Genomic DNA, 72,089 nt, shown 5'->3' on the forward strand with positions numbered 1-72,089 from the left:
CTGTGCGCGCAGAGGCCTGGTAGAATCTGCAGCTGTGTGCGTGGACCTATACAACTGAGTGCGCAGGGTGGAATTGGATTGTACTGGAACAAAAGATTAACAAAAGATAAGTTGATTTTGGAATATTGTGCATCTGATCCGTGTGTTTATGTTTCGGTTATATCCTTGCATCTCTTTAAAGTTTATAATTGCACGTACTGGTTATAAATGTTAAATGAGTAAATAAGAATATCGGGCCCACAAAATTAAGTCAGATCTATAATAATAACACCGTAAGGGTAAAGGATCTAGGTAGCGCCTCGTCACGCTCTGTACAGAGCTACGTGAGGGTCAGACAGTTGTGCGGAGTAGCGTGAGCGCATAAGATTGGTTCACAACCTTTCCAGACCTCATCAAGACATCCCTAGGGTGCGGAAACCTGGTTCCAACACCCTCCCGTACTACCTCAGGTGAGACCTCAGTCCGTGCTCCATGGACTGTTTCCGAAAGGGCCGGTAGTTTCGAGATTTTTTTGGCTAAAACACTTTTGAACCTAGGTCAGGCCTCAACAAGCCAACAATGCTCCACCAGGTAACTGAAGATTCACTCATAAATAACTCAAGCATGTTAGTTCAGAGGAAGACCCAGTTGAGATTAGAGTTCAGGGACAATGTACTATCAGTTGTATAATTTTATGAGTTTTACAGATTGTGCATGCAATCAATAGAAGGCCTAAGATGGATTGCGCAGTTGTGGTAAGGGATTTTCCCAATTAAATATGGGATAATTCTCTCAGGAATTATGCAAGGAATTAGGGGCTTGGAAGGTAGCAGATTTGGCTAAGTGTTGGGTTGAGCTGGTTTGTGAAGCAGTGAGATAGATTGTACTTGTGCAGGAATTGTTCAGGTTGAACAAGCATTGTATTTTCTTCTCAGATATTTTGGTTAATGCAATATAGATAGTTGGGGTTTTGAGCAGTTGCCTTCCCACAATAATATTGTGTTATGTGTGATTGAAATTCTTCCTTTTCTGCTTAGTGTTTTCATCGATCAATTCTGTTTCCGCTAATGAGTAGAGTAGATTCTTATCATTAGAGTTTGTTGTGCAGGTGAAATAGAATTTGTAGGTTCATAATTCAGAGTCTGCAGTATTTCATTCTATGGTTTGAGACTTGAGTATTCCCTGGAGGGAAACTCTAATTACATAGCTTGGAAGGAAAGGATGGAGGTAGTGTTGGAAGACAATAGGCTGAAGGAATTCATAGATCATGATATTCTGAAGCCTCCAACATCTGATGCTAAATATCTGGTTGAATGGAGAAAGTGTGTGGAAAAAGCGAGAAGGATTATCCTAGAAGGAGTTCGAGATCATATTGTCTCAAATCTCCATAGTAAGGAAACTCCATTTGAAATGTGGAAGGCATTGACAGACTTGTTTCAAAATAACAATGACCACATGAAGTTGGCACTGAAGGACAAACTCATAAAGATCAAGATGGAGAAGGGTGACTCAATTTTGAAGTACTTGACCAAGTTCATCCAATGTCGGGGTGAGCTTGGAAGTGTCAAGAGTACTGTTGAAAAAGACAATTTGGTGAGCCTAGCACTTCTATGACTTCCCAAGAGCTGGCACAATTACCAAGACTCAGTTAATGGGAGGGAGAAGCTACTAGAGTGGGAGAGATTGTGGTCTGACTTGGTACAAGAAGAGTTTTGGCAGAACACCGGAGATGGGACTTCATCCAAAGAAGTGGAAGAGGACTTTGCATTAGTCAGCAAAAAAATAAAGCCAAGGGAAAGAAGTCCCAAGGTGAGGACGACAACAAGAAGAAGGACTTGTTGAACATCAAGTGTTTTCACTGTCATGAATTCAGGCACTATGCCACGAATTGCCCACAGAAGAAAGAAAGCAAGAAGGAGCCTATAGTAGCAGCAGCATGTGAAGCTCTAGCTTCACAATTCGAGCTTAATTGCACTATAATTACATACATGGCCAACACTATGATGGGAAGCACATGGTATCTCGAAAATAGTGCCTTGTTCCATATGACGGGGAATAGAGATATTTTCAGTGACTTGGAGGAGAGAGACCTCAAGAAGAATATAGAGTTTGGAGATGATGGGAGTATAGCACAATCGGCATCGGTGTTGGGTGCATCTTTTGTGCATACTTTAGATACCTATTTCCCCCATTTTTGACCATTTTACCTTTGAACCTGTGAGATTTACATCCTAATTATTGTTTTCCTGCTTATAAGAAGCAACTCTTGTTGTGACATATTATTTTTCCATTTTTGTTAAAGATGAATGAAGTGATATATTTTTTATGGCTAACCAAGGTAAGTGTGGAAAAAGTTCTTTGCCTCTTTTTCTTTCAGGTGTTGCCCATGAATTCAAGGCCAAATGATGGATAGTTGTGTTGTTGATTCACAAATATGCTTTCAGGATTTTCTGTTACAGACCATTATTGTTACACCTCAAGTTGCTGTTACAAACCACTGTTGTTACACCTCAAGTTATTGTAACAGACCATTGTTGTTACACCTCAAGTTGTTGTTACACCGTGAGATGTTGTTACACCGCAACTGTCAAAGAACGTGGGTACCATTCCACGAGACAACTATCGTGAAGCAAGAATTATCTATGGGTGGTTAAGGAATCTAGGCGGTTATGATTTTAGAAAATGATGTAACTTGAATAGGCCTTGTATTTGGAAACTAGTTGTAACAATTTCTGTTTTCTTTTAATATTGATCAGCATGATAATCGTGAGATTCTCATGACTGATCTGTTCCCTATTTTGGGCATGTAAACTTTATAAAAGGATTCAATTCCATGGAAGGGAACAAGAAGGAAACACAAGATAGTATCATCATTTTGATTCTATAATTCACAACTATTTTAATACAAGAACATCATTGGTGATGCTTTTACAGATTCTACGTTGAATCCTTAACTAGTTCACATTTCATCCCTGCGCCCTGCTAGGGAGGAAGGGCCCTCCTCTTTAGCAGGGATTGCAATAGTAGTTGTAGCAGTAGATTAATTATTTATTTCTCGTAAGTGTGAAGTTATTGTTGTCGATGTATAATTCACAGAGAAAATTTACTTCTGTTTTTCAGATTTATGATATGCTATTACACAGGACTAATTTAAGTTGTAATATTTGATCAATTGGTTCAATCATTGATATTTTGTGAGGCATGCCCTTTTCTTGGCAATACATGAAGTGTTATTTCATTCCTGTAGAATTTTTTTGATTTTTGCATGAGTGTTTAAGTACTGCAATTGGTTCAATGAAATTTCTTTATGTTCTTTATTTCTATCCTTGGTTGTTATGTATCGACACAGATAGTGTAAACACCTTTGAAATAAGAAAACCCACACTGGTTGAAAATTAAATGGTTGTGGTTCAGTCAATTAAACAGTGATTAAACTGACACAACATTTTTGCACTGTTGTCGAGGAAGGTAGTTGACGATACAGTTAGCCAAGTATGTTTCGTTAATATAGTCTTTATAGTGCACAAGTGTTGGGCGATAAGACGGGAGGTAAGAACCTGTGCATTGCTCTAACATACCTGGGCAGGCTCACCACTGTGATAATTAGGACAATTAGGGCGTGTGAAATCTTTGGATTTTCTTTAGATGTGTTTTCAGCTTTACAGACGTTGGGCGGTAAGATGAGAGGTAAGAACTTGCACATCGCTCTAATATATCTGAGTGGGCTCACCACTGTAGAATTTGAGACACTTAGGGTGTGAAATAAATACACATAGGGTCCATCTATAAAGCATAGGAGTAGAAAAGTTTCTAAAATACAACCACTGTAATAAATCACAGGAAAAAAAGGTCATAAAAAGAACAAGAAGAGCGTAGATTTCGGGAGAAAAACATTTATTCAGGAACTAATCTCAAAAGCAGAGAAAGAATAGTCAAACTCATAGAGGGATACAAGGAAAACATGGCCACAAAAAGTTGTTACCCCCATAGTAAGGCTAGGAGCATCTGGTTCCTCTGTCTCCAGACCTCATCATCCTCAAACTAGTGTACCCACTCCCAAAACCATAGGCTCAATTCAAGAACAACAGGGGGAACTAGTGGTTAGGAATTTAGGTTTGAGGGCCAAGGGGAAACCAGTGGGGAACACTAAGGACCTGAATCAGAAAAGTATTCATTTACTTATCAATATCTAGATTCGGGCAGTGCGGTGAAACAACCAACCCTGGAGCAACCTGAGCTATCATCTCACAAATCTTCACCCACAAGACAGTCACCTAGACGATTTGAATAAGGAGACTCATCATAGCAAGAGTCGTGAGGATCAATAATGGGGGACAACAATAACAATAACAACAACAAAACGTATGCCACCATTACCACCTTTGAGTTCCCAATACGTGATATAAGGGGCAAAGCTCCCATGAAAAACATTATTTTGTCAACTCTTCCATCTTTTCAGGGAATGAATATAAAAGACCTTGACACCTTCTTGTTTGAATTTGATGTCTTATGCAGGAGCTATGATTATACTTGGGATGCTCAAAAACTGAAATTGTTCCCTGCTACTCTAAAAGGAGTAGCATTGAGATGGTTTATGGGACTAGGCTTTGCTACTATTCGGACATGGGGCGACATGAAAGATACATTCATATCCAAGTATCGGGACTATTGTCAGACCAGGGATTTGAGGGAAGAAATATTCAAGATGACACAGAAGGAGGAAGAAAGCTTGGAAAGCTTGGAGGATTATGTGGAACGATTCCTTTATAACTAGCAGAGATCTAAACATAGTAATTTAGATCCAGAAATCTTGAAGACCATATTCATAAGGGGAATGAGGGATGACTGCCTTGATATCCTGAATCTACTAGGAAAGGGAGACATATCTCATGAATCATTTGATGAGATAATAAAGTTCTGCCTAAGATGCTTGAGAGGGTCATCGAGAGGAAGAAGCATGGTACAGGATGCCTTTGTCAGAATATAGAAATCTGCAAATGGAGGTGTGACCAGAGCTGAGATCATAAATTTGTTTGAAAACCTTAAAATTGATCTCCTCAGTACCTTGTCTGCTCAAATAACGATGACACAAGTAAAGAAAGAATAGGATGAAGCTGATACAACTTTAGTTGTGTTCTGCCTGAAATGCAGGGAGAAGCATTCCCTAAAGGAATGCAAAGTAAACAACATTAGCTTGTGCAACATTTGTGATCTAGAGCATTCTACAGGCCATTGCTCGGAGCTTCCCAGACTGAAAGCGGTGCTCAAAGAATCAAGCAAGGAAGTTCAACCTTCCTATTTCATTGGATCTAGGAAACCATGGCAACCACGACCCCAGGTATGTCTCAAGACTTCTCTTCTTTTAATCCATGGAATAATATATATAATGCTCAACAATTCCCGTGGCAGTATTCTACTCCTTCTCCAGCACAGTTTCCTTCACCTTGGAACCAATGGTCTCCCTCTCCACCTTTCCAATACCCTCCATATCATCCATATCCTTGGACTCAAAATTGGAGAGGAAATTCCCTAGGTCCAACCCCTCTTGCAATACCAATGCAACAACAATTACAACTACCACCTCTTCAAACACCTGTTGCTACACCTCCTATACGACCCCAATTACCTGTGCAACCTAACCCTAACCCAAACAATAAGGTAGCCCAAAACATTGAGGCCCCGACTACCTTTTAGACTTATTATATCACTCCTGTCGGATGTAACGAAATTCATCTTCGGTCAGGAAAAGTGATTAACCCAAAACACTCTCCTATTATCACTGAAGAAGAGTGTGAGTCACCCAGAGGAAATGCCATAGGTCTCGAAGCTATTGTCACACCCGTAACAACTAACTCGGGAAGGATTGTTGTACCTGTAACAACCAATTTGAGTAAAGCTGATACACCTGTAACAACTAAATCGACTATGATAACTAAGGATCCTCAGTATCCCAAAAGTTTAGTCGAAGTTGGGATGAATTCACAACCAAAATTTGATTTCCTTAGGGAGTTGAAAAATTTACACATACAGATTCCTCTACTGCAGGCTATTAAAGATGTACCTATCTATGCAAAAATAGTAAGAGACCTGTGCGTTAAAAAACCTGGGAGGAAGCCTAAGGACCCTGCTACTATTCATGTGATGGGAAAGTTGTCTGAATTGATGACTGATCAGCCTCTCTTAACCAAATATAACGATCTAGGAAATCCCACAATCATTGTTTACATCGATGACAAGCCCATTACCAATACATTGATTGATTTAGGGGCATCCATTAATGTAATAACTAAGGAGCTCTTCACCACCTTGGGGTTACATGGACTGAGATAGACACCTACGGTGTTGGAATTAGTAGACATGTCTCATGTCAAACCTGAGGAGGTGTTAGAAGACATAGTGATCACAGTGGATTCTTGGAGATATCCAGTTGACTTCCTTATTTTACAAACTAAATCAAACCCGGGGAGACATCCTTTGATTCTAGGGAGGCCTTGGCAAGCCACTGCAGATGCATTCATAGGATGCAGATTTGGGTTTATGATAATTTCAGATGGTCAGGCCACAAAGAACCTTAGCCTCTACCCCCCAGCAAAACCAAGTATGGATTCGGGGAACCCCTTGTGGGATGAATTCGAACCCGAGTCAGATTACTCCCAGTCACTTCTCACCCTCGGGAAAGCCTAGTACTTCAAGGATGAGACAGAAGATGATATCATAAATGGTTTTATTAATAATTCACTTTATGTTACTTCTATTGAGGACTGGGGGGAGGAATATGTTGCAGAAGACTTGAGCTTTGAACGGATAAAGACCACTCCAAACATCAAAAACTGTCAAGTTGAAATAAAACCAATTAAATATCTAAATGTTAATCCAAACTTGATTGCTGAGAAAATCATATTGTTGTTACAGCTGTTACAGAAGTACAAGAAGGTCTTTGCATGGGATTATACATATATGATAGGGATCCATCCTAGCATGTGCACCTACCGCATCTATTTAAAGGATGGTTGAAATCTAGTTAGACAACCGAAGCGACGCATGAACCCTACATTAAAGGAGGTAGTGAAGGAAGAACTGTAGAAACTCCTGAATGCCAACTTCATTTATCCAATTTCTGATAGTCAATGGGTACCCCCACTTATAATTGTCCCTAAAAAGAATGACAAGTGGAGATTTTTTATAGATTATAGAGAACTCAACAAAGCCACTCAAAGGGACCATTTCCCTCTGCCATTTATAGATCAACACCTTGATACCTCGTCCGAGAATATTTTTTTTCATTTTTAGACAGGTTTAGTGGTTACAATCAGATACATATTGCCCCAGAAGACCAGTATAAAATGACCTCTACCTTCCCTTGGGGAACCTTTTCATACAGGGTTCTTCCTTTTGGACTCTGTAATGCGCTAGAAACTTTCCAAAGGGAAATACTAGGAATTTTCTCGGATCTGTTGAATGACTGTCTAGAAATCTTCATGGATGACTTTACACCTTATGGTGATGCCTTTGAAACAACATTAGTTAATTTAGAAAAAGTATTAGAACGATGTGTGTAGACTAATGTTTCTTTGAGTACTATAAAGTGTCACATGATGATGAATGAAGGGATTGTGCTGGGACATCTTATTTTTGCTGACAAGATTAAAGTAGACCCTGCTAAGATAGAGGTAATCTTGAAAATTCCAATTCCCAAGACACAGAAAGAGGTACGTAGTTTTTTGGGTCATGCAGGGTACTATAGGAGGTTTATAGAAAAAATTTCAAAGATTGCATCTCCTTTATTCTCCTTACTTACGAAAGATGTGGAATTTGTATGGACAGGGAAGTGCGAGCAGGCCTTTATGGAATTAAAGAACTATGTATCAGCAGCTCCTGTTTTGCAAGGACCAAACTGGAGTCTGTCATTTCACATAGTTGTAGATGCATCTGATACTTCTCTGGGAGTTGTTTTGGGCCATCTGGAGGAGAGAAAGCCGTATGTTATCTATTACATAAGCAAAAACTTAACTCCAACTGAACTCAATTACACGGTGACAGAAAAAGAGTTCCTTGTGGTACTGCATGCCACCAACAAATTTTGACACTACGTTGTAGGATATCAAGTGTTTGTACACACTAACCACTCTGCCATTCACTTTTTAATGAATAAATCAATCACTAATGGTAGGATTACACGGTGATTATTGCTATTACAGGAATTTGATATAACAATCCTAGATAACACTGGGAAAGATAATGTAGTGGCTGATTTTCAACTGTTGGTGATGAATGCATGCCTATTGAAGATTCTTTTCCTGATGAATACCTTTTTTCTATTTCAACTCACTCACCATGGTATGCAGACATAGCTAATTATCTTGGTGCAGGAAGATTTCCACAATACATATCCTCCAGAGAAAAAGAGAAGAATTGTCTAGCAAAGTGCTAGATATTTATGGATTGAGGGAAATCTCTATCACACTGGGCCAGACCATCAAATTAGTGGTTAAGTGAGGGAGGATGAAATATTTGATATCCTTAGAGCTTGTCACGAGGAACCTTGTGGAGGAAACTTTGCAGATAAGAGGACAGGATACAAGGTGCTCTCAACAGGATACTATTGGCCCACAATATTTCAGGATGCTAAGAAATTCGTGAAGGGATGTGACAACTACCAGAGAATGGGTCAACCACTCCAGTCAGATGAGATGTCGTTACGACCCCAAATAATTTTAGATCCATTTGAGAAATGGGCCCTAGATTTTGTAGGGCTAGTTAACCCTTCATACCAACAAAAGTCCTACATCCTGGTCTGCGCAGACTATGCCATAAAATGGGTTGAGGCGAAAGCATTAACCAGAGCCACAAAGTAGGTTGTTTCAGAATTTTTGTTTGAAGACATTTTTATTTGCTTTGGGGTACCTAGATAAATAGTGACAAATGGAGGACCCCAATTCACATCTCATTTGATTAAGAAGCTAGTTGAAAAATACAAATCTGTTATATGATTACTTCGCCTTATCATCCACAAGCGAATGGCCAAGTGGAGAGCACCAACAAGGTTATTGAGGGAATTATTACCAAGATTGTGGCCAACCATAAGAGGAATTGGGCTAATAAACTTCCAAAGGTGATGTGGGCATACATGAGTACATGGAGGAATACTACAAGATTCTCATCATACGAATTAGTGTATGGTAAAAATCCTTTATTTCCCATAGAGTTTGAAATCAAGACATTAAGAACAACGCTATAGGTGAACTTGGATCTAGAAACAACACAGAAGCAACAGTTGAATCAGCTCAATGAGCTAGATGAGAAAAGGCTAGTTGCTATTCAGAAAACAGACATCATTCAACAAAAAAGGGCTAAGTGGCATGATAGATTCATTAAAAAGAATAAATTTCAAAAAGGAGATTGGGTCTATTATATGATTCGAGATTCAAGAATTTCAAGGGTAAGCTCTGCACTAGGTGGCTAGGTCCTTATGAAGTTGACATGATCTTTGACAATGGGACTGTGAATTTAGTTACCATTAACAGTGCTAGGACACCATTACTTGCTAATGGGCACCATCTTTGACTATATCACAAACCTGCTTCAAAGGATTCATTCATCAATGTTGTCGCGGATTCTGACCTTCAGATTACAGGGGCAGGGGAAAATTCTCCTGCGCTGCCAAATTTTTAATTTTCCAATAAGTGTAAAACACCAACTCTTGTTGGCAGCTGTTACACCCAGTAAAAAAATAAAAATAAAATAATAACAATAAAGAGAGAAAAAAATGCAATAAAAAAATGTAAATAAGAATCTGACTGTGAAAACCTCTTATAGGGGCACAGGCAGACAAATTGTGACAGTTGAAAACCACTATGTGGCGGCTATTACACGTTCTTTTCTTTCTATAACATCATCATTTATCTCATGCACATCTTACAATATGTTGTTACAAGTTTTAGTCTTTCCTCATTATTTTCAAATTTTTGAAAGTATCCATAAAGAGTAGTGTAAATTAGAAATTGTTGTAGAAATAGTGTTAACAATTGTATTTGTTGTTACATGTGTAACAACTAACAACCTACAACAGTGACCCAGGAGAAATCGTCTGCCGCAATAAATAGCATTCATCAGCATCATGCTCCAAGAGCAATTGACACAACCATCACGTCACAACCAACATTAATTACATCGTTGGTACATTTTCGCCACATCACTTCAAGTACATCATGCAAAATGTATATTGATTTCTCCCTCTGTTTAACACGTATGGAAATTAATATGGCACTTTCTTTGACGGTTGAGGACGACCGTTGCATTAAACTCAGGGGGATGGCGAATCATTTCACAATATGCGATTTCAAACTAAAATTAAAAGTGACAACCCTATAATCATTATTAAACCCTGCCATTATTGTTATCTCTTTATGCCAATCATGCCAATGAATAAATCACATTTAAATCTAGACCTCCACGATTCAGGGTCAATAATGAGATCACAATGTGTGCAAATCCACCTGATCCGAAATTCTTGCTTTTATTACCTACTTCACTGCCCTGATATCAACCTCAGCAAAGCATTGCACCCTCATTTCAAAATTATCAAAGAAAGAACAGAGAGAACAAAGAGTGTAGTAACTGAAACAGAAATGGGAGGAGCAACAGTCTGACATGAGTCCAATTCGACTGAAGCATTGGAAAATTTCCTTGAGGCATGCCAAATTTTTAAGGAAGCAAGATGGTTTAAGTTCTTTGAGTGACTTAAGGGATCAAGGAGTCAGTTTCCATGGAATTTGCTAAGAACCTGAACAGAAACCAGACAGAGGTTAAGGGGTTGAAGCTAGAAGTTACAGAAGAAGTAATTTCCTGAGTATCATTGCGGACTGGGGGAAAAGGTGGTTTAACAAGAAAAATCAATGATCCCTCCCTTAATGTAGAACTCCTCGAGGAGAAGAGCAATTGGAGAAAAAGGGCAGGAGAATTGACAGGTTATCACTCCCTCAGCCATGGGGAGATGTTTTCCTATACATCATAAAGTACATTACTTGTGAAGGAAGGGCAACGATTATGTTCAATTACCATTTCTCGCTGCTTAACCACCTTTGACACAGGGAGCTAGTTAATCTCCCATATTTCCTACTAGAAAAGTTCAATTACCATTTCTCGCTGCTTAACCACCTTTGACACAGGCAGCTAGTTAATCTCCCATATTTCCTACTAGAAAATATAAGACACATGTCTGCTGTTGTGAAGGTTGCTGAACACCCAGAGAGTTGCGTTACCAACCACGACCTCATCAGGTTAATTGTGATGGATGCATTGGAATGCCAAGGCAGGAGTTGGGAGGATTTTATGATTAGAAAGATGAGGACTTCCCGTGAAGAAAGCTGAAATCCCCGAAGACACTCCAAGGGAAGCTAGGGAGACTAAAGAACAAGGGAAATCCTCGAGAGGTAGGATTGAGAAAAGATCATTGGAGAAGTTGATAGGTGGCAGGATACTGAAGAAGAGGGTGAAAGTCATCTCACAGCCAAAACCTTCACCTCCATCCAAAAAGGAGTCGAGCAAGCACAAGGACACAGGGAAACAGAAAGAAGGGGAACATGCCCATCCGGAAGAAGTCCCTCTACCAGGTAAGGACAAGACCCAACTTTTGCTGCATAAAATTGAAAATTTAGAAAAATAAAATGAAAAATTAAGGCAGCAATTAGAGGAGAGTAAAGTGGAAGCACAGGTCCCAGGCCTGGACACCTTAGCAGAGGTTGTAGACAAAATTGGGGCAGAAACCACATCGGGTTTTGTATGTGCAGCATGTGCTAGGGATCTAGCAATAGTCGAATACAAAGTTTGTGCTGCAAACACCATTTCGACAGAAACTAAAATTGAACACTAGGAAGTTGTTACACAAGAAACCGTTAATGACGTTGTTGTTACACAAGAACCAATAGCCGAAACTAAGCATCCCATGGAAATCAACCTGTGAGCTGATACGCAAGAACCTCCCAACGAAACTGTTGCTAAACAAGAACCAGCAGTAGAGGCAAAGGTTACCAAGGAAGAAAAAGAAAGAGCTGACACACAATAACCTGCCAATGACACTGTTGTTACACAAGAACCAACAATAAAGGCAAATGCTACCCAGGAAGAAAAAGAAAGAGATGAACCACAAGAACCTGTTGATGAAGCAGCAAGTACATAGAAACCGTTAGCTAAAGTAGAGCAACTCAATCCTCGAGATGCCGTTACACCCGCAAGTGATATTGCATGTGAAGTAACACAGGGTCCTGAAGTAGGATGGTGTTCGGAGAAAATTTTATTGACATCAAAATTGCATAAATGGAAACAATAGGAACTCTCTTTACAAGAGTGAGTGATCTCATTGGAAGCACATCGGAAATTTGTATTTTGCTCAAGGAAAAGTCGGCTGAGAAGAAATTTACAAAAGAATGGGAAAGATGGGAAAAGGAGGAAGCCATGAAGGAGAAAGAGAAGCAATTGCACCTGTTACAACAGCAAGTTCGAGATTTAACAAATGATAAACACAAGTTGCATGAACTCGCCCTAAATATGTTAGGGTGTAGAAGGCCCTCTCCATCCTACCCAGTCTTTCTGTGGAAAAGATTTTATTTGTTTCAGTTGAAGGCAATCTATGAAAATAGACCGTATTTGGGTAATTCTACCCAGACATTTTTGGAAGTTTTTCGCGCTTGCGATTTTAATGACCAAATATTACTATGCAAGTTGTTTCTTCATAATATAATCTATGAGCATGATAGTTTGCATATGGTTGCGAGAATTTTCTCCTATATGGGGGACCTACAGTTGCATCCTTTTATTTATTTCATGAGAAATTAGATAGAATGGCACTTGGCCATGAAGTCAGCAGACACCAACGAAGAGAAGGTAGCATTATGGATAAGGGCAGAACCAGGTATGGCTACAGAGTTGAGGCATGATTTTAAGAGATTTATGAGTGCTCCAGACGTCAGAGTGTTGGGTGTGGAGCCTGATTATGCTATTTATTTAGAGGTATCGCCACATTGGACCCCATTTCGTAATGTGGCGGAAATGTTGCCCGTAAAATGTACACTGCAAGGGGGGTCGAGGGGGGGCGGCTGCGATCTTTGGGAGCCCCCCACTAGCGGGGGATCGGGGGAAGCTCCCCCAAAGCTAGAAATAGATGTAAAATTTCCTTGTAAAATGTTGTAATTTTATATTCAATCAGGGTCGTTCATTAGGCAGAGATCTGACGGTAGAAGTTATGTTTAATTTAGGGTTTTTTTGCCCTAGAAGGCAACCCCTCGCTATAAATGAGGGAATTGTGTTGCATCTATGTAAATCTTTATTCTGAGTGAGAAAGAGAGAGAAGATTGTGTAAGAGAGAAGAGGGAATTACAGCGGATCTGTTGTAGGTTGTATCTCTTCAGTTTGCTGGATAATATAAAAGGAAGGACTGGTTGTTTCTCCTTGGACGTAGCCCAAATTGGGTGAACCACGTATATCTATGTTTCTATTGTTTTATGTGTTTTCTGTATTTATATTTCTACAATATATTTTATGTGTTACATTGCTTTGTAATATATAATTTCCTAACACAGAGAGCAATCAACTATCCACATAAGGAGAATTGTGGGGTTCCGCCTCAACCTTTTTGTGCAATTGAAAAGTCGAGCACTAATGGGGTTCCTTAAACACACCGAGACTAGTAGTGCAGGTCTACAAGAGGGTGACCCTTTTGGGTTTCAAAATTTCGTGGTTGTTGTTGCATGGGTTCCAGAGTATGCCCAGATTGTGAAATCATTGGGAGCCTTCTGGATAGGGCTCAAGTTTAAATATCCTTTGATTTGGTTGCCAGTGGAAGAGTACCAACCCCATTATCAGCTGTGTGACTATGAGGAGGAATCCTAGCCGCATTAGTTGATGGCCACTCAGGTCTATAGGTCCATTGATGAGGATATTGTTGGCACTTACCACTTGAAATATCTGCATTGGAAGTACAACAGTGGTACCTGAGAATTTTGCATGAGGACATGCAATTGCTTCAGTTGGGGGGAGATGTTGGATGAAACTTTTGTGCATACTTTAGATACCTCTTTCCCCCATTTTGACCATTTTATCTTTGAACCTGCGAGCTTTACATCCTAATTATTGTTTTCCTGGTTATAAGAAGCAACTCTTGTTGTGACATATTATTTTGCCATTTTTGTTAAATATGAATGAAGTGATATATTTTTTATGGCTAACTAGGGTAAGTGTGGAAGAAGTTCTCTGGCTCTTTTTCTTTCAAGTGTTGCCCATGAATTCAAGGCCAAAGGATGGAAAACTGTGCTTTTGATTCACAAATATTCTTTGAGGATTTTCTATTATAAACCATACAATTTGTTGTTACACCTCAAGTGTTGTTGTTACAAAACATTGTTGTTACACCTCAAGTTTTTGTTAGAAACCATTATTTTTACACCTCAAGTTGTTGTTACACCGTGAGATGTTGTTACACCGCAACTGTCAAAGACCATGGGTACTATTCCACGAGACAATTGTCGTGAAGCATGAATTATCTATGGGCGATTAAGGAATCTAGGCGGTTATGATTTTAGAAAATGATGTAACTTGAATAGGCCTTGTATTTAGAAACTAGTTGTAATAATTTCTATTTTCTTTTAATATTGATCAGCATGAGAATCGTGAGATTCTCATGACTGATCTGTTCCCTATTTTGGGCATGTAAACTTTATAAAAGGATTCAATTCCATGGAAGGGAACAAGAAGGAAACACAAGATAGTATCGTCATTTTGATTATGTAATTCACAGTTATTTTAATACAAGAACATCGTTGGTGATGCTTTTACAAATTCTCCGTTGAATCCTTAACTAGTTCGCATTTCATCCCTGCACCATGCTAAGGAGGAAGGACCCTCCTCTTTAGCAGGGATTGCAATAGTATTTTTAGTAGAAGATTATTAGTTATTTCTTGTAAGTGTGAAGTTATCTTTGTCACTGTATAATTCATAGAGCAAATTTACTTCTGTTTTTCAGATTTATGATATGCTATTACATAAGATTGATTTAAGTTGTAATATTTGATCAGTTGGTTCAGTCATTGATATTGTGTGTGGCACACCCTTTTCTTGGTAAAACTTGAAGTGTGATTTCATTCCTGTATAATGCTTTTGATTTCTGCAATTGGTTCAACGACATTTCTTTCTATTCTTTATTTCTATCCTTGGCTGTTATGTATCAGCACAGATAGTGCATACACCTTTGAGATAAACAAACATACCTTGGTTGAAAATTAAATGGTTGCGGGTTAGTCAACTAAACAGTGATTAAACTGGCACAACAATTGATACAGTTAACTTTTAGAGGGATTTTGGTTCCCCTCTCAGAATCACATATGCGGTGTATGTTTTAGGACTAAAGAAGAATATTGTTTCTGTCGTGGTATTGGAAAACTGTGGCTATGATGTGATTTTTAGCAAAGGAAAGGTTTTCCCTAGACACAACACCACAAGGCAGATGAAACAAATCGGTGTGCAAGTCAAGAACCTGTATGCTCTCGAGGTCGAAGATGCATGTGAAGCTTTGAGTAGCAAGGCAAAGGTTAGAGACTTGGTGGTTCAGAGGGACATGAATTACTTCGCAACATGTAGCCTCAAACAGTTGTGGAGCAGCCAAATTTGGAGAAGATGAGAGGAGACCAAGAGGAGGCATCCACTGAAGTAGAGACTTCCAGTAGGGGGAAATTTCGAGCCAAGTGGGAAGAGGGAGCACATGCATCCATACCTCCAAGTGAGAGGTGGGGCAATGTGAAGTAATAGTCCCAAGAGTGCAAAAATTTGGGCAGGTTCCATTGATATGTTTTGTCTCATGGATCATTACCTTGCTACAGGATCCCACAGTACATAGTAGCAAGATGGATCAGTGGTGGTTGATGACGTTAGATGTCATAGTGACAAAGGCAGAGACTAGTAGTAGTAAGATACTGGGGAGCACAAAGAAGAGTTCGCAGCAACGTTGATGGCATAGTGTAGAGTCAGCAACAACACCAAGTTTTTAGTAGACAACGCAGTATCTAGTAGTAGTAAGAGACTGCGGTGACAGATGCATCATACTGATTTAGTTTGGATGCTTTTTTAGTTTCAGAAGTTGCAGTAGAAACAACACTAGAGAGAAGTGTTGCATGTAGAACATTCCAAAGGTGTCGGATCGGGATAAAGTTGAATTCCTTTCTTGTTGAGAGGGAGTATTGAAAATAAAAACAAGAAATGTTCAAAATAACATCAAGAAAATTCCTAATTTAATTTGTCCTTGTAATAAATTAGGAATTAAATTGAAATTCTATTCTCATAGCAACTTGTAATATTTAACTAAGTTAATTTGACTTAGTTGGCTCAGTGAATTCGAGTTAGAAGTCTATCAAGAGTCATGTAGAGTGATTCCTAAATTTTAGGGGTCCAAGTTGAGTTCTTTTGAGTTGTAATCAATTAACTCGGTCTAACTTAGTTAAAGTCAGTTAAACTAGTTCAATTAGTTGGAGGAACTAGTAAGAGGTCTAGTAGTGGGGTTCGACTTTAGTGCAACTTCACTGCCCCACTAGTTAATTGAATATTCACTCATAAATAACTCATGCATGTTAGTTCAGAGGAAGACCTGGTTGAGATTAGAGTTCAGGGACAACGTACTATCAGTTGTATAATTTTCTGAGTTGTACATATTGTGCATGCAATCGGTAGAAGGCCTATGATGGATTGCACAGTTGTGGTGAGGGATTTTCCCAATTAAATTGTTCACACCTAATCCGAAGGCGGTTGGGTAAACTGGAACGTGAACAGTCATCAAGAAGATGAACTGTTCCGTCCCCTTTGTGTATATAAATAATTGTTCTCTAATGAAATGATATCTCAGTTTTCTTCTGTTCATTGTGGAGTTACCCTGGCCTGACATGGTATCAGAGCGCAGGTCCCAGGTTCTTAAAATAGCCGTAACTCCTTCATTTCTGCTGTTTTCCTCTGTCGTTCTGCCACTGCCTCTGCCTGAAACGTTAGTCTCTGCGCATTGATTGTCTGCCTGAAACGCATTGATTGTCTGCGCATATGCCTAAACGTTTGCCATAACGCTCTCCTCCCTCTCCGTCTGCCCTCCGCCGTCTGCCGCCTCCAGTTACACGGCATCTGTATCTGACATATCAGATTTGGCGGAGCGAAAAGCGAGTGTGAGTCCCGATGAGGCACTGCAACTGCTATGGGCTTCGCTGGTTTCCACCACGCCTTTGAACGACGTTTTCCTACCATTTTACACCGGAGGCCCGCATAAGATATTGCTGTGGCTCTATACTTGAAGCGGAAAGGATCCCGAGGGTCTTTTTCATGCATTCATTGAACACGAAGCTGTTTGAATAGTTTTTTGAATGCGTTGTTTTTAAGCCTGACATGGTATGCGCTGTTTTAAGGTTGACATGGTAAAAACTGCATTCATGGTATAGAAAGTAGTGAGTTCGAATAACCGCGCGACAGGAGGATATGGTATGGTAACTGAATGGCATCCTGTTTTTCAAGAAAGACTTTAAAATTGGCGCAAATGCCATTTGTTATTTGAAAACAAAAAGGTGTAGCATCAAAATACTTCAGTAGTAAAGCAGTTCATAGAAATGAAATTTCCTCGTTTCGTTCTCTATTTCAAAGTTTTTTCAGTAGTGCTCTTCATCTATTTCAAGTGAAATTTTTTAGAGCCTTTGATGTATGAAGGAAAATGGAACACCATTGAATCTGTTCTCAAGTAAAAGACTGTTTTGAGGTTGAACACGAAGCTGTTTGAATAGTTTTTGAATGCGTTGTTTTAAGGTTGAACACGAAGCTGTTTGAATAGTGATGCATTGTTACATACAGAGGTTACATACAGAGGATGGAGTCAAATATGGTTGTTGTGGGAAGATTGTAACATCTGGCGCCGTATGTGGGAAGTCTTTGAGAGTGAACATTGCTGCGTATGGTAACAAAACTGTGTTTAGTAGTTCAAATAGTATTGTGCAGTTTATATATATCATCCAAAGCATTTATATAAGCAGTTTTCAAAGCATTCAAAGTTATATCAGTCAGAGTGTTTATATATCAAAGCATTTGTAGTATTGCATGATATATTTTAATATATTGAAGTGATATATTAATAGAATGAAGTGATATATATTGAAGAGATCCATTGCGCATTTTTTTAAAAACATAGTAATATTGCAGTGATATAAGAAATGCTGATGCTTCTATCAAACGTTAGAAGAAAATAAAGTACATAAGGCTGTGGCATAAGGATTTTTTCAGCAGAAGTTTTTTTTTTATCAACATAAGTTTTTTTTAGCAGAGATATTCTTTTACAGAATGCATTCAATCATTTCTATGGTAGGAATAGTTCTCACTGGCAAGGAGAACTATTCTGAATGGTCTCGGATGGTAAAACACACCCTCATCTACAATGAGTTGTGGAAGGGAGTGTGTGTCGGAGAAGAAGACAAAGACCCTGTGCAGCCTACATCAGACAAAGAACTCACCATTTGGGAAAACAAGAACAACAAAGCCTATGCATTGATCACACCATCTGTAAATGAAGAAGTAAGTCATCATATTTCATCCTATTCCACTGCCTTTGAAGCTTTACAAAAGCTGAAAGAAATCTATGATTCACATTCTGCACTTGAAGTTGTTCATCTCATGATTAAACTCTTCACTCTTGAACTGAAAAATAATGATCCTCTTGCTCTTGCATCTGAAATAAAGTCTATAATGCATGATATTAAATCCACTAAGGTTGAGCTGGATATCTCTCTTATTGCCTTTCTCAAAGCTCTCTATCCTACCTACTCCAATTATCTTGACTCTTTACAAGCAAATGGAAATCTTAAAGACATAACCTTTGAGTCTCTTGTGAAAAAGTTTGCTGAAAGAGAGAAAGCCTTTGGAAAGAAAACAGTCCCTGAATCTTCTGAAGACTGTTTGCCTTGCTCATAAAGAAAAGCATCTTGCTCAAGATTCTACAAGAGGAAGAGGTGGACGAAGAGGAAGAGGAAGATACTTTAGAGGCAGGGGGGGCAGACATTCTCAAGCAGAAAAGGCAGATCTGCATTGCATTCGCTGCAAACGAAATGGATCACATGATGCTTCTACGTGCAAGCTACCATGGGACAAAATTGAGCAGAGAAGAAATCAGCAGAAAGGTAAAACTGATGACACAGACAAAGGTAAAGCACCTGAATCCGCTCACTATATTGAGGCACAATGTAACATTGGAGTAAATGAAGATTTGTTTAATGCTTCACTTGCTTCTTCGAAAAATGACTGGTTGCTTGATTCAGGAGCAACCTGTCATATGACTCATAGGAAAGATTTTTTTGAAGATTTCACTGACAATGTTGATGGAGCAGTATACTTTGCAGATCAGTCAAAAATCAAGCCATCAGGGCTTGGCACAATCAGGCTTAAACTGCCTGGTCTTCCAGACTTTCTTCTGGATCATGTTCTATATCTCCCACAGCTCAAGAGAAACTTGCTGTCCCTGGTCCACATCCGCCAGCAAGGTCACTCCATTCATATGTTTGATGGAAAGCTTGAGGTAAGAAAGGCATCTGACCACTCACTTGTCATGAGGGGTATAGAAGAAGAAAGACTTCTTAAACTGCAAGGAACCTCTGCTCATGCACAACATTTCTCATATATTTCTCATCATGAAGAAGGTACACTTCCGTCAAGTTTATTATGGCATGCTAGATTTGGACATTTAAACTATGATAGTCTCCGCTTGTTGAAGAAAAATGGTGTTGCTGGTTTGCCTACAATTCCTAGAAAACATAAGCAATGTGATGCTTGCATTCTAGGAAAGCATAGCAAACAGTATTTTCATGATTCACATTCAAGAGCACATAGGAAGCTTGAACTCATTCATTCAGATTTATGTGGTCCAATGCCTGTTCCTTCTGCAAATGGAAATAAATATATCATGACATTTATTGATGATTACACCAGAATGTGTTGGGTTTATTTATTGAAGAACAAATCTGATGCTTTTCAAACATTCAAGAATTTTCATAAGTGGATTGAAAATGATGCACAATCTCATATTGGGTCTATTCGCACTGATAATGGAAAAGAATATACATCAAATGAATTTGAACACTATCTTCACCAACATGGGATTAAACATCAAACAACTGTGCCTTATAATCCTCAACAGAATGGTGTAGCTGAAAGAATGAACAAAACAATTTTGAATATGGTACGATCCATGCTTTTCTTCAAAAATGTAAAGACAATGTTTTGGGCTGATGCTGTTCTATGTGCTGCATATATAAAGAATAGATGTCCATCTAGTGCTATAAGAAAAAAGACTCCTTATGAATTGTGGTATGGACATGTTCCTTCGGTAAAACATCTCAGGATCTTTGGTTCCACCTGTTATGCTTTAATACCAAAGGTACATAGAAACAAACTTGGTGCTAGAAGTCGTAAGTGTATCTTCCTGGGGTATTCAAACACATCTAAAGCATACCGCCTCTATGATGAAGTAAATAAAAAGTTTGTTTTATCTAGAGATGTCATTTTTCTCGAATCATCCAAATCTGACAGTATTGTTGAGCGGCAACTTGATCGCTTGGATAGATTCACAAAACCAAAATCATTTCAAGAGTTTGATAATCAGATTCCACATCTTGAAGGGGGGATTCCTATACTAGATCAACATGTGGAATCTTCTTCTGAAGAACAATCTCCCCTGCATGACACTCCAACAACGGATGATGCTTTAAGTGATGTAATTGATAGAATTGGGAGACTCAATCTTGATTCAGACCCAACTCAATCAACAGAGCAACCTGGACCATCTCAAAAAGGTCTCCCAAAGTGGCTGACAAAGACACTTGAAAGTGTTCATCCTGATGAAATTGGAAAAACAGGAACCAGAAATACAAACTGACAAGATGGAGGTGATGTAGATAACTCTAATTCACCTGTTGATATGGATGTTACTTATGATTGTGAATTGAACTTGTCTATAGATTTTGAACCAACTTCCTTCAAAGAAGCTGCTTCTCATGATGAATGGAAAGAAGCGATGCAGAAGGAGTATGATGCCCTCATAAAGAATGGCACTTGGAAGCTGGTTGATCCTCCATTTGGAACCAAACCAATTGGCTGCAAGTGGGTCTACAAGAACAAGTACAAAGCTGATGGCTCACTTGACAAGCACAAAGCTAGGCTTGTGGCAAAAGGTTTTGCACAGAAAGAAGGGGTCGATTATGAGGAAACTTTTGCCCCCACAGCAAAATGGGCCACCATCCAGAAACTCTTTGCACTAGCTGCTCAAAACGGTTGGAAAGTCCATCAAATGGATGTAAAAACTGCATTCTTGAATGGAGATCTAAAAGAGAATGTTTTTATGTCCCAGCCTGAAGGATTTGCTGTGAAAGGACATGAACACAAAGTATGCAAACTTGTGAAGTCCTTGTATGGCCTCAAACAAGCACCACGAGCCTGGTATGAAAAACTAACTGAGCATCTTCTGAAACTCAACTTCAAACATTTTGATCTTGATGATGCAACTTTATTTGTCAAGAAAGTTGGCAAAACAGTTGTATATCTTGTGGTATATGTAGATGATCTTTTAATGACAGGGAACAATGAAAGCTATATTGCATCCATAAAGAAAGAATTAGGAAAAAGTTTTGAAATGACTGATTTGGGCTATGTTCATTACTATCTTGGCATTGAAGTAACCCAACATCCAAAATCCATATTTCTTTCTCAAAAGAAATACATTGGAGATTTGTTAAACAGATTTGGCATGACAGAGTGCAATCTTATTTCTACTCCAATGGAACAAAACTTGAAGCTCACATCTATTGAAGGAAAGGAATTTGAGGATGCAACAAAGTATAGACAGCTTGTAGGAAGTCTCATCTACCTCACTACTACCAGACCAAACATTTCATTTGCTGTTGGAATCCTCTCCAGGTTTATGCAAAAGCCTTGTGAGGGACATTGGTCTGCTGCAAAAAGAGTTCTAAGGTACTTGAAGGGAACTCAAGACCTTGGAATCAAGTATACACAGGTGGACGACTTCAACTTGATTGGATACTCTGATTCAGACTTCGATGGAGACAAAGAAACTGGGGTATCTACTTCAGGATATGCTATGAGTCTTGGATCAGGAGCCGTCTCCTGGAGATCACGCAAACAATCAGTACTAGCAGATTCCACAACAGAAGTAGAATATGTGGCAGCAGCTGAAGCAACGAAAGAAATTGTGTGGCTCAGGAAAATTCTTGAAGATTTGCAGGTAAAACAAGTACAATCAACTCCACTCATGATTGATAACACCTCTGCAATAAAGTTGGCCAAGAACCCAAAGTTCCATGATCGTACTAAGCACATCAATGCTAAATATCATCTGATCCGACATCATGTTGAGGCCAAAACAATCCATCTCCGTCATTGTTCCACAAATGAGCAAATTGCAGACATCTTCACCAAAGCGCTTGGAAGAGAAAAGCTTGAAAGATTCAGAACGATGCTTGGACTCACCAACATCCTTTCAGATTAAGGGGGGGAATGTTCACACCTAATCCGAAGGCGGTTGGGTAAACTGGAACGTGAACAGTCATCAAGAAGATGAACTGTTCCGTCCCCTTTGTGTATATAAACAATTGTTCTCTAATGAAATGATATCTCAGTTTTCTTCTGTTCATTGTGGAGTTACCCTGGCCTGACATAAATATTGGCTAACTCTATCAGGAATTTCACAAGGAAGTAGGGGCTTGGAAAGAAACAGATTTGGCTAAGTGTTGGTTTGGGTTGGTTTGTGAAGCAGTGAGATATATTTTACTTGTGTAGGAATTGTTCGGGTTGAACAAGAATTGTATTTTCTTCTCATATCTCCTGGTTAATGAAATATAGATAGTCGGGGTTTTGAGAAATTTCTTTCCCTAGAAAAGGATTGTGTTATGTGTGATTGAAATTCTTCCTTTCCCGCTTAGTGTTTTCATCGATCAATTTTGTTTCCTCTGATGAGTAGAGTAGATTCTTGTCTTATGTTTTAGCATATCACATAAGCTATGGAATATACAAGTAAAAATCTACATTGAATTCTTTCTCTTATATGCTTCGTTATTTCATCGATTGTTTATTGTTTCCACGGATGAGTAGAGTAGATTCAAGTCTATTGTTTAGCATATTACAATCTGCAGTTTCAATCTACAAGGAATTTTCTACACTTTTTATCACGAAAATATGTTGAGTTTCAATGTCCTTTGATCTTACATAATAAATTGGATTGTTTTCCCATTTTACTGAACTTTGATTATCACATTTGATTGATGAAGGCACTCCTTGCCTTTCTTCCATGTTTGTAAGAATATGCCTTAGCCAAATTGCTTCACAAGTAGCACTGCACAATGATTCATACTAATCTTTAGTTGAGGGAGAGGAAAGAGTTTATCGTTTCTTGTTTCTCTACAACATAATTATAGATCCTATACTAAATTCATATCTAATGGTGGATTTTCTTTCATCTAAATCTCTTGCCCAAACAAAACTTGAATAACCTGTCAACTCAACATCTAAATGATGGTTGTATTCAATACCAATATTTTTAGTCACGTTCAAGTATCAAATGATTCTCTTAGTTTCTTGTCATTGACTATCATGTGGTTTAACCATGAATTAACTATGTATAATAAGTGAATATATAATACCAAGTGTTGTTGTGGTTAAATAGTTTAAAATTCCTACCAATTGTCTATATAGAGTACCATTTTCTTCTTTTGTATCCTCGTCATTGCAAAGCTTAACATTATTTTCTAGTTTACATTTACTCACATTGAACTTTCTAAATAGTTTCTTTGTATACTTACTCTGAGTGATCAAAGTCTTACCATCTTCCCTCCAAAGCCAAGTGCTTGAAAAATAATGCAGATGAATAAGATCATTCTTTTCAAATTCTTGTGAAAAATGTCTTTTAATCTCATTGATCAATTTTGTAGCAGTCCATGTTATGAGTAAATCATCAACATATAATGAAATAAAAGAAACATTCTCACTTTCATCTTTCTTTATGTAAAGGTTTGGATTAATCTTACTTTTTAAGAAACCTTGTTGAAAGAAGAAAGTATAAATTTTCATATACTGTGACATGGGAGACTATTTGAGAACATATAATGCTTTCTTTAACCTGCATATAATATTTCTTTTCCCTGCTTTATAAATCATTCAGGTTGAACAAGATACAATTCTTCTTTTAGTTTGTCATTCAAAAATGTTGACTTGACATCCAACTGATGTAATTTCCAATTGTACTTAGTAGATAATTTAATCATTAATATAATGATATTTATTTTAGCTATAGGTGCAAATGTGTCATCATAATCTATTCCTTCTTTATGCAAATATCATTTTGCAACCAATCTAGCTTTAAATTGTCAATACTACCATCAACATTGAACTTTGAAATGAATAACCATTTTAAACCTATATGAATTTTACTTTAAGGCAATTATGGAAGTTCCCAAGTTTCATTATGGAATCATATTCCTCTTTCATAATATTCATCAGTTTCATATGATCAGTTGCTTGCTCCAACTTCAAATGTTATTCTACACTCATAACTTTATTAATCAAAGCATAATATTTATACCTAATAGGTGTATGGATTTACCTTACTGATATTCATAGTGCTTCACTTCTTTGCGAAGTTGCTCTACTCTTTCTTGGTTTACTTTGGCTACTCATAGCTTCAACGCTACTTTGATCTTCAATATGATATTTTTGATGTTCAATTCTTTTGCTTTTACACTTTCAATGTTCATTTAGGAAGTTTCCATACATCTTGATCATTTTATTTTTGAATCTCATCTACAAACCCATGAAACATAATGTATCTACTTGAAATTTTTTTACGATTAATGGAATCATAAATTTTGTAATATTTATGGTCAACATAATAACCAATGAAGATACATTTGATCAAATGTGAAAAACACTTTACTCCCAAAAAATTTCAAATGATTAATTTTTTTTTATAGCCATATAATGATTCATAAAGAGCTTTGTGCTCTAAAAAAGTTGTTTGAAATTCTACTTTTTATACAACAATACTTGTTGCATCAACCCAAAACCCATTAGGAATATTCTTGCATTTAATGATGGTTTGAGAACATTTAACTAGGGTTTTATTTTTCCTCTTAGTCATATCATTCTATTGAGTATGTGAAATTATGTATTGTTTCTAAATCTTATTGTCCTTGTTATATTTCATGAAATCTCTTGATGTGCATTCTCCTCCTTGATTTGATCTAAGGATTCTGATATGCTTTCTCATCTATTTTTCAAGCATGTTTTAAACTCCCTGAAATATTAAAACACGTTGCTTTTCCTTTTTATGAAATAAACCCATTAAATATTTCCCTATTGTAAATGAATATAAGAAAATAAGAATTCCCCCTAAGTGATTTAGTTTGCATTGGACACACACATCAATGTGCACTAATTCAAGAATCTCCCTTTTCTTTTATTTGTACTTATAAGAAACTCATTTCTACGTTTTTTTCTTAGTGCAAAACTGATGCATGAGCATCCAACCTCCAAGTCAAATACCTTTGACTAAGACCTACGGGTATTTCATTTAATAAATAACTTGGTTCCCTAATTATTAATTATTTGTAATTTTCTATGTTTCTAGGAATTCCATAAAGATTGTAATACTGATGTAATTTGGTCTTCTTATAAGAATAGATCTCGAGAGGTTGAGTGAGTTAAAGAGATTTTTTATTTAGTTAGATTTCTTGAGAGGGATTTGTGGATATAGAGGATTCTTAGGAGCTTATTAGTTGAGTGAATTGTTGATTTCAACAAATTTTGATTCAGGATCCTTTTGTATATTTTGTAAGCCAAAAAAGGCATTTAAGGGATTCATCAAAGAGAGTTTAGAGAGTCAAGAATACATGTGTGAGACCAAGTAAGGTCGTGAGGCCAAGAAGGGTCGATTTGATTCCTAGTCCAATAAAGAGTTGTGCGTTAAAGCTTAAGGCCCAGGTCTCGAGACTCTGTCACATCAAGTGAAGGAGGAGAAAATGTTTAAGCATCAGGAGCTAAGAGTGGGGCCACACTTATATATATATATATATATATATATATATATATATATATAGCTAGAACTCTTGGATCCGATGGTTTTATAAAAAGGGTTTGGAAGATACCCTTGCGCATTCCTCCAACTTGACTTTAAACCAATATTTAAAAAGAGGATTATTTTCCCTTAGTTGTGAATTTGTTGGAAGCACCTAAGTTTGGCATTGTGGGGATTTTAAGCTAGCATATTGGCACCATATTGGCACAACCAGTATTAGGCTAGCATCATGTGGTATCAGAGCTAAAATGCTCTGTGAACCTCAGATTAAAGAGGTTAAATTACTTGGAGAAGAAGTGAAGAACAAAAAGCAGACAAAGATCATAAGGTAGAAAGCTATTTGGAGGAACAAAGTTGCAAATTCAGATTTTGGGGGATCAAAATGAGGTAAATTGTTTTGTTTTGCAATTTACATTAAATTTGGAGATTGGTGATTACATGATTAAGCCCATAGGAAGAAATTGAAGTTACAAATCTATTTAATAATACAAAGGAGGAATATCCCAAGCTAAAGGATATTAAAGCAATTGCAGAATCAATAGAAGAAGGATTAGTACAGAGTAGATTCAATAGAGTGAATCGAATGAAGATTTTGGCACAAGTTTTATAAATGAAGTATGATGTTTTATGCTAATTATGGACATGAATACTTTTGTTTCCAGATAGCAGAGAGAGGAAGTCAACAACAACCATTATAGTAGCTGAAGCAATAGAAGAAGAGGAAATTGTGATAAAACCCCCCAAAAAAATGAAATTATTGAAGAAGAAAGAGGACAACATGAGTCCTTAAAAGAGGAAGTGAAAAGGTGAGCAATTGAAGTACATAAGCATAGTAGCTTTGTAAGTTGAAGAGCAGAGGTGCTCAAGAAAAGTTTCTAGTGCAAAGAACCAATGGATGGGAGATACCAAGAGGTCGACTTAGTATCGATGAAAAGTGAGAGACTTGTTACAAAGATGGACGAAACTTGTTGCAACTCACAAGTGGATAAAGAGAGTCCATAAAAGAAAAATGAGGCATGGATGACTACTGATGTTCATGCCAATGGTTCAAGAAGAATTCACAAGTAGATGGAAGAAAGTGCTGAAACAGTTGGCATGAGGCAGGTAACATATGAGGACTTTGAAAGGGAATTGGTTGAGTTGAAAGTGGAACTCAGTAATATGAAGAAATTGTTACGAGACTAGGCATATGGATAGATAATGAAGAAGAAGAAGGTGAGATAGCTTTCATTTCAAGTGAAGTTGAGACAAAGGATGTGTGTCAGGTTGAAGAAAGAACTCAAAGCAGCTAAGTGTAAGGTGGAAGTTCACTACTGTGAACTAGAGAAGGGATCAATCCTTGGAGAGGATGAAAGCAATGAAGATGTTGAGAATATTACCTTTAAGAGTCTTAAAAATTGTTTGGAATACCAACCTATGATGGCATAATCATTTATTAAGGTTGAAGGGCCTATTGATTTTAAATCTGATCATTGGTGTGTGGATGCAAGAATTGTTGCAAATGCTAGAGAAAACATTAACTTTGTCCTATGCCTGAATGAAGGATAGTCATTAAGTACTAATATAAAGATTGGAAGAGAACAAAATGTAAATTATCTTGAGAGAGAAAGGAATATAGAATTGTCCTATAAAGGCAATCATGGTGGAGACCATATACAATGGGTAGATGTATTTATGGAATAAAATCCTAAGGTAGAAAGGTTTTTATTTTTGGACAAGACACCTGAAATAGAGAAATTTGTATTCTTTAATGAGATTTCTGAGGTTGATAAGCTTTCTAAACATATATGTATAGATATTGAAGATGTTAAGGAAGAAGTTGTTACAGTGGAAGAAGTTGAAGTAGATCTAATGAGTGGCTTGAATGTTCTAGTGTTGCATAAGGAAAGGGTGTTGAAAGCACCTAAAGGGACTTCAAAGTCTTAGGTTTTTGAAACCAATGAGAGGTTTGCGTGTGCAAGTAGTGAATAATGTAAGGATAGACCAATTCATAATTTTGTTATTTAAGTGGAGGAGAGAACATTGGGAGGATATGTAGATATAATGAGAGTACAAATAGTGGAAACTATAAAGAAGATGAGGATGTGCAGGGAATGATGAGCTAGCTTGGATATGACTCAATAGACGAAGTATAAGAAACTTTGGGAGAGGTCATGCAAGACTACAAAGGAGTAATCGTGGAACTTGTGAAAGAAGAAATGACAGGAGAGGTGAATGGAGCAGAACCATGGAGCAAACCTTGTATAAAGGTATAAATTATTTATGGAAAATTTGTCATTTTAACAAGATTTAAATTGTGAATTTGTTAGAGCAGGCAAACAATCTGCATTTGCAGCTTAAGGGCATATAGTGTTGGATGCACACTTTTGTTGAGAATGAGCAGAAATATGAGTTGGAAATGACATTAGTTGTACAAATTTTCTGTGGAAGTCAACAACAAACAAATGGTAGAAATGAGGTATACTAGCTAAAGACAAAGTTTCCATAGAGTGGAAAGAACAGTTAGCAACAAGTTGCCATGGAATGAGATGGATTTCATCAACACAATTATGAGTAGGCAACATATCAAGAAATGGGATCCTGGAAAGGAGAATGTGCAATAGACATTACAACGAGATGGCAAGGAAATAGCATATTGCAACAAGCTGGCAACATAACAACTACAATATAAAGTGTGGGATCCAAGAGGATTTCAATCAGTCTATGGAAGCACATGATCAGGAGACCATGAATATTTTTCACCTTGGGAGTATGATGTAAGAGCATCCAAACTCCAAGTCAAATACCTTTGACTAAGACCTAGGGGTCTTTCATTTAGTAAGGCACTTGGTTCCCTAATTGTTAATTATTTGTATTTTTCTATGTTTTTAGGAATTCTACAAAGATTATAATATTAATTTAAATTGGTCTTCATCTAAGAAGAGATCTAGGGCGGTTGAGTGAGTTAAAGATATTTTAGAGTCAGTTAGATTTCTTGAGAGGATTTTGTGGATCTGTAGGATTTTTAGGAGCTTATTAGTTGAGTGAATTATGGATTTAAACTAATTCTAGTTCAAGATCCTTTTGTATATTTTGTAATCCAAAAGGGAATTTGAGGGAGTCATCAAAGAGATTTTAGAGAGTGGAGAATATATGATTGAGGCCAAGTAGGGCCATGAGGCCAAGAAGGGTTGATTCAATGTAAATATAGCCGGAGGAGGCCAGTTGTAAATATTGTCTATGCATATTCATTAATAGAGGAGCTATTTGTTTTGAACATTTGGATCTATATATTGAACCTTTGTTTATAGCTTGTAAGTGTCCCCATTTATGTGAAGCTATCTCTATATTTGTAATAAGACAATTGTGTTGCAGACATGATACAATGAAGCTCAAGAGGGAGAGAAATTTAAAGAAGTAACACATGAGTGCGTATAGGGCTGAAATCCCTTTTCAATTAGTGAAGATCAATTGTTGATTGTTAACCAATGAGTTAGATCAACAATCCAATTTAATCAGAGTTTTGTAGAGGAAAGTTGCAGCAGAAGTATGGAGGCATGAGACCAGTCCTATGATAAAGAAGCAGTGCAACGATAGCCAAGAACATAATAAGGAAATTTGAGACTTGGTTTATTTGGGCTTCACAAGAGTACATCAAATAATAGAGGTTGGGTTTTGAAAAATTATCATCAAAAGATGGCATTGGGGTGACATGTCCCGAGAGGTCTTCCTTAGAAGGTCGAAGAGGGAATAACCAAAGGAGTTATGAGATGACTAGGTATCGGGCGAACATGGCAGTGAGCTAACATTTATAGCACCGAGATTATTTGGAGCCAATATATTGGACATGCAACTGACAAAGGGCCCACGAAGGAGTATTGACTTCTCCCAGAAGAACAAGCCTGTGCGCATCATTTGAAAGAGCGGGGTGGATGTGGAAGCCAACCAACATGTCAATCATTGGGGTGATGAAGATTTTCTTTAGTGGATGTGTAACTGAAAAAGGGCCCATGAAGGACGTTGACTCATATCGAAAGTTTGTTATGTGTTTGTTTTAAATAAAGGTTGAGGATTGTAGTTGACAAAAGCTAGGGGAACAACATTTGATGATAATGATTCCCATTCCCGGATTCTGTCTCTTAGAGTATTCAATTGAACACACCTTTTTATCTGGATTGGATCATTATACTTTTTTCATCCATCTTGATGCATTTGGAGTGGAAAAGGTAGAGGAATCATCTCATGGGACCGTTTTAACTAGCAAGACCCAGTTTGGCAAAATGGGGTCTGAAACCTTCCGAGAGGGTTTTGAGGCATCAACTCATGTTTTTTTGGGGTAAAGAATTATTAATTTAGAGCCCCACCTTTACATGTTATTCTACATACAAATATATTTCCAACGATACAAGAATCACATCAATTAGAGTCCGTATGCAAAAGTTAGGCCACTTAGAAGTTGACCTTCCTGTTTTCACACCTATAGTTCGAGAGGATATCACATCAGCCCCCATTATTCATGGAAAAGGGGCTAGCCACATTTTTTTGATGTAAAAGACTCTAGAAGAGTCTATATTGTAACTCTAGTTAAGAGATGATGTAGTCAAACTTAACCACTAGTAGGCTATCAAGCTGTGTTATAATCAGGCCACTAGGATGAAGAGACATTCCATTCTTTTGAGAACATTTTGTTTCATAGCTGAGAAAATATAGTTGTTGACACCTAATATTTTGGATTAGGTAAACTGATGTAAATATTGTAAATAGTAAAAACAAAAGGAAGTCAGAGGACGAAGAGAGATTGATAGATGAAACCCAATAGTCTCCTTATCCCCGTATATAGTCATACGCTATCTTAATGAAAAGGCAGCAAGTTATTCGTGGAGTTACTCCTGCCCTAACATGGTATTAGAGACAACTCCCAAAATTATCTTTTGTGTTGTAACTCCTGTCATTTTTTTGCCATATTTTATCCTTATGTTCTCGGCCACTTTTTGTTATATTGTCTCAATGGTCATTTTTTTCCTCTGTCATATAATTCCTACAACCCATTCTCCAATTATTCTCTTCGTTTCATCAGTTCGTTGGAAGGCAACGTTGAATTTTTCATGTGTGATACATATTTGTGATGTAGTCGTGGAATGCAACGTTCAGAGAACCGCTAAATAAATGCTGGATGAAACCCTTGTCGTGATGAAAGGCAGTTTGAATTGTCCACCTTTGTTATTCGTTGTTCAATTTTTGGCGCAGTTGTGAGCATGGATCCTGCATTAACATATTCGTTGTTCAATTAATATATCTCCTGAAAAGGTCATATCTCCTAGTGTTGCATTAATTAAATGGTGGTTCGTTGAAGCATTGATTCTGCTACGTATGGTTGGTAAAATTGTGATTGTGCACAATTGTGGTTGGTAAAGTTATGATGACCGGTGGTGTGTTGAGCAATTTGGTGAATGTTGGAAGTCGTGAATAATTTTGTTGTTATGTTGGCCATGGTCTTCCGTTCAAACCGAGAGCTGACGTTGTCCATGTAATTTGTGGTATATATAGTGGTTGTGTGTTGATTGCTCTTTGTGAAGGTCATATGTATGGTCATGTATACGATGGGTTGAATTGTCCGAAAGATTGAACATTGCAATGAGTTGAAGAACCTTTATGTACGTCAATTAAGGAATATATATGCTACTTATATATGTTTATTTCCTTTTTAAAGGCCGATCATTGGTGTGGATTTAGTTTTGAAGACCATATTCGAGTAATCTTTTTAACACCATAATTTATATGTTAAAGATGTGAGTTGAAGCCGTGAGTTGAGTTCACCTCTTATGAAGTACATATTTATGTTATGAAGTGCATTATGGTTCGAAATAATACACTTTAATATATGTTTGAATAGTGATATTATATGGTTTAATTAGTAATATTATAGTGGAGAGCCTTCTTATGCACAAGAAAGATTGAAGCTTTTTTGAAAGCAGATAGTTTTTTAAGAATGCATTCACTTATCTCCACAATGGGAGTAATTCTCACTAGAAAGGAGAACTACCATGAGGGGTCCATGAAGATAAAACACACCTTGGTTTTTAATGATGACCCTCTTGCTTTAGCATCAGAAGTAAGATCCATTAGGCATGACATAAAATCCATAGGGGTTGATATATATATATTTATCTCATATCTTATTTCAAGGCAATATATCCCACCTATTCACATTATCTTGAATCATTGCAAGCAAGTGGAAAACTTAAGGAGATTACCTTTGAGTCCCTTGAGAAGAAGTTTGTTGAGAGAGAGAAGGCTTTTGGGAAGAAGATAACTGCTTAATCTTCTGAAGAAGTTGTGTGTCTTGCACAAAAAGAGAAGAATCATGCACAAGATTCCTCTAGAGGAAGAGGTGGCCGAAGAGGAAGAGGAAAGAAGAATTTTAGAGGTAGGGGGACAGATATTTCCAAGTAATGTCTGATCTTCATTGCATACAATGCAATAGAGATGGACATTATGCTTCCACTTGTAAGATGCCTTGGGACAAAATTGAGCAGGAAAGAAATGAAGTAATAGCTAAAACACCTGACAAAGGGAAAGGAAAAGCATCCGAGTCCGCTCATTATGTTGTGGCACATTGCAACATTGGAGTAACTGAAGACTTATTCAATGCTTCACTTGCTTCATGGAAAGATGCTTGGTTTCTTGATTTAGGAGCAACTTTCCACATGAATTTCAGAAGATATTTCTTTGAAGAATTCATTGATAATGTTGATGGAGCAGTCTATTTTGTAGACAAGTCAAAACTCAAGCCATCAGGGCTTGGCACCATCAAGCTCAAACTGCCTGGTCTTCCAAACTTTCTTCTGCATGATGTTCTATACCTCTTGAAGCTGGGGAGAAACTTGTTGTCTTTGGCCCACATCTACCAACAAGGAAACCCAATTCATATATTTGATGGAAAGTTCGAGGTCATAAAAGCCTCAGATCACTCACTTGTCATGACTGGGATAGAAGAAGAAAGACTTCTGAATTTGCAAGGAACCTCTACTTGTGCACAAAGTTTTTCATACAGTTCACACTATGGTGAAGGTACATTTCCATCAAATCTTTTATGACATGCTAGATTTGGACACTTGAACTATGACAACCTCCATTTTTTGAAGAAAACTGGTGTTACTGGTTTTCCTACAATTCCTATGAAACTTAAGTAATCTGATGCTTGTATCTTAGGAAAGCACAATAAATAGTCTTTTCATGATTCTCATTCTAGAGCACATAGAAATCTTGAACTCATTCATTCTAATTTATGTGGCCAAATTCCTATTCCTTCTGCAAATGGTAATAAATATATGATGACATTTATTTATGACTACACCATAATGTGTTGGGTCTATTTATTGAAGAACAAATCTGAAGCTTTTGAAACAATCAAGAAATTTCATGCATGGATTGAAAATGATGCACAATCTCATATTGGATCTATTTGTACTGATAATGGAAAAGAATATACATCAAATGAATTTGAAAACTATCTTTTCCTACATGGGATCAAACATCAAACAACCGTGACTTATAATCCCCAACAAAATGGAGTAGCTAAAAGAATGAACCAGATAATTTTAAATATGGTATGTTCGATGATGTTTTTCAAGAATGTTAAGCTGATGTTTTGGGTTGATGCAGTTCTATGTGTTGTGTATATAAAGAATAGGTGTCCATCTAATTCTATATAAAAAAAGACTCCCTATGAAATGTGGTATGGCCACGTTCCTTCGGTGAGGCATCTCAAGGTTTTTGATTCCACTTGCTATGCCTTAATACCTAAGGAACAAAGAAACAAATTCATTCCAAGGAGTTGCAAATGTATCTTCTTAGGGTATTCAAATATATCCAAATCATATAATCTCTATGATGAAGTGAATAAGAAGTTTATAATATCTAGAGGTGATCTTTCTTGAATCTTCCAAGACTCACAATGTTGTTGAGCAACAAATTGATCACTTGGATAGATTCAGACATGCAAAGTATTTTCAAGCGTTTGATAATGGTATTCCACATCTTGAAGGGGGGATCCCTATACTGGATCAATTTATGGAATCTTCTTCTGAAGCACTCTCTCCCCCGCATGAATCTCCATTCACTGATGATATTTTGAGTGATGTGATTGACAGAATTGGGAGACTAAATCTTTATTCATCACCAACTTAGTCAACTGAGTAGCCTGAGCCATCTCAAAAAGGTCCTCCAAAATTGCTGAGAAAGATACTTGAAATTCTTCATCCTGATGAGGTTGGAAAGACATGAATAAGAAACTCAACCAGACAAAATGGAGGTGATGTAGACAATCCTGATTCACCTATTGATATGGATGTTTCTTATGATTATGAATTGAATTTGTCTATATATTTGAAACCAAATTCCTTGAAATAAGTTGCTTCTCAATATGAATGGAATGAAGCGATGTAGAAAGAATATGATGCTTTGATAAAGAATGACACCTGGAAGCTAGTTGATCCTCCATTGGGAACCAAACCAATAGGCTGCAAGTGGGTCTTCAAGAACAAGTATAAAGAAGATGGATCACTTAACAAGCACAAAGCCAAGTTTGTGGAAAAATGTTTTGCATAGAAGGAAGGGGTCAATTATGAGGATAATTTTTCCCCCATAGCAAAATGGGCTACCATTTGGACACTCTTTACCTTGACAGCTCAGAATGGTTGGAAAGTCCATCAAATGGATGTAAAATCTGCTTTCTTGAATGGAGATTTGAAAGAGAATGTTTTTATGTCCCAAACAGAAGGATTTGTTGTGAAGGGTTAGGAACACAAAGTATACAAGCTTGTAAAATCCTTGTATGGCCTCAAGCAAGCATCACGAGCCTAGTATGAGAAGTTAACTAAGCATCTTTTGAAACTCAATTTCAAACATTTTGATCTTGATGATGCAACTTTGTTTGTCAAGAAAGCTGGAAAAACAATTGTATATCTTGTGGCATATGTATATTATCTTGTGATTAGAGGGAACAATGAGAGCTACATTACATCCATAAAGAAAGAACTGAGGAAAGGTTTTGAAATGACATATTTGGGTTATGTTCACTACTATCTTGGTATTGAAGTAACTCAACATCTGAAGTTTATATTCCTCTCAGAAGAAGTACATTGGAGATATGTTGAACAAGTTTGGCATGGCTGAGTGCAACCCTTTGACTACTTCAATGGAACATAACTTAAATCTCACATCTACTGAAGGGAAAAAAATTGAGGATGAAACAAAGTACAAACAACTTGTAGGAAGTCTCAACTACATGGCTACTACCATACCAGAAATTTCATTTGTTGTTGGAATCCTCTCCAAGTTTATAAAAAATCCTTGTGAGGGTAATTGGTAAGCTGCAAAAAGAGTTCTAAAGTACTTGAAGGGAACTCAAGACTTTAGACTTAGGTATACACAGGTGGATGACTTCAGCTTGATTGGATACTCTGATTCAGATTTTGATGGAGATAAATAAACTGGAGTATCTACTTCAGGTTATGTTATGAGTCTTGGATAAGGAGCTATCTTCTAGAGGTCATGCAAACAATCAATTCCAACATATTCCACAACTGAGGCAAAATATGTGGCAGTCTCTATAGCAACAAAGGAAATTGTGTAGCTCAAGAAAATTCTGGAATATTTGAAAGAGAAACAAGTGCATTCAACTCCTCTTTTGATTGATAACACTTCTGCAATAAATTTGGTCAAGAACCCGAATTTCTGTGATCAAATGAAGCACATCAATACAAAATACCATCTGATTTGACACCATGTTGAGGCAAAAACAATCCACCTACGACATTGTTCCACAAATGAGCAGATTTCAGAGATCTTCACCAAAGCACTTGGAAGGGAAAAGTTTGAAAGATTCAAAATGATGCTTGGACTCACCAACATCCCTTCATATTAAGGGGGTGAATGTTGACACCTAATATTTGGGATTATGTAAACTAATGTAAATATCGTAAATAGTAAAATAAAAGGAAGTTGGAAATGAAGAGACATTGGGAGATGAAACCCAATAGTTTCCCCCTCCTTGTATATAGTCATATGCTATCTTGATGAAAAGGCAACAAGTTATTCATGGAGTTACTTATGGCCTGACAATAGCTAGGAGAGATGGGAGGTAGAGCACATGGAGAGGATCTATGCACTATAGCATCCCATGGGCCACATGAATTACTTCTTTGTGTCTGCAGCCTTATTTTCTAAACATAGAAAGAGAGTGAAGTGGCCTCACCTTCCAGCTAGGTTTTCTCTCGAAAGGGCTTCCTAGTGAGCATATATTTCATCTTATGTGTGTGTGTATGAGCTTATTTTGTCATTCTATAATTTTCTGCATAATTTATTCGCATGCGTGCATTAGTTACAGTTAAATTTACAGATATAGAAGTTTAATAAAATTGTAATAGTGTAAAAATTCAAAATTTTAATACATTATTGTTAGATTTGTTGTGACAAACTATCCAGTGGAATATCCATGGTAGTTTGTGGATCACTTTTGGATAGGCGGGATGACATAAGCCCGAGATGACATGTAGAGGGTTGCGACATAGAGTAGGCACACTGGTTGACAAGACCAACAAAGGTAGTGATGTGTGTTTTCCTTGAGCTGCTGGAATATTAAGAAGGAGCGGCAAAGAAATTTAACGGCTGGGAAATGTGTCTTGGGCTGATAGAGAGTTGTGCACCAAAGCTTATGTCCCAAGTCTCAAGACTCTGTCACTTGAAGTGAAGTAGGATAAAACATTTAAGTGTGAGTATCTAAGAGTGGGGCACTCTTATATATATAGAAATCTTGGATCTGGTGGTTTTATAAAAAAGGCATGGACTTACCCTTGCAACTCCTTCCACTTGATTTTAAACAAGTATTTAAAAAGGGGATTATTTTCCCTTAGTTGTGAATTTTTTGGAAGCGCTTGAGGTTGGCATTATGGGGATTTTAATCCAATCATAGCTAGTATTAAGCTAGCATGAAAAATCATCACATTCAGTATGTTTGTTCTTATAAACTAGAATACCCTCCACCATCTATTTCCTTTGAAGTAAAACTATATATTTAAAAATTAGATGACCATACATTAAGTGCCACAATTTTTCTATAGACAGTCATTGATGAAAATGTTTGGTGATCCTTAATAGTTACATCAAGTTTATAGAGGCTTGCCACTTTGATTCTTTCTATTATAACTTTGTAGTGATCCTATATGTCCTTCAAAAGACAACCTAACTTCACAAATTCAATTTTTGACAATTCATTTAATTATAGAAATTGAGATTAATTTTCTCTTAATCTTTGGCAGATACATAATATTCTTGATTTGTTTCACATGACCATTTGGCAAAGTCACGCATACATCACAATAACCTTTTATTTCATGACATATATCATCATCTAGATATATTTTAGCACCATTAGTTTTCTCATGGTATGTTTTAAACCATTTTCTGTGACATGCCGTAAATATCTGAATTTATAAACCATGCATTACAATCAACTATTTCCACCAATGAAGCTACATTTGAAATAAATAACTTGATTTTTTATATCATCACTTATTTTTCTTTTTTGTCAGCAGAAGTGCCTAAATGTCTTCTATATTTGGACTCATGAAATTTCCTTTTTCTACAATCCTGAGTATAATATCTGAACTTACCATAATAGCAACATGAGTTATTCTTATTCACACATGTATCTGTCCTTGGTGATGCCCTACCTTTGACATAGCTTTACATTGGACTTGCCTCCGACATTAATTTCCCATGGCTTTCATTTGTATGATTTTTGGTTTTGGCCATTGATGCTAATCTAAACTCTAAAATCTATTGATAATATTCTATGTTCATTCCTCTTCTTGCAATAAGATACCAATCAAATAATCAAATAAAGGTGCTTTCTCACTTGTTGAGCATTTGTGATAAATATATGATATTGATCTAACATACCATTTTTTTAAAGAGTAACCAAATCAATGTTTGGCATATTGTCACCAATATCACATAGTTTATCCTTTAATTATTTAATTCTAGATAGAAAATTACTAATATTCTCATTTTCTTCCATTTTTTTTGAGAGAATCCTACTTTATAAAAACAATACCAATATTTATTTGCCATCTCATACAAACCTTTAAGTACTCCCATCTTTCATGGAATGTTTTGCACTTTATTATATGGGGAATAATATTACCTTTAGGACATTCTTAGGAGAACCTTTGTTTGTATTTGTTTTTTCTCCTAATCTTGAATTGAGATTGTTTGGGAAATTGGATTAGCTTAATCTCTACATGCAATGCACCAAACATTGTACCCTTCCACCTAGGTCTACAATGTAAATTTAAAATTTAAATAATTCTCTCTGTCTAATTTATTTGATTAATTTAAATAGGAATCTGTCAAAGAATTTGACATATTTGGGAAGCATAATGTTTTACATACTAGAAATATTTGAGACCAACCGACAACTCTCTTTAAAAAATGATTGAATTGCCTTCAACAATGTAGTGCCCCACTCTAGTTTACTAGATTTTATATTATCTTAACCTTGATACCATTGTATGGAAGATACATTATTCTTTAAGGACCTCAGGTCGAGGATCTAACTGGTTGTGATGGTGAATGTAATGTACCTAATTGATGATTTTGTGTAATCATGATTATGATTTCAGTATATGTTGCTATGTTTAAATATTTTGAATATGGCCTTCTTTACTTCAATTAGCGATTATGTTGATGAATATGTTATATTGATATTCTAGCATGTGAAACTATATCAATGATTAACCTTATGAGAAAATGTTATTGACGACTATTTGAGTGTTGTAGGAGGCCACTTGGATGCACATGAATGTGATGAGTTGACGACCTTTAGTTTGATTGATTGCATATTATTGATACTAAAATTCAAAATTTAACTAATATTTTGCTATGGTTACTAATGCCATGACCGTGGATGTAGGCACAAGTCAATTGTTTGATCGAATGACTCACACATAAGTGATGGGGTTGTACAAGACAAATGTAATTTCATGGGAAGGGTGGGACAACATCCTTGATTCCACCTACTAGTACTCTTGCCACGACTTGGGCTGGAAAGTATTGGGATTCCTTCTCCTTGAAGCTCATGATGTCATGAGGGTGAATACAAAATTGGGTCATTTACGAGGATTTACCTAGAGGTGCACATCAAAGTAGATTCCTTGATGTCAAGTACCATGAGTCTCACATAAAGAGTGACACAAGAGATGACAATGGTCTCCATCATCATGCCCAATTTTCCCTCTTACTCACATGTTCCTAAAGGGAAAGTGGGGTGGCACCCTTAGAATTTCTAAACGAAGTTTTTGAAGGGCATAACCAGCTTAAAACCCTTTGTGAAAATTTCTAGATAGAAATCCAACTGTAGTGAGTGATATTATTTATTCTACTTATTAATTCAGAGGTAAGTTATTCACAGTGTTTCTATGACAAATATTGAAATAAATTCTACTGCAACATTCACAATTAAAATACTACGGAAAGTAAATGCAAGGAAAAATACTAGCACAAGTATAATCACAATGACAAATTATTTTTAGACAATTGTCCCCGGAAAACCCCAATGTGGGAAAACCTATGCAACAATTGAGGGTTTCTTTATTAATCTTCAGCAAAAATCCCATGTACAAGATACAACCAGTAGAATAGAAGAGAAATATCTGTGAGAAATTTACTGATAGTTCTCTCACACTTCCCAACGATATTCTGATCTAAGAGAGGACTTGTTGCCCCCTCTGCGTCTCACTGCATCAACTTCTGCTTGAGGACTGCACAATCCTATTGTCATCCTCTGCGATGTCCCTTTGCATCACAACCTCTGTGTTTTCCCTTTTGTTCCGCGTCTTCTACTCTTACACTCCCCGCTGATGTTGCTACCCTCTCTCTCCTCCTCACCTGCAACTCCCCCTCTGAATCAATTTCCTCTTTCCGAACTTTGACCAGTGAGAAAATCGATTTTACTTGGGTAACTAAGTACCTTCCTGGTTTTTTTTCCAAATGCCCATCGAAGTCCTTCTTATAATCCTTCAATGGAGAACCAACGACCCAGATTAGATTCTAATCAATGGCTCAGATCTTCATCTTATTCTAGAAGTTTCACCCATAGTTAGATTATTACCTTTAATTAAAAATAATTAATTATTTTAATAAAACTATCTCCAAGTGGAATTTCCCAAAATGATTTATGGGTATTGGAGAATGCATGTGTCTAATCCTCCCTGCAAATTTTGAGACTTAGAGCACATCCGATGCTACTAGAAATCAACACTCCCTCTTAGTGAGGAATGTGCTCTGGCAATGCAACTTGTTGAAGCATCACCCTGTTCTGTAACATCTCCCTCTACGTTGCTGATGTCTGACATCACTGCCCACCAACTACTGCACAAATGATGCATCTGTACTGCTGCTAACCCTGCTACTGCCAACACTGCATCTATACTGCAACTTTCTGCCACTACAACTAAGAAGCCATCTGTTTCTACTACTTAAATGGATTCTCTACCATACCCATATGCTCCCTAAACTAGATGAAATTTTCTCTTCTTAGAGATTTTGTGAGTACGTCTACTACCTGATTTCTTGTGGAGACATACTGCAATTATATTGCCCCACACTGAACACAGTCTTTGATAAAGTGACATTTGATATCAACATGTTTCGACCAATCATGAAATACTATCTTCTTAGAGAGTTTAATACAAATCTATTTATTGTAGAAAATACTAGTCGCCTCCATCCTTTTCCTGAATAAACTCACAAGCAGTTTTCTAAGCCATATAGCTTCACATGTAGCTGTGCTGACCACCGTATATTTTGCTTCTGCTGAGCTTAGAGCTCCCGACTTCTGCTTCCTGCTGCACCAAGAGATCATTCCTGATCCAACACTGAAGCAATACCTAGAGGTACTTTTCCAGTCTACAGAACTACCTACGCAGTCTGCATATGTGAATCCATTCAATCCAACGTCATCTTTTGAGGTGTATTTCAACCCATATCCAACTGTTCTACGCACATATCTAAGAATGTTCCTAGTTATTGCCCAATGCACCCTTTTTGGTTCCACCATGAACTGACTAAGGGTGTTTGTTGGGCGTGGGATCCCCCAAGGAAAGTTTTGGGGTTTAAAGCCCAGATTTTGACCAAATCCGATGTAAAGACTCCGCATTTTGTGGGCACAGAGTGCGAAGATTGTAAATGAGTCATAGGGTTGTCCACCCTCATTTTTTTAATGTAATGTCGGCTTTAGAAACCTAGCCATGGTCCGTAGACCATGGGATTGTATAAATAGAGCGAGGATCTAAGTTGTAAATAAGAAAGGGAAGTGGAAGCAATAGATGGAGAATTAAGTCTTATCTAAGTGTCGAGTCGAGTCTTTGGGTCGTAGAGTAGGAGAAGGCTCTGCAGCTGAGTGCGTAGAGGCCTAGTAGTCCGCAGCTGAGTGCGTGGACCCTTGCAGTTGAGTGCACAGGGCGAGTCGAGTCTGTAACCTTTGGAGAAGTAATAAAGATAAGTTTTACATCAATTCTGTGTATCTTTTCCTGTTTTGTGCATTGAATGTATCAGATATAAATTGCATTTCTATTATTTATATGATGTGTGAACTTATATGAATGTGTTGATAAAGTGAATATAAGATAAAGTATCTATTTACACGAAGATAACTAACTGTTATAAGAAGATAAGTAAGATCTGTGGTATAACTTGGGGAAGTAGCGCAGATCGCTGCTAGGGTAGTGCGAAATCACCTCAGCCCCTGGTGAGGGTGGCATGAAGGAGATTGTAACAGATCATGAAGGTCTCATAGGTCGGGTCAGTGCGTGAAGGTATTCACAGTTGGACTAAACCGACCCCTCAGGCATCTCAAGGGTGCGGAAACTTGGTTCTAGCATCCTCCCATACTCCTTCGGGTGAGACCTCAGTCCTTGCTCTATGGGCTGTTACCAAAAGGGCCAGTAGTGTAGGGATTTGTTTGGCTAATTAACTCTGAACCTAGGTCAGGCCCCCTCAAGCCAACAAATGGTTCCGTTGCCAAGACCAGAATCTTCATAGAGATGTCTGATGTCATATCATTGGAATCCAACTAAGAAGGAAATTAAAGGTTGGTTGCATAGAAGAACTCATGAGTTCGCGGTGTAGGAGAACAGGAACCCACGACAGACAAAAGAAGAGTGGTTAGACTACTACCTGTACGCAAATATCCACGAAATATTTTTTGCATCTTTCTCTACTGAGCTGTACGAGTGGATCGCGAAGCTAGCAGATAGCCAAGGAAAGTGGAAACTCAAAAAATCTATTGTGTGGACCCTAGAGTTGGTGCGCAGATTGGAAGCATCAAAGGATAATATTGCGCGTGTTGTTGATCACTGGCTCGATCGGATTATAGGAGGATTCATTATTGAGTTTGCGATAGATACTTCAGTCAGTTATAGCGAGGTAGAGTGATGCTTTCTCAAAGGACCGTGAGGTAAGTACGTAAAGTATTTGAATACTTGGATTAAAATGCTATTGTGTGAAAAGAGGGTTATGCAATTACCTTGATGTTCAGAGCTACGCGAAGTGGAAAAAAATACAAAAATGAAGGAAGTAAGGGACCAGAGAATAGCCCTTTGATTTCACCTCCGTGAGGGGACGAGGAAGAGCTCGCGAAGGTCTTGCCACGAAGTGTGATCCATTTTATAAGGAAAAGGATTCTGCGCATACCACCCCCACCCACACCGCCGCCAGCTTCACCACCATCACCTCCATCTTCACTTGTACCACCTCCACCACCACCGCGAGTCAATATGGCAAGCATGATAAAGTTTCCCGTGTTCAAGGGATTAGGAAATGAAGATTTGGACCAGTTTTGGTTCGTGATAAGAGTCATATGGGAAGTGTAGGGAGTTACAGATGATAATATAAAGAAAACAATGCCGGTTAGCGCTCTACAGGATCCCGCGCTGACCTAGTAAATTAAGCATTCTAATGACAATCCAAATGCGAGAATCGCGGATATCCAAATTTCGCTAAAAAGAGAGTATAGGAGGCTGAAGTCAGAAGGGTAGTCGATCATTGGATTCAAAGAGATCACAATTCTACCATGCAAGACTCCTAATGGATTAGAGACTAAAGTGTACGATTCGCGAAGCTAATGGACAACCTTGCGAATGGTTTGTAGCATCGCTAACGCTGCATTTGAGGAATGCGTTGTCGCAACAGAGGTTAACGACTTAGGCAGAGGCCTTGGAAATCGCGATGAGGTTGCATGAAATCCTGATGTAGGATCCTAACTTGGGAGTTCAGCAAATCCACGCGTAGTTGAAAAACTTGTGCCTTGAGATGCAGAGTCTGAAACAGGACAGGACAGCCCGACCAAAAGTGCGAAGAGGTGTGGTGGGTAAAATGCAAGGGTCAGGGTCATGATAAGGACCACTACCCTATGTTCACGAATTACTTCATGGAAGGAGGACCAATGCCATTAAGACCAGAAGCGCAAGCAGGACCTAGCGCGGCACGTGCTCTGTGGTGCGTGATTTGTCAAATAGGAAGAAAGCATGCTACGAACAACTGCCATTTGTTACAAAAGTACACGCAGAATTTGCAACAATTGTTCTGTAATTTTTGTAGATCGGTTAGACACGATGAGCGCACTTGTAGAAGCTATGAGATGATGATGGATAGAACTCCCACCTATAGAGTTCAGGCCAAAATGCGACCCCTAGACTCGAATGCAGGAGTGGCGCGAATCGGATTTCAGGGGCGCGGATGAGGCCGAGGTGGAGGAGGACTTGGACGAGGTCGCAAACAGTTGATATGCTACAATTGCGGAGGGCCAGGACATTATGCCTGTGATTGTATGAACCCAATGCACCCATCATGTCTATATAGTACCTTTTTTGATCATGAGACGAAAGATTGTCCTACGCTGATAGCTAGGATACGCGACAAGGGGGCACTGCTGCCTCCCCCGACTCAAAACCTGCAGATGATGAGGTTTGAGCCGCACGAGGAAGATCCAAATGTGAACATTGTGCTCCGAAGTGGAATCACGACGGGAGATGATAAAGGAAAACAACCCGAAGATAGTACTTGGGTTCGCAAGGCTCCGACGAAAGAAGAAGAGTTTGATTTGGAGCGCGCTAAGGAAACCTTCATGGAAGCTAAGAAGAGCTTTGCTGATGCCTCCACTTTAGAAAGAAAAGATAGACCAGAGCTGAAAATGGACCCATCTATGCTTACGATGTTCCTGGAAACATGCATGAAGCTACTGCACGACAGTAAGGTTGTAAAAGGATTGCAGGAACTCATTAACAGATGCGCTGGGACCGCACCAGGAGAACCGCGCATAGTCTAGAAGATTGGAAAACACAAGACTAGGACAGGGAGAGAAATGAGGCTAATCGCACAGATTGGAGAATATGAGATGGACCAAGTAATTCTGGATTTAGGATCGGACGCGAACGTTCTGCCGAAGCAAACATGGGAGCACATGGGGAGGCCTACACTGCAATGGTCTCCTATTCAGCTGCAAATGGCAAACCAACAAAAGATAATACCCATGGGATGATTGCAGGGAATCACCATGGATATTGAGGGAGCGAGCACGCTAGCAGACTTTGAAGTGATAGAGATTGTTGATGACAAAAATCCCTACCCCGTGCTCTTAGGAATTGATTGGGCCACTGACATGAATGGGGTGATTAATCTGAAGAAGCGCAAGATGATTTTTGAGAAGAAGTCTTTGCGCGTAGTTATACCCTTAGACCCTGCTGAGGGATCGCGCTACACAGAGCCGGTGCATGACTATGAAAGCAATGATGATTTGGATTGCATATACAAGATAACTGTGGGAGAGAAAGACTGGGTAAATCCAACCGTGGACAGACGCATCTCATGGGAGTGCGAAAGTTCCTGTACGTCAGATTCTGACAAGAAGATAGAGCAATGGCAGAATCGGTTACACGAGGTAACCACGCTGAACTGTAATATGATGAGAATATCATTGCGTTGCATATCAACAGAAGTGAGAGATCTCCCTACTTATGATGGATTAGGTGAGGTAGATGCTTTCTTGGACAGATTCGAAAGGGAGGTGCCAGAAAAGCAATGTTTCTAGGCCTTGAATTAGGTACTGCGCACTATGCTTGCGAGGTGGTGGGATATGCACAAAGGAAGCTTTGAAGACTAGCGCACATGTAGGAGGATGATGCGCACATGGTTTGGGAAACCTATAGTGCGATTGGCAGATAAATACAATGGACGGGATGGTCTGCATGCGCATCTGTCCAGGTGGGTACATGCATATGGTAAACAACCTGCACGGATACACATGAACTGCGCATTGGGAAATATGGTCAATGAGCATGTGTTGGGGGAGAAATGCATGAACGGTTCCTCAAGTTAGAATGACAAACTATGGAGAGAACGAGTGCGCAAAAGGTTATCCTCGTAGGAGCATTTAATGAGGTGTGCGAAGCACTGAAAAAGGTATGTACTGCGCATCGAAGTGATTGGGACCTACACGTACCTGCAATATTATGGGCTTATAGGACGACATGCAAGAAATTGACAGGACAGACACCTTTCCGGCTGGTCTATGGAGTGGAATCCGTAATGCCGATGGAATATATCGTGCCTAGTTTGCACATAGTAGCACTCATAGGTATGACGGATTGCGGAACCCTGGAGGAGATGCTCGCACAGTTGGAGGAACTCGAGGAAGAATGATTTTTGGCTGGCTTTCACCAACAGGTACAAAATCAGTGAAAAAAGGCCTGACACGATTGACATATTAAGTTACGCACCTTCAAGGTGAATGATTTGGTGTTACTATATGGTAGTAAGTTTGATAAATTCCCAGAAAAATTCAAAATGCATTGTGTGGGACCGTATGTTATTAAGGAGGTCACAGATGGAAACACGGTGCAATTGGTAAAGTTAAATGGAGAACCTTTCCCAGGAAAAGTGAATGGTAGTCGATTGAAGCCATACACAGGTGGCCCGACTATCTAACTAGCCCACCGAAGCACAGTCTTATCGCTCCAGGTCGTTGAAAGGAGACGCGGGACTATAAACAGATGCAGGGAACGCAGAAGCAGATACAAGGAAAGTAGTTCAGATACAACAGTCTCTGAAAAACGCGTGCAGGAGATACAACAGGCAGCTACTCAGTGCACTGTCGTTCTTGTAATAGTTCAGACAGAGTTGGGAGGTCTCCGCGCAGAGATCTCTGCACCGACAGAGTGACTCGAGGGTGAGTCACGATGTTTTTTTTGGGGGCCTATTGGGCGCGGGATCCCCCAAGGCAAGTTTTGGGGTATAAAGCCTAGATTTTGACCAAATCCGATGTAAAGACTTTACGCTTTGTGGGCGCGGAGCACGAAGATTGTAAATGAGTCATAGGGTTGTTCGCCCTCATTTTTGTAATGTAATATCAGCTTTAGAAACCTACCCATGGTCCGCGAACCATGGGATTGTATAAATAGAGCGAGGCTCTAAGTTGTAAATAAGAAAGAGAAGTGGAAGTAATAGATGGAGAATTAAGTCTTATCTAAGTGTCGAGTCGAGTCTTTGGGTCATAGAGTAGGAGAAGGCTCTGCAACTGAGTGCGCAAAGGCCTAGTAGTCCGCAGCTAAGTGCACAGACCCCTGCAGCTAAGTGCACAGGGCGAGTCGAGTTTGTAACCTTTGGAGAAGTAATAAAGAGAAGTTTTACATTAATTCTGTGTATCTTTTCCTATTTTGTGCATTAAATGTATCAGATATAAATTGCATTTCTATTGTTTATATGATGCGCAAACTTATATGAATGTGTTGATAAAGTGAATATAAGATAAAGTATCTGTTTACGCAAAGATAACTAACTGTTATAAGAAGATAAGTAAGATCTGCAGTATAACATGGGGAAGTAGCACAGATCACTGCTAGGGAAGCACGAAATCATCTGAGCCCCTGGTGAGGGTGGCGCGAAGGCGATTGTAATAGATTGTGAAGGTCTTTCAGGTTAGGTCAGTGCATGAAGGTATTCACAGTTGGACTAAACCGACCCCTCAAACATCTCAAGGGTGCGGAAACTTGGTTCCAGCCTCCCCCCATACTGCTTCGGGTGAGACCTCAGTCCGCGCTTCGTAGGCTGTTGCCGAAAGGGCCAATAGTGTAGGGATTCTTTTGGATAATTAACTTTGAACCTGGGTCAATCCCCCTCAAGCCAACAATTTTGACAACAAAGAAAATTTTGGCCTAGTGTTGACCATATACATGAGCGACTCAATGTGTTGTCTGTACAAGGTGGCGTCTGCCTCCTTGTCTTCTGATGCATCTATTTTCTTCCAGTTGGTGATCATGGGCATAACCATGTGCCGAAAATCTTGAATTCTAAATCTCTTCAGAATATCTATAGAATATCTTCCTTGTCCAAGGAAGATCTCCCCATCATTCTACCACACTTCCAACCCTAGAAAATAATTCATCAACCCCATATCCTTAATGTAAAATTCTACTTCAAGATTCTTCTTGAAGTCCTTTATGAGCCTAGATGACCCTGTTAGAAATAAGTCATCCACATATAATACCAGAATAAGTGGCTCATTCCCCACTATTAGATAGTATATATTGGGATCAACATCACTCTTGATGAATCCCAACTTTTGCAAGTAACTATCAATCCAAACACACCATTCTCTGGGTGCCTGCTTGAGCCCATACAGGGCTTTCTTTAACCTACATACATGAGTTCTCTTCTCATGAGTTTCGAAGCCTTCGGGTTGTTCTATATACACCTCTTCTTCTATCACCTCATTCAAGAATGTTGTCTTGACATCTATATAGTGAACCTCCCATCCCATTTGAGATGCTAGGGATATAACAAATCTGATAGAGGTATATCTGGCTACTGGGGTGAAGGTCTCTTTATAGTCTATTCCTTGTTTTTGTGCATACCCCTTTGCTATGAACCTAGCCTTGTACTTCTCTATACTTCCATCTGTAACATACTTGATATTGTAGATCCATCTTGATCCTACAATTGATCTATCCTTTGGCCTAGATACCACTTCCCAAACATCATTCGTCATGATATAACTATACTCTTCTACCATGGAATCCACCCATACTTGGTGTTGTACAGCTTCCTGAAAGCTAGAAGGTTCTTCAACTTCTGCTACCAAGGCTTGTTACCTGTCAGGTTATCTACGCTTCGTCTTCTCGATTCTAGGAGCTCTGACAAACTCCTATGTGCCCCTCAATGTCTGTCATACTTCTCTATCAGTTCTGCCACTGGTGGTGGGAGTCTCGATCAAATCCCCCTCTTGTTCTTGTTGGTCCACATGCTGAGAACTACGTGGATTTCCTTCTTCTGAGGAAAAACTGGTAATAGTTACTATGCTAGTTCCAGGTGTCTCTCCTCCTACTTGTCCTCCTTTCTTCCCTTGTTGTTGCTAGACTAAAGGAATATCTACTGACTGATCTTATGTTGGCATCTCTTGGGATTTCCTAAAAGCTCTATTATCCATGAACTTCACATCCCATCTTACTACAATCTTCCTCCTGCTAGGAATATAGATTTAGTATGCCTTCGAGGTCTCTCTATATCCTATGAGGTACCCCTTTTCTGTAGTCTAATCTAGTTTACTACGCTTCTCGTCTAGAATGTGATAATATGCCACGCTTCTAAATATTCTTAGATGACTGACTTCTGGCTTCTTCCCTGTGAAGACACCTTCGAGCGTTTTCTTACCCAAAGCTCTGTGAGGAGTTAAATTTTGGAGATACACTGTTGTGTTGCAAGCTTTTACCCATAAAAATCTAGGAAAATCCCAGTCATACAAGATAGTCTTTTCCACCCCAACAATAGTTCTATTCTTACGCTCTGCTACTCCATTCTGCTCCGGATTATATGGAGTTTTCCATTCTCTTTTGATGCCCTCTTTTACGTAGAAATCTATGAAGTCTTTGTCTGTATATTCTCCGCCATTATCTGAATAAAATATATTTTTCTTTTTCCCTGTCATGTTCTCAATGAGAGCCTTAAACTCTCTCAACCGATCAAATACCTCATCCTTGGTCTTTAAGAAATAAATCTAGGTTTTTCTAGAGTGATCATCAATAAAGGTGATGAAGTATTTAGCACCACTAAGAGCTCTTGTGGATGTTGGACCAAAAATATATGAGTGTATCAATACCAATACATCCTATGCTATGTTTTTACTCTTGGAAAAAGATGCTTTAGCATACTTCCCTAGTACGCATCCTCTGCATATATCATCATGCTTAGTACTAAGAACTAGAACTCCTATAACAGTCTCTCTGAGCATCCTCAGTGCTCCATGGTGTAAGTGTCCCATTCGCTTGTGCCATAGCTCATTCAGTTCCTTTTCACCATTAAGATTGCTTCCTATTAGTGCTATTGGAGACTCAAGTTGTAACCTATACATTTTTTTGATTCGAGCTTCAATTTGTCTCTTCTTCTTCCAGCTTGGATGTTTGACATATACTTTATTTCCAATCAAGTATACATCGTATCCCTTGTGCTGTAACTGGGACACTTAAACTAGATTCATTCCTAATCCAGGCACATGCAAACACATTAGTGGCTCAAATGTTGGTTCATGCTTCCGTCTTGAAATGTTATAATGCCTCTCTCAACTGGAGTACACTTCGTTCTATTTCACATAGTAATTTGGAACTCCATTTTCTCTTCTTGATAGCTCGAGAAATATTCTCATACTCCAGTCATATGGGCTGAAGCCCCACTATCAATGTACCAAACATTTGTTGATGCTGAACTTGCCAAGAATGCAAATTCTTCTTCTAACCGAGAAAATAATCTAGAGACATCTTGAGTTTCCATCCTTCTTTGTACTATTTTCCTATCGATTTCTGATGCTTTTCTTCCCCATAAACTACTGCAAAAATTTGCACGTCCCAGCTGAAGATCTTCTCTTCAAGGAAAAACATGCTGCTCCCTTCTGCCTTTGGTAAGCTTCAATCTGGAGATCGAATTTCTCTGTCAACTCACTTAGAGAAATTGATTTCTCCTCAAAACTTCGCCCTCCTTGGCTTTCAAACTGCGCTACCTTCAGGGTTTCGAATTGTTGCCTCTGTAGTAATTTCAAAATCCTTTTCCTCTCTTCTTCTAAGCTCTTCTACTTATGATCTGCGCTCTGAAACCATGTGAAAATTTCTAGATAGAAATCCAACTGCAGTGACTGATATTATTTCTTCTATTATTCATAATGTTTCTATGGAAAATGTCAAAATAAATTCTACTGCAACCTTCACAATTAAAATATTGTGGAAAGTAAATGCAAGGAAAAATACTAGCACAAGTATAATCACAATGACACAGTTATTTTTTGATAATTGTCCCAGGAAAAACCCAATGCGGGAAAATTGGTGTAGCGAATGAGGGTTTCTTTATTAATATTCAACAAAAATCTCATGTACAAGATACAACTAGCAGAATAGAGGAGAAATCTCTATGATAAATTTACTGAGAGTTCTCTCACACTTCCCAACGATATTCTGATCTAGGAGAGGACCTGTTGCCCCCTTTGTGTCTCACTGCGTCAACTTCTGCGTGAGGATTGCAAAATCTTGATTTCAGTCTCTATGTTATCCCTCTGCATCATAGCCTCTGTGTTATCCCTTCTATTCTCCGCGTCTCCTTCTCTTGCACTCTCGACTAATGTTGCTACCCTCTCTCTCCTCCTCACCTGCAACTCTCGCTCTGAATCGATTTCCTCTTGCCAAACTTCGATTAGTGATAAAATTGATTTTACTTGGGTAACTGAGTATCTTCCTGGTAACTAAGAGCTTTGGTGAGGGGATGAAACATGATTAGATGAATAATCAAAATATTGGAATAAGGAAAATAATTATTTTTCATGAGGTGTGAAGTTTCAGTATTGAAGCTTTCTATAAAAGAAGGAGAAAGTTATGAGAAAGAGGACTTTTCTAGCATCCTACTGTTGGATGCATATCCTAATGATATTGTGTACTTAGAGTGATTATTGAGATCTATGGTGATTTTGGTGGAACTGGAGGTTCTGAGAGAGGGAACCTCTTGAGCTTGAGGGCTCTTCTTGACTTGCTAGTGTTTTCATCTTTTATACAACTCATCACAACTCGAAGGTTTGCGGGGAAGAAGAGTACCCAAGGAATGGCTGGGAGATCAATTTAAGAGTCAAAGATGTTCATGTTAGGCACAAGAATTCCACAAGTTCTTGAGGACTACGTTAAGGGAGTGTGAGGAATCAACTGATCAGAGTTTCAAATTCAACCCTCTTGGTACATGGTATCGTTGGTATTTTTTAAAGCCTTTATATTTATTATTATCGAATGTAATGTGCTATGACACATGTTGTACGAAGATATTAGTATGTTATTGATGCCTAGTTAGTTGATTGTAGAGGTTTGAAGTAATGTTTCATAATTACAAAATCCTCAATTGGTGGTATATGTACCTTGATTTACTTGTATGTGTATAATCCTTTATGTTGGTTGTAATCATTTGATGGATGAGTTCTTTTAAAAATTTGCTTCTACTACTAGTTATTATTTTTATCATAGAGACCTTGGGATATATAATTTATTTTGTTGATAGTATTTTTCTTGTATGTATGACACTATTAGTATGAAAATATTAAAAAAAAATATGGAGTACTTAGGAGGGTTCCTGCACTTATCACCTTCCATAATGACAATTATTATATGGTTATAAAATAAATAAATAAAACTTGAATACCCAAAATTCCTACATTATCAACTAAATAGTAGTGGAAGTGATGCTATCCTATCCTTTGAGAGTCACCTAGATATATTGATATCCAACATAATGTCAATTAAATATCATATTGATACCCATCCTCTAATTCCTAGCAATGATAATCTCTCTCTTTCTCTCCTCTAATGAAATAGTTGACTTATTTGGTCAATAAAATTCTTGGAACTTAAGATTGTGTTGACAATTCTGGACCCACCAACATTCAAGGGGACTCCTCGATATGTGGTCCCAATTAGACCTCACACCATTTGGGATAGGATCCCGATCTAGAATATGGCCTGGTTTCCAATTTATTAAAGATTTGTCTTGGCTCTAACTAACAGCAAGAGAGAGGAACGCAAATGTGCCTTCTAAAAGAAGGTAAGTGTGCCTAATGAGTGTTCGATTGTAGGTGCATCAAGGTTCTTTTACTACAAAGGGAAAAGAAAGTGAGCCTCTAAGAGAGAGGTAATAGTACCACTATTGTAGAAACACACAAAAACAAGAGATATTCGTCTAACAACTAACGAAATAGTCCAAAAAGATGCGATGGGTATTGCAAGCATTACAACACATTCTCAATATGATAGCACTAAAATAACCGAAATAGTTCAACTACTTTGGTACAGGTAAAAAAATAAATGAATCATACACATTCACATAGCAATCTTACAAACATATATAATCCATGCATGAAGAACGTGTTGGCCATTAGGCTTCATATATTAAGTAAAATTCCCAAGACACATGTATACATCAAACACCACTAGCTCCAATAATGGAGTGTTGGAGCCACCACTTACTCCTCAAAAGAACTAGCTTGTCTCTCTAATGCCTTGCGAGAGGAGCCAAGGTGAAAATTCCTTTGCTCATATAATGAGGGTGTATATATAACCAATGGGGTGATGCTTCACCTCCTTGTGACTCTTTGACTACCCTCATGACTATTTGACTTCCTATGACTTTTCAACTTTACATGACTCTTCATATTTTGTATGTGTCCTTTGGACTTCCACTTTACAATACATTTTGAATAGATAATTACATAATCCACAATAATGATGTGGCATATGACGACTCATGACATGACATGACACTGCTGACATGGACTGCATGATGACATGGAAATGTCAAGCCATTCTTATTTCTCCTTGCTATGTGTCTTCTTGAGTATGCTCTTCTATCCACCTCCATATGGATTAGGGGTGAGGAGTCTTCAATGATATCAAGTCTTGAGCTGTGATTGCAAACTAGTGTCCCTTTTCTTTGTGTTGATTGATCAACTTGCATAACCAGCTACAAAGATGTCTTTTAGCATGTTTCCCTTCTCCATCTCCTTCTTCATCATCCTGTCATGGACTGATAGAGTACATGCATTTGTAATTCACTCATGACAAGACGACATCAGTCTGATAAACCCCTAGTCTAAGATGTTTCATGTTGATCCAATGACTAAGTCAAAATTGGGTTGCTGGCTGAGGGAGAGGCTCAATGAATGCACAATTATGTAACTCAGGTAGTCAGGGGTGAAGCTTGAGCCTCGAGACTATGCAATGTAATATTCAGGCTGGACTAGGCAGACAAATTGCACAATTTTGAGACTTAGTGAGTTGGGTTGAGGGGATTTTCACTATTTCATCCAACTGCATAGTTTCGGAAGGTAGAGTAGACCTACTGATTGTGCAATTGCACAACTCAGGAGCTCAAGGACTGGGCTTGAGCTTAGAGACTACACAATGCACAGTTGGGGCCAGGCTGGAGAGTTGAATTGTGCAATTTTGGGGATCAAGGTTTGTGTTTGGGCACTAAGACTGTGTAGTGCACAGTCCTAGGAGACAAGAAATGCACATTGTGTAGTGTCAAGAGGCGAGGTTACAACTTGAGGGCTGGGACTGTACAATGCGCAATTCAGGAAGGTCGAATGAGGTTAAGTGATTTGAATTTTTTTGAAATTTGAGTGAGTGTGGAATCGGTGAAGCTGATGTGAACAATGATAAGACTTGACTATGATCACACACTTAGAGTACTTGATGACATAACATAGATCATCCAAAACACAAATACATCCCTCAATGCGAAAACCTTTGTGACAACTTACAACAAGTTCGACACTAAATATACTGTTATGAAACCAGCTCAAGAAAAGATAGAAAAGATAGATCAACACCTTAGAATTTAGCCTCTTCGAGGAGGCAACCTCCTTTACATTACATAAATGAACAATTCTTCGATGATTCAAATGACAAACCTCCTTTCTATATATAGGAGTCTAAGGAGTCACAATATAACACAGCCGACCTAACAATAATAATATAAAGCCACAAAAATAACAATAGAGGGGTTCTATGGGGCACAATAATAACAATATGGGGATAATAGTGGAACAACAATATTAATAAGGGATGCAACTACAATAGTAATGGGGTAATCACTAGTATTATAGGGACCCAACATGCCCTTCTCCTTCAAAAAAAGTGTTGTCCTCAACACTTCAGTAGTTCTGGATGCTTTTGTATAAAATTCTCATCCTCCCATGTGGAATCTTCAACGGATAAGTTCTTCCACTTGATAAGATACTATGAAATTGATCGATTTCGTAGCTGTCGAGTTCTTGTTTCTGTGACTGCTTCCGGTTCCAATATAATTTTTCCTTCCTCGTCAAGTTCTGACAATATTGTTTGAACTGGAAGCTTGTCGCCTATAACCTTATTTAAACATGAAACATGGAAAACTGGGTGCAATCGAGAAGCTGCAGGAAGCTCCAATTTGTATGCCATAGTACCAATCTTTTGCAACACCTTGTACGGACCATAATACTTTGGTGATAATTTATTATCCTTCTTAGCTTGCTTGAGGGACATTTTCTTATATGGTTGTAGCCGTAGGAATACCCAATCACCTACATCAAAACTTCTTTCGCTGCGATGTTGATCTACCTGTTGTTTCATTCTATTTTGTGCCAACACGAGGTTATCCTTTAAGAGTTGGAGAACTTGTTGTTGATGTTCAATGTGATGTTCCACTGCTTGAACCTTAGAATTTTCTCTTAAATATGATGTGATGGATGGTGGCTGATATCCATAAAGTGCCATAAATGGGGTCATTTTTTTTGCTGTATGGAAGGAAGTGTTATACCACCATTCAGCCAGAGGTAACCATTTGACCTATTGTGTCTGTTTATCAGATACAAAGCAACGAAGATATCCTTCCAAACATTTGTTTACTATCTCAGTTTGCCCATCAGATTGAGGATGATAAGATGAGCTATGAGGTAACTGAGTACCAAGACAACAAAATAATTCTGTCCAAAAATTTCCAGTGAAAATGGGATCTCTGTCACTTACAATAATCTTTGGGTTTCCATGTAGCTTTTGAATTGTTTCCATAAATGCAGTAGAAACTGTACTGGCTTTAAATGGATGTGATAATGCACAAAAGTGTGCATACTTGGTAAGTCTGTCAACTACCACCATGATGACACTCTTTCCCTTAGACTTGGGTAAACCTGTGATAAAATCCATTGAAACCTCCTCCCAACGTTGGCTTGGAATGGATAAAGGTTGTAATAGACCCGGTGTCTTAATTGTTTCAACTTTATTTTGTTGGCAAACCAAACATTCCGCTACAAATTTTTGAATATCCGATTTAAGGCCATCCCAAAAAATTTCCTTCTTAACCCTGTGGTAAGTTTTTAAAAATCCTGAGTGCCCTCCTAAGGGAGAAGTGTGCAATTCCATAAGAACCTTTTGTTTTAGTTGGGAATTCTTATAGAGTTATAAGTGATCTTTGTACCATAAAGAACCATTTTTCCAACTAAATGTATCAGACGTATTGGAATCTTGTTGTAACTTTTGAATAAGTGCCCACACTTCTTTGTCATTCTTCCATTCCTCTCTTACTTCGTTTATCCAATCTGGTTGGATAATAGAAATGGCGCACAACAATGCTTCCACATCCTCATCCTTTCTTGAGAGTGCATCTGCCACCACATTTTGCTTCCCTTTTTTGTAGATGATTTCAAAGTCATAACCCAACATCTTTGTGACCCACTTTTTTTCTCTTCAGAGGATAATCTTTGTTCTAAAAAGTATTTGAGTCTATCATGATCCGTTTTTACCTTGAAGTGTCTTCCTATTAGGTAGGGTCGCCATTTATTAAGTGCATGGAGTATTGCCAACATTTCCTTCTCATAAATAGCTTTGTGTAAAGACTCTCCCTTGATTGGACGACTTACAAAAGCAATGGGTCTTTCATCTTGCATTAAAACAACACCAATTCCATTTCTTGAACCATCACATTCCACAATAAAGGTTTTTTTGAAGTCCGGTGTAGCTAAGACCGGTGCTTGGCAATTGCCTCTTTAAGATGTTTGAAGGCCTTTGTTGCTTCTGGAGTCCATGAAAATGCATCTTTCTTCAATAATGTTGTTAGAGGTGCTATTCTCCCATAATTCTTAACAAACTTGCGATAATACCCTGTCAACCTAAGAAATCCTCGGAGATGCTTTATGGATGTGGGGATTTTCCATTCCTTAATGCCTTTAATTTTGCTAGGGTCTACCTTAACTCCTTCATGAGATACAATATGACCCAGATATTCCACCTCATGTACTCCAAAGAAACATTTGGATCTTTTTGCATATAATTGTTTCTCCTTCAATAGTTGTAGCACCCTATCAACATGTTCAACATGATCCTTCCAAGACTTGCTGTAGATTAGTTTATCATCAAAAAATACTAACGCAAATTTTCTAAGGAATGGTTTGAAAATGGAATTCATCAAACCTTGAAATGTTGAAGGTGCATTGGTAAGGCCAAAAGGTATGACCAAAAATTCATAATGACCCTCATGAGTTCTAAATGTTGTTTTCGGAATGTCTTCAATCTTCATTCTGATTTGATGATATCCTGAACGAAGTTCCAACTTGGAGAAGTAAATTGATCCATGCAATTCATCCAGTAATTCATCAATGATGGGAATGGGAAACTTATCTTTAATAGTGAGCTTGTTGAGCTCCCTATAATCCGGACACATGCGCCATGATCCATCCTTCTTGTGCACTAATACTACTGGAGCAGAGAAAGAACTTTGACTCGGTTGAATTATGCCAACCTCTAGCATTTCTGTAACCATTTGTTCAATTTCACTCTTTTGGGCATAGGGATATCTGTACGGCCTGATGTTTGGAGGAACACTTCCTGGAATCAGATGAATAGCATGATCATGATCACGAATAGGTGGGAGAACTTTGGGAGTCTCAAATACCTTGGAATGATTGTCCAAGACTTCTTGGAGATCTGGAGAAATAGATGATTACAATGTGCAAACATCTAGCGAACATAATTGTGCAATTACACCCCTTTGTTCCTTTTTTAGAAGCTTTGTCATACTGTTGGAGCTGATTATCTTTCCCGGTTTCCCTGCAGTACCCCTTAATTCAACTTCCTTTCCTTCCATAGAAAATTTCATGAAAATTCTTGAAAATTAAAAGCTATTGTACCCAAGGATTGTAGCCATTGGACTCCTAGTACAACATCAACACCTCCCATTGGAATGGAAAGCATTGGGCTAGTCAATACATATTCTCCCATCAATAGCTTGATATTATGGCACTTTCCAGAGAAATTTATTGTTCCTCCATTTGCAACCATCACTTAACACTCTGGTGTTGGATATAAGAAGCAATTCAATTCTTTTGCTACCTTACAATGAATAAAATTGTGGGTACTTCCTGAATCAATCAACACTATTACCTTTTTCTTCTTGATTTGTCCTTCTATCTTGATGGTTTGAGGAGTGGTAATTCCCGCCAATGCATTACAAGATATGGTCAGATTCATTTCTTCTTTATCTAGGCTTTGTTCCTGGAGTATATCCTCTTCTTTTGACCTTTCTTGCTCCTTTTCTTCTTCCTCTTCACAATGAGTCATGCTAGAGCTTTCAGGTTCCTTACTAGGTGTTTGCATTTTCTTTCCTCAAGGCATCAGTTACCGATAATAATGCTCTACTATGCCCTTTGAAATCCTTCAAAATAAAATTTCAAACCAAGCTTAGGCAAAAATTTAAAAAAATCTACACACCTTTTTTCACTTTGTAGGAGCTCGATATTGCCTCTAATGTATCTCTGTACTTTCTGATCATCCAATTCTGAAATTGCAATCTGCAATAGCCCTCTGTTTCCTCTTTCCAATGCCACCAGTCTCACCCAAATTGGATTCTCCAAGGAAGAGTTATGCGAAGTCTCCCACAATGACTTGATTATAGACTAGTTCAGTGGAGCGAACTTGTACGACGTGCCACGAGTCACTATTTCGACCTTTGGCTCTGAAAAATATCCACAAGAAACTACAGTCCGTCCTCTTTCTGTAACTTCTTATGAAATTTCAATCCGATGCTCAGAGAGAAAGTTATGACGATTTTCCCCAGGTCACCTGTTTGGAATGTAATTCAGGAGTCTGCAAAAAGACCAAATTCCTCAGATCATATCTCCACAATTATAGTGCGAAAAGCTCTGAAATTCGGACTCGAAGTTTAGCGCGATGTCTTCTCAAATGGGTTTTGTTTTTAGCTTCTGAAATGTCACAGAAAAAGATTTATAGCGAAAATCCCACGATGACCTATTTGGAGCAGCGAACCCTAGAATCCAAAGCTCTGAAACCAAATGTTATGAAACCAGCTCAAGAAAAGATAGAAAAGATAGATCAACGCCTTAGAATTCAACATCTTCGAGGGGGCAACCTCCTTTACATTACATAAATGAACAATTCTTCGATGATTCAAATGACAAAACCTCCTTTCTATATATAGGAGTCTAAGGAGTCACAATATAACCCAGCCAACCTAACAATAATAATATAAAGCCACAAAAATAACAATAGAGGGGTTCTATGGGGCACAATAATAACAATATGGGAATAATAGGGGCACAAAAATATTAATAAGGGATGTAACTACAATAGTAATGGGGTAATCACTAGTATTATAGGGACCCATCATATACACTTTACGACGACCGTGACAACACCTTTTTTTTTTTTTTTTAACATGATCGGATACTTATATATTATAAAACAGCTTGGAGCCAAATCCAGTTACATAAGTGGATGGAAATAGGTGAGGAGAAGTCCAAAATGGGTTCGCAGACCCTGACTTCTTATAGACAAACTTGAGTAGTACAGATTGGAAAAGAAAACGGCTGTATAGCCTTACAAACAGACCTGTGAGAAGACAAAATTTGCTGGTCATTAGAAAGTTAAATAGAGTTGGTTGACATAATCATCAATCTGGGGTTCTTTCTTGATGCTTGCTTTGGTTGAAGTCTCGGCTTGCATACTTTGAGTGATGGCTTTGATGTGGGCGACTGCCTCCTCCATGTGTTTGCATTTCTCCTTTAGGCTTTCTATCTCAGCCTTGTGTTTTTCCAGTTTCTTTCTCTTTGATCTGCTGTCCACCTGGAAGTCCTCTTTGAGCTCATTAAAATGTTTAACAAACCTTGCAATCATAAAGCAATGAGCTTTTCACAACGTACAGTTGGCGTTTCCCAACACTCTTTTTAGGGGATTCTCGGGCAGCTCACGGTTTTCCTGGGCCTCAGTTTGTTCTCTGTTTTCAGTAATCTCTGCCATTTCCAGGGAGCTGATTTGGGTGCTGAGCGGGGACAGGGAAAAGGGGCTGGGGTGAAGAGGAAGGAGACCAGCGCGCTTGAGGAAAAGAGCCACGAAGAAGAAACAGAGCAGGGAGGAGAACACTGTTAAAGCAAAGAGCCAGGCACAGAGAGATACCAGACGGTCGGGGAGGAAAGGAGCAGCTGAACTGAAGGCGTAGTTCCGTTCTTTAGGATTGCTGATGTCCCTGGGGGCATTCGAGAGAGATCTTACAGCCGATCTGCACTGATGACGGCCTCTCTTGATGCCAACCTTCCTTAGCTGGTTGCCTGGTAAAGATCCAATACTCTCCTGCGAAAAAAGAAACAAGTTTCTGATGTGCCCGGAAGGAGGAGGGCAAGTGATTATATATAGCGCGGAGGGAGGCTGAGCGAACCGAGGGTGCGACATAGGCACTGTGGTTTGGCTGGGATTAACCACCAGCTTGAGATCTTTGCAGCAGTCTAAGGGGATCATGATAAGACTTCTACCTATAAACTGCATGTGATAGTCACGGGATAACTGGGAATTCAAGATCCTGAGATCTGACCAAGAAGAATGAGTGGTGGGAGTAAGGGAGGGAGGATCGAAGTTCCATGCCTGACCAACAGCATGCAGCGGGACTGGTTGAGGCCAGGGATCACGAGAATGAGAGTGGGAAGTGATTTGACAGGAGGTCGAAAGGATGCTGGGACAACTGATCGGAGATTTTGAGAGGCAGCTAAGCCAGTCACGGGACGGGATTTTCATAAATGTGATCATTTTCTTTGACTTGGCCAATCTGTCTGTTGGCTGCCTTGGTGGCGAATTGGTCCGCTTCAGTGTTGTTGTCTCTTAATACATGTTTGAAAGTCGTGTCTCCCATTTCTTTGACGTTTTCCTCGATCCTGAGCTTTACGTTATTTAGTGCCTCTTTTTTAAAATTTGTTCCCGCCACCATGGCTGCAATGACGATGGCTGAGTCTCCCACTATTATTGGGTTCCTGATTCTCAGCCGGTTCAGAATGAGGGTGCCAAGGTAGAGGCTGTAAGCTTCGGCCAGGTTATTGGACATTTGGCCCAAACCCCATTCGTAGCAGACCAGAGTTTTTCCATGGCTGTCCTTTATGATGCCCCCTGCTCCAGCTTCTCCCGGATTATTTTTGGAGGCCCCGTCGAAGTGCAAAGTAGGGCGATTCTGATCAAGGATCCATTGACTTACTTCTTCCCTTGTGCCTCTGAGCTTCCAGTTTATACTCCTCTTGCTAACTTTGGGGTGTGCTGGTTGGTTGTTGCTATGATTGATGCTGAATTTGTTATACCATTCCACCTCTTCTTTGTGCCAGCTTGATTGGTCTGGAGGAGCTACCCAATTTGCACTTACTGTTTCAGATATGAGCACTATTGTTTTTGCCAATATGCGGACAAGGTTGGGCTTCTTGTCGTTAAAGATACAGTTGTTCCTAGCTAACCATATTTGCCAACTGAGGGTAGCTGGGATGCATTTCCACAAACGGGTAATAATGTTTTTGCCTTTCTTAGGATAGGGGTAACACTTTGCCCAGTTTTTTTGAAGGGAGGATAGCTGTTCAAAGGTCTCATCAATTTTCATTGGGCTGACAATCTGAGTCCAACAACTTTGAGCGATGGGGCAATGGTAGAATAGATGATGGCTGCTCTCCTCCTCTGCGCGACAAAGGCAGCAAATAGATGGCCCCAAGATCCCTCTTTTCCTTAGGTTTTCAGCGGTAAGCACCTTTCCTTTGAGTAGGGTCCAATTAAAGTGTTTGACCTTTGGGATGCATTCAGATTTCCAGACTGTTGTGAAGAGGTTCCATTTGGCTGTCGTAGTGGATGCTTGGAGGAATTTGTAACCATCTCTGACAGTGAATTTCCCACCACTTGAGTCCCATATATACCTGTCTTCAGCCCCTCTAATGGTGGGTGCTGCGCCTGTGAGGGAGACCTTGAGATTGTGCCATTGTTCTCTGAGTTCATTGGGAATTTGCAGGTCCTTCCAGCCTTGCCATGTGTTCCGGTCCCAAGTTGAAATGTCATACAAGGAGGTTAATTTTTTAGCTTCCATCCATATGTGCAGAGGCCTGAGATTTTGGATGTGAATTCTTGGTCTGGTGCCCATGATTCTGTCATTCCAGATGCTTACCTCCTGGCCGCTTCCAGGCACTTTGGAGATGTTCTCTCTGAACTGAGGAAGAACTTTTTTAATTAGCTTCCAGACAGGGGTGCAAGGTCTTTCAGCTATTGTTTCGGAAAGAATGTTAAAATTTGGTCCGTTCAAATATTTCCTCTTTAAAACTTCCACCCACCAGGAGCCTTTGCCAGTGAGAATTCTCCAAATTAGTTTAAAGCCCATAGCCCTGTTGGCTAAGCTCGGAATTTTGATGGCGAGCCCGCCTTTGTCATAGGGAAGGATGACTTGTTCCCATTTGACAAGGCTGAATTTCTTGGTTTCTTGCTTTCCCCCCTGCCAGAGAAAGCTTCTCATTAATAATTCCATGTGCTTATGTATGCCGGCGGGAGCCAATGTGACTGCATATTGGTAGATAGGGAGAGCAGAGAGAACAGCCTTTATAAGGGTCGATCTGCCAGCCAGATTTAGCCAAGAAACTCCCCAACTTTGGAGAAGACCTCTCATCTTTTCTATGTGTTTTGCCCATATCTCAGCCTTAACTGTTTCTTTGGCTAAAGGCAGACCAAGGTAAGAGAAATAACTCCAGTTCCTCTGCATTGGAATATCCAGGATCAGAGAGATTCTTTGCCTTATTTGTTCAGGGACATTCCAGGTATAGATCTTGCATTTTTTATTGTTCAGCATCCCTCCAGAGGCAGCTAGGAAGGCATCCAAAACTTTCTTGAATCTTTTTGCCATGAGGCTTGAAGCTCCCCCAATGAGGAGGGTATCATCCGCGAAAAGCGAATGATTGATCTCTTTAGTTCCTCTTCCTATACCAATTCCAGTGATCTCTTTTTGTTTGCAGAGTTTTTCTAAGTGTATACTCAGAGTTTCAGCTATTATGATGTATAGGAAAGGGGAGAGAGGGCAACCTTGCCTCAATCCCCTAGTGCTTCTAAAATACCTGCTTGGTCGACCATTGATCAGAGGGGCAGTCCAAGGGTTGGAGATGCAACCGAAGATAGTGCTTATGAAGTTGTTTGAGATCCCGAACTTTTTGAGAACTGCAGTTAAGAAGTGGTGGTCGACTCTGTCGAAAGCGTTTGCCATATCAAGTTTGATTATCATTCCTCGTTCCTTCCTGCTGATGCTGCTGTGAATTGCCTCTTGGATGAGTATGACATTATCTGTGATTTGCCTTTGTGGGACAAATCCCCCTTGGTTCTCTGATATTAAATAGGGGAGGAGCTTTTTGAGCCTATTGGCTAGAATTTTGGTTACTATCTTATAGGAGACATTGCAGAGGGATATGGGCCGGAAGCGATCGAAAGAGCGAGGGTTGACTTCCTTAGGGATGAGAGCTAAGTGAGAGGATTTTGTGTTGTCTCCCATCTTGTGATTTTTGAAGATATTTTTGACCATCCGCACAAAGTCTTTTTTGATGGAGTCCCAGTGATTTCGGTAAAAAGCCACCGTGAAACCATCAGGGCCCGGAGCCTTGTCCTGTTGCATACTAAATACTGCCTCCCTAATTTCCTCTTCTGTGACCTCCTGATCCAGCTCTCTGTTTTGATGGTCTGAGACTTTGCTCTCGACTGCGCTCAGAAAGTCAGAGCTGTCCGACTACTGCGGGGCTGCTGCTAGAAGAGATTTAAAGTGGTTGAAAGCCGCCTCCTTAATTTCTTCTTGGTCACTGTAAACCTGCCCTTCTGCCTCAATTTTATCTATCTGATTCCCTGCCCGCCTAAGCTTAATGTTGTTGTGGAAGAAAGAGGTATTTTTATCGCCCGCCCTCAGCCATAGGCACCTTGATTTTTGCCTTTGTTCTTCTTCCTCGACTCGGTTTTGTCTATATAGCTCCCTGTACATTTGATTTTCATGTATTATATCTTCGTTTGTGGATTGGCTGTTCTCCTTGTCTTTGTTCCACTGTTCCATTTGATGTTGCAAATCCATTTTGTTCCTCTTCTCCTTTGTTGCATATTCCTTGGCCCATTGTTTAATGACTGATCTCAGAGATTTTAATTTGGTTTCCCAAACGTAGTGAGGCGATCCCCACACTTCCTTTGCCCACTGACTTTGAACGAGAGAGCGAAATTCTTCTTTGTAATCCCAAACTTTGTTGTATTTGAAGGGGAGGGGCCCCATATTTCTCCCTTTCTCCATACTCATCACCACCGGTTTGTGATCAGAGGCCGAGACTTGAATGATTTTGCTCTTGATGGTAGAGAAGCTTGCTGCGATTCTTTCCTGCACCAGAAATCTGTCTAACCTTTCCTTGATGTTGTGGCAGCCTGTCCTTTTGTTACTCCATGTGTATTTCCCGTTGAAGGGAGGTATATCAAGCAGATTATGAGACTGGATTATCGCCTCCAGCGCTTCTCTTGAGGGGTCCGGATGAAAATTCCCTCCTAGCTTTTCATCCACATTTCTAATGAGATTCAGATCTCCTCCCAGAATTATGTTGCTGTCGTGGGAGGACTGTAATTCTGAAGATAGAGAATCCCAGCACGTTGATTTGTCCCTGTAATGGTTTGGAGCATAGATGTTGTATATGCTGTAGACTTCTTGGGAGGCTTTGTTTCTGAGATCTGTTTTAATCCACCAATTGCAGGCTTGAAGGTTGGTGTGCGTCCATTTATTCTTGTTCCAGAGTGTTCCTATACCTCCTGATGCTCCTTCTGATCCTATTGAGTGACCTTCAAAATTTTTGAATCTTTTTACTTGCTTTTGGAAATCTGGCTCTGAGATTTTGGTCTCTTGGATGAGGACAATGTCTGGCTGCTCCTGGTTTATTAAGTCCCGGACTGAATTTATTTTTAAGGAGGAGCCCATCCCCCTACAATTCCAAGAGACCAGATTCATCATTTACCATTTTTTGGGTGAGTCCCGTTTCTTTCCTTGGCTTTATCTCCACTCCCTTTTTGCTTGTCTAGATAGGAGTCCATTGGTTGCTGTGCTCCAGTAGCCATTTCTTTTGCTGCCGCCTCGTCCCTAAGTTCCTTGTTTGACTTTCTTCCTGCCTTTTTTGGGGGATCTAAGGGGAGGCTGGATTCTTTCAGTTTATTTCTGGTGAGTATTCTCTCTATTGTTGGGGGAGGGGAGGGCAGAGGGATTGAAGGTGATGAAATGACAGCAAGAGAGATGGTGCGAGGGGAAGGAGGAGGAGAGGAGGGGTCTTCAACTTCCAAGGATTCAAAGGGGTTGGAGGAAGAGGGGAAAGAAGGAGCTGAGATGGGAGGGGGAGGGGGGGGGGGGTTTCCAGGGGGGGCTTAGAGCTAGGCCCTTGAGAGGCAGAGGATTTTTTTTTTTTAACTTGTTCCCATTGGCCATCCGAAGGTTCTTCGCTTTCAATGGGTTCATTTGATTTTGATTTGCTACATCTATTTGCAAAGTGTCCGTATTCATGACATACCTTGCATTTGAAGGGCAGTTGCTCGTAGTCCAGCTGTTGGATGTGCGTCCATTGGTCAACCTTGATCTTGATTGCTTCTGGCAGGCCTTTCCTGAGATCTACTTCTACACAGATCCTGGCGCACGCATGCATGTTCTCCCTTGGCTCAGATCTGTCAATATATTTGCCGACCGCGTTCCCTATTGCCTTTACTGATTCATCTCCCCAACAGTGGAGCGGCAGGTGGGGTAGGCGGACCCAGACCGGGACTGCGTTTGGGATGTCCATCTCCGGATCAAAGTCTGGAGTCCATCTGTTCAGATAGAGGCCTCTGGAGTCCATGAAGTAGGGTCCGTTTCTGAATATGAGGTTCCTGTCCTCTTTTGTTTCGAAGATGAATGTATAATATCCCCTTCCGCAAAACCTGATAGCTATTTTCCCTTGTGTCATTGCAGCCCAGTTGCGCTCCACCCATTTTTGGACAGATCTTGGGGAAGGCCAGAGGCCAGTGAACTGACCTACAAGGCCTCTTTCAGCTAGGGCGATTGCAGATTTCCTTGGCAAAGAGGGAGGAAGAGATACCTCGGGGATTTCATCCAGTTTCTTGATAAATTTAGAGACAGAGGGACGAGGCTTTGCAGAGGCAGAATCAGGGATCAGGGAGGCGAAGAGCTCTGCATGGTTCTCAGGGTCAGGGGGGTGAGGGGGGGGGGCGTTCCCAGCCATTCAAGACTGAGAAGCCAGCTTCTAGAGGGCGAGATCAGGGATGGACCCCAGCGTGGAGCCGGGCAGGAGGCCCAAGGTAAAGAGCGCAATGCGCAGGAGGGAGGCAGCAGGCCAGAATCTGCCAGGCAGAGCCTGGGGGGCGCGACTAGACGAAAGCGGGAAGGGGGATCGCCTGTAGCTAATGCAAAGCAGTCATTACTATGACGACCGTTGGTGGGCCCTAGTATTGTAGCAATAATGCTACAACTCCTTGAACTCCCTTCTTTAATTTTATCAACCCGGTAGTTCGTAACAAACTTGGAAGCGACGGTGCTGTATGCACAAGTACTAGCTCTTGCCGCAGCTGTCACTTGGTCAGCTGGCACAAGTCCGCTAGGAGCTTAAGCCAACTTCTATGAGCTCTTAGAAGAAGCTTTTTAACTGATGAATGAAAGCTAACTCGAAGGAAGCTAATCTAATTGCAAAAAGAAACTGAAAGCCAAAAAGAAATGCAAACCCTAGCAAACCCTAATTCTACCAGCTAGTCCTACTGATGCAAAGATGAGAATGCAAACTATTGAAAGAGATGCCATTACTTCTATGAAGGTAAGATACATGTGTCTAGACTACCTCTACCTGAAGAAAACATCTTTTTGTATTTTTGAATAAGTTATTAGAATTATCATGCATGTGCTTTTAACTGGCTTTTTACTGTGCAGAGGTGGATCAAGGAGGAGAAATGCTTGGAAGAGGTTGGGAAGGTTCAGAGAGGGTCTAAGGAGTCCCTAACACCCTTCCAGAGAGTTTCACAAAGTTTGGCTGCCAAGAAACTGCGTTTATGAGCTTCTACAGGAAGTCTGCAGGGGTTCTACAGGATGTTCTAGGATTTCTACAGGATGTTCTGTAATTCTTCTACAGGATGTTCAGAAATGGGATTTTGGAGCATGGATGGAGGGAAAAAGATGATGGAATGAGTATGGAGGTGAAAATAGGGGTGTGAAGAGGTCCAGGACTTGGGGAATGGAGTTGAGGAGAAGGTGTAGATGGTGAGATTTGTTCAAGGAGGGATGAAATGATGTTGCACAAGAAGATGAGAATCATGGCAAAGTAAGCGAATGAGGTAAGTGTAAGGTAAGGGTTCTGAGTGAAGGATGAAATAGGTAGGTTGGATGGGGTATGTGCAGGTAAGGAAGGGTAATAGGTACTCTGCAAGTGGTATTTCAAACTGAACAAACAAACACTTATAAAACCTATGACCTAGTTACTTTACTCTATTCTGACCTAAGTAACAACAAAAGGAAATGAACAACAGTTTATTCGAAATGAAATGCACGAACTAACTTATGCCACTAAGAAATCATCAACTGAAGCATTTAAACACTACTAATATCAGCATCTACAAAAGAGGATTCCAACACTAAGAATTGCATGGCAAAGCAAAACAACGTTTTTGTTGGCAACAAAGTCACATTGGTCCCAGCTCATGATTCCACTGAGGGGGAGGTGAGATCCAAGGTGTTTGGTAGCCTTTTTCTTGTTATTATCCTACCAATCTATTCTAACCATGAGAAGCTACTTTAACCATCACAAGAAATCTAAATAACAAAGCAATATTTAAATACAAATAGCATATTTTATTCTAAGAATGCAGCAAAACACATAAAGATAATCAAAGGAGGTACTGGGCGCTTGAGATGGGCCCAACCCCAAGAGCTATAGCCTCCTAAGAGAGATTTAGAGCTGGTGCAAAGCTGGATTCATCTTTATTGAGCAAGAAAAGAAGAGTTACATCAAAACTGTCCACAAGGAGAACTTGAAAATGAGCTGAAAGCAAAGCTAATCTATTGCCTAAAAATCGAAATACAAACTAGCTAACTTCTGCCTACCAAATGACTAACCATTGGCTACAAAAATGACTAACCACTAGCTAACCCAAATGAGGCCCTAAGCCTTCTTATTTATACAAATTGAGGACCCCAACAGTCCTCCTAAACTTTAGGGACTCGGCTGCCCAAGACTTGTAGTTAACAACAGTCCTACTTGACTTGCTTGGCTGCCCTTGTGCTGATTGATTTGGTGGCCCTTGAACTCCGAGCTGATGGTGGAGAATTCGAGGTAAGGGCCCATAAATGAGGGGAACACCTTCCTAAAAATACTCTCCACGAATTTGGCTGCCAAGTGCTCATTAAGACCTTCAATTTTGTCTCCAAGTTGACCAAAAATGCTACACAAAGCACCCAATAGACTTGTTGGCATAATGACTAACCAAATTCACTCTATTAGCATAAATATAATCAAAAACATGCAATAAACTAATGAGAATGGTGGATTAAGTCAAATTAGGAGGTTGAATGAGCCCAAATAATTATCCATTTTTGGGGCTCATCAACCGTGACAACACTTGTGCAACAATGCTTACAACTTTGGGAATGAGTGCAATGAATGTTTACATGGTAAGATCAACTCATTCACACAAACATTAGTCCTTGAAACCACCGAAACAAGTTTATATACATTGTTCAACACTTAACATGCGAAAATATGACATTTTTCTTTTCTTGCAAAAGGGACAAAAACACTTAGAGAAAACACATGGAATGGATTTTAATTTTTGCAACGGAAATATACAAGATCAAGGTAGGCTCCAAAATTTGGTGTAGGCCAAAATTTTGGAGGGTGTTGTAGCTACAACAACACTTGGTGACACACTGGTAGAATTCCAGCTTCTCTGTCTTGGTTGACTCTTCTGTGCAGGGTCTCATTTCTTCAGGCAATATTGATTCATCATGCAAATTACTTTAGCTTCCCCGCTTACCCCATGAATAAACATGGTCCCCTTTGTGCCTTCTCGGTTTGAACACAATCATAAGATTTAGCAATATCAAAATGTCTCAAATTGGAAAGGGTAGTGTAGTTCGTGATCTTTAAATTTTCAGAGTATAGTTTTTCATCTCTGGTGTTGCTTCGCTACCAGCAGGCATCCCTAATGGAGTCACTATAGGAACACAAAAATTGCTCTACTGCCAGCGAGCCTAGATAGTACCCCGACAAAGTTTCTTGCTTCACCTCTTTACACAAGAAGCCTTTCTCTTATTTCTCCTTTATTTATATATTTAAAGAGGACTGTGCATTGACACTTATTTATTTTATGGGTGGAAGAGGGATCCCGACTTATTGAGAGTAGGAGAGGTTGTTCCTTCAGAGGAGCACATAAATACTTTCGATTTAGGTTTTCTTGTTCATATTTTTCCCCTTTTCCTCTTCTACTAATTGGATAAGCGTGAAAACACCAAAACACAAGAATCGAGTGTGGGCATAAGGTTTCTAGAATATACACAAGTATCATGTTTAAACCAAAGCTTTCCTTACGGATGGATCATATTTTCCATCAAAACTCCATCAACCAAAAGATGTAACCAACACAAGGAAGGAGGACTGAAGGTTAGCCAAATGTTGTGGTGTCACAAGACTCTTTTCAATTTATCCACACACAAAGAAGTCGGAAAACATGTTCACACGTGATGCTTATTTACACAAATGAGAAACAAAATACAAGCCCAAACAAACAAACAAGTAATAAAAGAAACTATGTATGTAGGGCAGGGCATAATTACCCTAGATCATCATTGAAAATAATGTTTCAAGTCTTGGCCATTAACAGGAAGAGAGTCAATCTTCCCATCTAGTGATTGAAGACGATATGTGTGTTGGCCAAGCTTTTCGTGTATGGTGAACGGTCCAATCCACAAGGATTGGAACTTAGTGTGTTTTCCTTTGTCCTCATGGGCTTTGTCGCACTTCAAGACTAGGTCACCCATAAAAAATTCATTTTTCCCTGTAGACTTCTTGTCGAACCACCTCTTGATATGAATCTTGTGAAGAGAATTTTTTTCTTTTTCTTTTTGTCTTTCTTCCTGCAACTTGTAAAGAGTATTTATCCTACGCTAAACCAGTAATCATGGCTTTCTCTGGGATTCTTGTGAAAACTAGAGGGCATGCAAGTAGATGTTCGGGGGTAGGATGGCTTTTTTTCTTCTTCTTCCATACAACAGGAAGTAAGGAGACATATTCAGAGAGGGTTTTGGCATGACTCGGTCAGTCCATAAGGCATTCACCAAAGCGAAGTGTTAGTTCCTCCGTTAAGAGAAAATGGTTTTCTTGATAATGCAGATAACAATTTTATTTGTAGACTCAAAAAGACCATTTCCCTGCATATAGTAATTGGATTAATGTTTCAATACAATTCCATTTTCAAATGAAAAATTATATAATTTTAACGATGAAAAATATGTTGCATTGTCAAAAATAAGTGAAGTCGGAATGTCAGACCTGGAAATGATATTCTGCTTAACCATTCACCTGTTTGAGTGGAACTGCTTCTGCCCACCATGTGAAGTAGTCTATAGTAGTGCTTCTTTGACGAGTGTGGAAAAAATTCACCAATCACATCTAAGCCCCATTGTTGAAATGGTTCTTCCATTGCAATAGGCTGCAACGAGGCGACTACCTTCTTTCCTCTGCTGGCACACTTCTAATAGACCAGACACTTGCGGGCATATGCATGAGAATATTTGAATAATGTGGGCCAATAGAAACTAGCCCACATAACTTTGTGCGATATTGTGTTTCCCGTGAAGTGTCCCCTGGCTGGTCCATCGTGGAGATCATGCAATACTTTCTCTAAATCATGCGCTTCCAAGCATCTGAGTAGTACTCCATTATGGTGCTTTCTGAAAAGCACCCCATGCACCAACTGATAAGATAATGCTTTTAGCCTAAGTTCCCTCTTCTACCATGTAGATAAGTGTGAGGGAACTATGTCGTGCTCAAGATACTAGCACACATTAGTGTACTAAGAGTTTGCGATAATAGTGGGGGAAGCTCGCTCAACATTAGACATTTCAATCTCCTACTCCCGTCCAGGTGGATCTTCTTCTTTTGCATTTATCGCTTCTGCTATTAGATGACATAGACTATGGCCCTTGATCGTGTGAACTGACTTGAAATCTAATTCATACTCTTGCAAACCTATCATCCAGTTTGCTCTTCTCTCACCCAACTCTTGTTGAATAAATAATGATTTGACTACTCGGTGCAAAAGAAAGATAATGCAATGATTTTTCAAGAGATAGGGCTGAAAGTGATTCATCACCTTGCAGACTGCATACACCTACTTATTAATGGCAGGATATTTAAGTTTTGGTCCTTGTAGGTTGGTACTCATGAAAGATATTAGCCACTCATTATTTTTATCATCCTTTGGTGTAAGCACAATGTCAAGAGAAGTGTCAGAAGTGAAAGCATAGAGCGTAAAATATTTATTGAAATTTGGGTTGTACAAGGTAGGTGCTTCTGTAATAGCTTGCTTAATATGGGAAAACACATCATTTTCCCTTTTTTCCCACTTGTATATCACATCCTTCTTTACCATTTCCTACATGGGTTTCACAATCTAAGAATAATCAGAGATGAACTTGTGGAGAAAGTTAATCTTTCCCAGGAAGGACTGCATAGATTTCTTGTTTATTGGGAAGGGAATCTGCGTAATAGCTTTTACCCTTTCCAAGTCTACAATAATCCCACTCTTTTTGATAATGTGGCCCAAGATATTACGATCAGACATTGCAAAAATTTTCTTCTTGGGATTAAGATATATCTCGTATTTCCGACATTGTTTGAAAATTTTCTTCAGATGGCGTAAGTGGTTAGATCTCTTCTTGGAAAAATATGTGACATCGTTAGGATAGACCACTATTCTCCACCTGATAAGTTGGAGAAATGCGATGTCCATGGCGCATTGAAATGTTGCACCGACATTGACCAACCTAAATGGAATTCTCCTGAATGCGAACGTACCCCACTTTGTGCGAAACATAGTCTTTAGTCTATTAGGCTCTAAGACCAGAACCTGGTTGTAACCTGAATAACCATCCAACAAAGATAACATCTCTGGCCGTGACACTGTCTGCAATATATGTTCCATAGATGACACAAGGTAGTTTTCTTTGTCTGAGGCACAATTCAAGTTGCGGAAATCAACACACAAGCGTATTTCCCTAGACTTCTTCCTCACTAAGACCATGTTTGATACCTAGGTTGAATGTCGCACTTTGTAGATTACCCAAGCATCCAGAAGTTTCCTTAAGTCCTTTTGAATCAGAGGCTCAAGCGTCAGATGTACCTTTCACAACTTCTGTTGGAAAGGCTTGGCCCCTTCTTTGATTGGAATGACATGTTGGATTATTTGCGTGTCATAAGTTTTGAGCTCGTCATACGTCCACAAGAAAAAATCTCGGTACTGCTTGAATAAGCAGATAAAGGCTTGTCACTCCTGTGGTGTGCAAC

Source organism: Pinus tabuliformis, chromosome X (assembly GCF_031772625.1).
Source record: "Pinus tabuliformis cultivar Carrire ecotype Pingquan chromosome X, CPIR1, whole genome shotgun sequence".
Taxonomy (NCBI): Eukaryota; Viridiplantae; Streptophyta; class Pinopsida; order Pinales; family Pinaceae; genus Pinus; species Pinus tabuliformis.